The sequence below is a fragment of the Xyrauchen texanus genome, chromosome 3 (assembly GCF_025860055.1).
Source record: "Xyrauchen texanus isolate HMW12.3.18 chromosome 3, RBS_HiC_50CHRs, whole genome shotgun sequence".
Classification (NCBI taxonomy): Eukaryota; Metazoa; Chordata; class Actinopteri; order Cypriniformes; family Catostomidae; genus Xyrauchen; species Xyrauchen texanus.
The window spans coordinates 11632614-11693561 of NC_068278.1; the positions used below are offsets into that span (position 1 = coordinate 11632614).

At 38.8% G+C, this 60948-nt stretch overlaps 2 protein-coding genes across 2 annotated transcripts; both read left to right on the forward strand.

The window, feature by feature from the left end:
• The first annotated feature begins 17424 nt into the window (after positions 1-17424).
• Positions 17425-23818, forward strand: LOC127632663 (LIM/homeobox protein Lhx1-like). Its single transcript, XM_052111380.1, has 5 exons — positions 17425-17594; positions 18671-18894; positions 20123-20397; positions 20747-20915; positions 23433-23818. The coding sequence occupies exons 1-5, from the start codon at positions 17425-17427 to the stop codon at positions 23816-23818; spliced, it is 1224 nt and encodes a 407-aa protein (XP_051967340.1).
• A 9060-nt stretch (positions 23819-32878) lies between these two features.
• On the forward strand, positions 32879-60194 carry aatf (apoptosis antagonizing transcription factor). Its single transcript, XM_052105087.1, has 12 exons — positions 32879-33001; positions 34607-34774; positions 40492-40905; positions 41123-41260; positions 44995-45109; positions 45608-45830; positions 47280-47447; positions 47645-47728; positions 48389-48456; positions 48560-48640; positions 50141-50212; positions 59892-60194. The coding sequence occupies exons 1-12, from the start codon at positions 32917-32919 to the stop codon at positions 59941-59943; spliced, it is 1668 nt and encodes a 555-aa protein (XP_051961047.1). The 5' UTR covers positions 32879-32916; the 3' UTR covers positions 59944-60194.
• The last annotated feature ends 754 nt before the right edge of the window (positions 60195-60948 follow it).

The following is a 60948-nucleotide window of genomic DNA, read 5'->3' on the forward strand; positions in this document are numbered from 1 at the left end:
CTGTCCCCATTCAAGTAGATAGGAGCTGTGCTTTTATGCCAGTTGTGTCCACAGAAAATAGTGGCTCGGGAACGTTCCAAAGATGGCCACCTAGTGACTGACTTAAATTGAAAAGGACTTTGGCTCATATTCTTGTTATGAATTCTTCCAAAAATGTGTATTTGAATGTTAGGTTGTCTGAATCATTATTTTTTGCAGGGGAACTAATTTCCATGTGCAAGAACTTCTAGTTATATGTTACTAATATAATTCCTGTCTTTGGGTGTATTTTTATCTCTGTAACCCCTATATCATTGCACATATGAAAGCTTCCAAATTCATGACAGGAGTTGAAAGATTTGATATAAATTTGCACAAACAAGTTTAATAAGTGATTTTATCACAATGTTCTCATGTTAACATACATCATTTTAAGGTCAAATGGCTATACTTGATAGCATCAGCTTGCCCCATAGACTTTGCTTGTCTGAGGGATGAGTCCAAATGTTTATCTGTGGTAGCCAACAAAATGCCATAGGTAAAATTTTAATTATATTGATCTCAGAACATTCCTTTAAGGTTTTTCAATATACCGTGTTACTAAACAGTATTTTTTGTATTTGTTGTTTTGTAGTCTGTGTCTGTTTGCCTGTTCTTGTCTATGTGCATTTCCAAGACAGAGTGAGACAACATGAGAGAGAGAGAGTGAGAGAGTAAAAGGCATGCAACGGTTCTTGTCCCTGAGGGCCTGATGACACTAAAGAGGCACACGGAGAAGAAAGGAGGAGGGGAAGCCCATCAACCTCTGCTCCATTCTGTTCTTTTACAACCTGACAAAATAGCCTTTTAATTTTGCTGAATGTCTGGGGCGTCTGCGCCTCTGCCTGTATCAATCTCCATCATCAGTAGGCTCCAGGCACTGAGTCCCTAGGGTCCTCTCACTGCCAGAAGACCACCGTCTCACCAACCTTTGGGCTACACAGCAAAGGAGAGCTGCTATGACGCCTCTCTCATTGTAGAGAAAGGAATAGTTATCTATTTTCAACACACTGTCATATCGATATGTCCCTACAGTGACTTTGCCTGTGCCACCAAAACGTCCTCCTTGGCCCTACATTACCAAATGGCACTCTGAAGCCGTGTTGAATGAATTTCAGAGGATTTCAATACCTTAGCCAAGGCAACATTTTAAAATGAAATTGATTGAAAATCACTGTCATCATTTACTCGTTGCTATATAAATGATTGCTTATTTGCTCTTTGCAGTGGGACAAAAACAATTTGAAAAGCACCATAACAATGCTGATAAAAATAATCCATGCTATTGTGCACTGTACATATCTAGGGACTGGAATATCAGAAAATTCTGGTGGGCTTTTGTGACATGTGCCAGTAAGCAACCACGCAAAGAACCCTTAACTACCTAGAACACCCCAGGAACCACACGCAACACCCTAACATTTTGGTGTCAACTTTTGCACAATCAAGCACCACACATTTTCTTCAGAAGATTTTCAAAATCTAGTTGTTTTCTGCAGTAATTATTTGGGCTATCGGTTTGGACTGGCCTGATGCAGGTGTAGCACAAGTGGACATTGTGAATTACAAGGGCTTCCCTTGAGCCCAATAGCTACTGGCCTGACCACACCAGCAGCAGTTCTGACAGCCACCGGTTCTCTTATTGATGGAAGCAGGGAAGGCTCATCAATGGTACCTGTACTAGGGACCTCTCCTTCAGATGGAGAAATCATCCACCAATCACCATCTAATTCCTCCTTATTCACTGGGGAACTAGGTCCAACAGATGCAGCCCTGACAGCAAAAGGTATATCAACAGGTTCAGATTTAAGATGGGTATGGTGAACACTGAACGTGTGTAACATTACCTTGACCATGAATGGGCAAAATGGAATATACAGTCCCACCTTCTTTGGGGGCTTTGTCCACCTTATGGACAGTAGGTCCACACATCTTGGATTTTTGCTCTACCTTGGATGTCATTAGCCTGGAGATAGACCAGCTCGCCTTCTCTAAAATCATGAACCTGGTGATCATGGTGCTCTATTTGGAGAAGGGCACTTTCAAAGATCCTGCACTGATTAGATCAGGACTGTGGTCAGACAGGCTTTAAGGTTATTTAAACTCTCCTCAAATTTTCAGCCAGGCAGCTCCTATCGGTTTTCCTGCCCCTTTTCTAGTATAAGTACCACTATGGTCAGCAACAAGACGATACAATGGAGATAATGGAGTCCCTGGAATGTACTAGGCACATTACAGAGACCAAAGGGCATATGGTTAAATTCAAATAGGCCAAAGGGTGTGCAGATGGCAGTCTTCAATCCTTCTTGGCCACTGGCACCTGATTATATCCACTGGCCAAATCCAAGGTACAGTACCTCTTAGCACTAGACAGATCATCCATAGATTCTTCGATACATGGTAAAGGAAAGACATCCCGACGTGTTTTCCTATATAACTGCCAGTAGTCCACACACATACATAGGCTGCCATCCTTCTTTAGAAGGACTGCAGGAGGCTGCATAGGGAGTGCAACTCTCCCGAATCACCTGAGCCTCCAACAGTTGACTTATGTGGTCCTTAACTGTGTCATAATCAGAAGAGGAATACGTCTGTACCCTTTGGCACATCATCAACTAAAGGGATTTCATGAGCTTTAAGTTTAGTACACCCTAAATCCCCATCATGAGATGAAAACACAGAAGAATATTTGTTAAAAAAAATCTCTCACCTTTAACTGTTCTGACTTGGACAGGGCCTGCAAGTCCACTGACTGACCAAGGTCCTGCATTCTGTCTACCAGACCAACATGGGAATTCACAGTAGCAAATTTTTGCCCTCTGGTTTATTAAGGTCTTCAGAAATTCCTGCAGGTATCCTTCAATATGTGCCTAATGCAACATGCCAAGTATGCATCAGGGTCAGAGTTTAGCAGCGGTCATGTTAACATTCACTACTGGAACATAAGCTGTGCCCCTCAAAACTTTAACCATAGTTGGGAAGAGTATTACCCCTGCGGACAGAAAGCTGCATTCTGTAGATGGCTCAAACAATGCAGTGGTAGATAAAGAAAATATAGGGATGGAATATCTACCCCTAACTTTAGCTAGCTCACTGGTACACTTAGAGAACTGAACCTGAGGAAGATCAAAAAGAGAAGTGTCATATTGCCCAAATAATTCAGTATAACATTTCCTTATAAAGTTCATATCCAACACTCCAGGCACTGAAGTTGCACACTGGAGGATCTTCTACTACCAAAATTACTCACTTAGAAATGGCCTTGCCTAGCACTTGAACATCAACCTCAACAAAGCCAACATAAGGTATATCCAGGCCAGGTCGAGGCTGGGTATGCTGACCCTGAGAAACAACATGTTCATTGTCACATCTAGTAGCAAAATGGCCTAGTTGCTGGCATGTCTGCATATAATTGGATCATTACGAGGGAGTAAACTGCACCTAGATGCCCCTTGAAAAGAAATAAAGGTTCAGAAAGTTAATTAAGCTGTTGCACGTACTTCATCAATCCATTCAGCCATTAACCCAATGTTGTCACGGAATACAGGCATTTTCTCTCCTGTGGCACATACAAAAGATGCTCTGGGACCACAGCAGGTGTAGGCAAAACTGAATTGTTAGAAGCAGAAGCGATCACTGGGGGTGCTGCTACCTCAGTCAGATCTTGCATAAGTCATTCATTGTACACTCTCAATTGCACAACTATGAGATTATGTACAACTAATCATTCTCAATCTCTGTGATCAATAGAAGAAAAGTCCTTTACACCAGTCACCACTTGCAGGAAGGATTACACACTCTGTCCTGGAAGGTTCTTTTCCTAAATAGCCAACTGCTGTTTCTTTTTTCCCCCCTTCTTTGCCCCTACAAACAATGAAATTAACAAAAACGTAACTATTCAAAAACACTGTGAAAACTGCTTTTCTCACACCCTGCCGACTGCGCCAGATTGTAGCACGAGTGGACAATCGGAATTACAAGGACTTCCCTTGAGCCCAATAGCCTGACCACGCCACCTTGGTAATCTCACCCAGGGAATATTGTTAAACACTAACAGTTGACCGAATTACAAAGATTTGTGTGTAAGCAGGAGAGCAGAGACACGTTTCTCAGGTTCACGTACACATTTATTTTTATTAATGTTGATTAATATGCATTCAGAAAAAGAAATGTACTTAAAAAAAAAATTATGGATTTTCAAATACAAAATACTTTATTCTGATATTTTATTCTTTTAAGATAAAATACCAACTCTAAAACACCATAAAAATGTACCTACTAATATCCAGCAGTGTAAGAGGACGCATGGGAAACCGGTTGGGGTGCCAACTAGCATTAAAACCCAGAAGAATTCACCAATAGTAGTGCCTGTCAAACAAAGAAAATACACACACACACACACACACACACACATGCAAGTGCAACACACAGTAAGTGTATCATGTATGCAGTATGCAGCATGCAGTGCAGAGGGAGGGAATCCACACCATCAAGGAGCCAACACCCGCAATCCAACCGATAATCCCAAAGGAGTCCACTAAATGGGAATAAAAGGTCTCTTCGTATTCTGACAGAAATGTATACAAATAAACCATTCAATTAAAACAAAATCAACCTCAGTAAATTAAGAAATCAAAAAATAAATATTGCTTCAAAAGCAATCAAATAGCATACCATACAAAATAAAGTCACAAAAATTATATTTAAAGAAAAGGGCAAAGAAAAAGAAACAGCAGTGGCGCAATTGCAGTTCCTAAAAGAAAATAACATAATATTAAATACTGCATGATCATAAACACCATTAGACAAATAATTGCCACTGACCATTCTTTCTCAAAAGAAAAAAAAAAAACATACCAACACACTTTGGACTATATGTTGACCAGGCACTGAAGCATTAAGGCAAGCAAGGTCACAATGTTACAATGGGAAATAATCCTGACCTACCTTGCCAAAAAGTGCGAAAAAGCCAACAATGAGAAAGGAAACCTTTTAAAACAACAACAACATTAACATTCATCGCTTAAACAGAAGAAAGGAAAGAGAGGAGCAAATATGTTTGCCTTATTACCTTGCTCCCCCTAAAGCCTGTAATCAGGGGGCAAATGGGAAGTGACGCTTGCAACAGCATTGATTCAACCCCTCATGCTATGTATTATATAGGGTGAATTTCAATTGAAAGTGATCATTTCTATGCACTACTCACTACAAAAGACAAAGATCTTAATGTGGGCTCTCTAAAGAGAGCACAGCATTACAGTTTGAACGTACCCTTCACTTATTTTCTCCCCATTTTTTTCTCCCCTTTTTTTCTTTTTTTCCCCTTTTTGCACACAGTGTATCAGTCTTATTCACATAGAAAGTCCAAATATTCTTGACAAACTCTTCAACCAGCTATCTGTCAGGAGTGACTATCAAAGCACATACGTTCTTGTACATTTCTTGTGGTTTCATCATGCTTTAAAATATATTGTCACTATGCTGTAATTTGTCAAATTGAAGATGAGCCGTCTTAATGTAAGGTTTCTTATTATTACATCCACTCAGCTTCAATTCAACATTAGTTCTTTGAGATAAAACTTCTACATGGAGGGCAACCTTGTATACTGCACACATAGTAAACCTGCTCCCCGCTGCACCTAAGCAGTCATAAGCAGATCAAACTCTCTCTTGACAAAAGGTTGCCATGGGGATCTCTCTTCATCCTACTTTACACTGAGAATAGCCCTTTGTAACAAACCCATTACTGGAGACTGGTTAGAATCCATGTTGCAGAGGTTCTTTATTGTCAACGACAATAAACAGTCAAACAATCCAAAGAACTGAGCAGAGAGACGAAGTCGAAATAACAGGCAGTAATTCAACAAGAGGCAGGCAGTCCAAACAGGCGACAAAGCAAAACAACGATCCAAAACACGTAATCCAGATAAACAGACAAAAAGTTTATAACATGAGACATAAACAATGGGCAATGGAAAACGCTTGGTAAGGCAGATGAACTGGCAATACTTCGCAATATGGGTGTTTGAAAGCACTGCTTATATGTATGACAAACAGGAAGTGACATGGCAGGAAACAGGAAGTGACATGGCAAGAAACAGGAAGTGACATTGTTCAGAATTCAGGTGAGGCTCCCTCTGGTGGACGGGAGACCGCTCAACCATTACAGAATCCCCCCCTCTAGGAACACCTCTTGGTGTTCTCCTCCTGGGCCGTCCCCTTGGCCTGGGTGCCGGTCGATCTGGATGATTACGGTGGAAGTCCCTGATGAGTGAGGGATCCAAGATGTCTGAGGCTGCTACCCAGGATCTCTCTTCAGGACCGTAACCCCAGTCCACAAGATAATGTAGTTGATTAGCCCTCCTTCGGGAATCTAGGATCTCCCGGACAAGGTAGGCAGGGGATCCATCGATCTCCATAGGTGGAGGTGGTGTGGATTCAGTGGTTACAGGTTCCAGTGCAGGATGTGCAGGTTTCAGGAGGGATACATGGAAGGAAGGAGAGATACGTAATCAGCAGGAAGCTCTAGTCTATAGGTCACCGAGTTTATATGTCTTAGTATCTTAAAGGGACCTACGTACCTTGGACTGAGCTTCCTACTAGGTAGCCTTAGTCGTAGATCCCTCGTAGAAAGCCATAACATCTGGCCAGTTTGTAATTATGGTGGGGACGCCTCCGGCAGTCGGCCTGAATTTTCTGTTTCCTGATGGCTCTCTGAAGCTGGACATGAGCGCTGTCCCACACTCTCTCACTCTTCCTAATCCAGTCATCCATTGCCGGCACCTCTGATGGTTCTCCTGACCAAGGGAACAGTGGTGGCTGATAACCCAGAACACATTGAAAAGGGGTTAGTCCTGTGGATGAATGTGTGAGGGAGTTCTGAGCATACTCAGCCCGTGGCAGGAAAGTGCTCCAATGGTGCTATTCGCGACTACAATAGGAGCGTAAGTAATGTCCAATTTCTTGACTTACCCTCTCCACTTGACCGTTTGCCTGAGGGTGATAACCAAAGGTTAAACTGATATTGATATTCAAATGATGACAAAAAGCCTTCCATACAAGTGATGTAAACTGTGGTCCACGGTCTGAGACTATGTCATCTGGGAGTCCATACACCCTGAAAACGTGGTTAAACAGGACCTCTGCAGTCTCCATAGCTGTGGGTAGACCTTTCATGGGAATCAGACAACAGGAAAAACAATCAACAATGACATAGATGGCAGTGAAACCCATGGACTTAGGGAGATCTGTCATAAAGTCTACTGCTAGATTTGACCAGGTCGTTGAGGGATGGGCAGAGGTTCCAGCAGCCCTGCAGGGAGTAGACGGGGGGGTTCTGATTTGTGCACAGACATGGCAGGCATTAACATAATTAGTAACATCATGGAGGAGAGTGGGCCACCAGAAAGATTTACGTACCAATGTCGCCGTTCTTTGAATTCCTGGGTGACCAGAGCCTAGGGAAGTGTGCACCCACTGTAAGACCCTCTGTCTGAGATTTTGGGGTACCTAATGTCTATTGGGAGGACATTCCGAAGTTGGAGGTTCATCTTGTTGTTCTGGGATAGGCGAGGAATGAACTGGATCGTGTCTTCGTGATAAGGCATCTGCTTTGCCATTCTTGTTGCCTGGATGATAGGTATCAGTAAAATTTAATCCACCTGGCCTATTGTGGATTCATTCTCTTGGCACTCTTAATATATTCCAGGTTCTTGTGGTCAGTAATGACTTGAAACGGGTGCCTGGATCCCTCCAACCAGTGCCTCCACTCCTCTAGGGCAGATTTGATGGACAGCAGTTCCTTGTTGCCTACATCATAATTAGTCTCTGCAGAGGTGAGTTTCCAGGGAAAAAAAGCACATGGGTGGAGTTGACGCTGGGAAAGTACAGCTCCGATGCCACAGTCTGAAGCATCCACTTCCAGTATGAAGGGGAGGGCTGGATCTGGGTGTTTCAAAATGGGGGCAGTGGTGAAACTAGACTTGTACCTTGTGCACTCTCAGGCCAAGTCAACTTCCTCTGTTTTCCTCTGAGTAATGCAGTGAGAGGGGCTGCAACAATGCTGTAGTTCCTTATGAACCACCTGTAAAAGTTTGCAAACCCAAGAAATCGTTGTAATTCCTTGAAGGTTGTGGGGGCTGGCCACTCAGTGACTGCCTTGATTTTGAACTCATCCATTTCTACTCCCTTGGGGCTGATGTTTTATCCTAAGAAGGTTGTGGTCATGGTGTGAAACTCACATTTTTCTGCTTTCACATAGAGCTGATGATGGAGTAGACGGTTGAGCACTGTCTTGGCATGACTAAGTACTCATAGTGCCCCCTAGTTGTGATAAATGCAGTCTTCCACTCATTTCCTTCCTTGATGCGTACCAAGTTGTAGGCACTTCTGAGATCCAACTTAGTAAAGATCTTGGCTTCTCTTAGTTGTTCTAGGGCAGATGGGACTAATGGCAGGGGATAGCGGTATTTGACTGTGATAGCATTCAAAGCTCTGTAATCTATACATGGTCGGAGTCCACCATCTTTCTTCTCCACAAAGAAAAACCCAGCTGTGGCTGGTGACGTAGAGGGATGGATGAAGCCTGATGCTATTGCCTCCTATATGTAATACTCCATTGCCTGCGTTTCTGGGAGTGATAGAGGATAAGCCTTGCCTCTAGGGGGAGATGAACCGGGTAGCAAGTCTCTGGCACAGTCCCAAGGTCTGTGGGGTGGCTTTGTCTTTGCTAAATACCTCTATGAATTCAGAATATTCCTTGGGGATGTGAGGGTGGACGTTAGACTGGGGGCTCTCCACTCTCGTGGTCAGGCATGGTACTATTAACTTAGTGGTCAGACAATGCTCTTGACAGAATGGTGACCAATGCAGCAATTCCCCTTTTCTCCTGGAGATCAATGGATCATGGAGTGATAGCCATGGGTATCCTAATATACAGTGAGGAAAATAAGTATTTGAACACCCTGCTATTTTGCAAGTTCTCCCACTTAGAAATCATGGAGGGGTCTGAAATTGTCATCGTAGGTGCATGTCCACTGTGAGAGACATAATCTAATAAAAAAAAATCCAGAAATCACAATGTATGATTTTTTAACTATTTATTTGTATGATACAGCTGCAAATAAGTATTTGAACACCTGAGAAAATCAAAGTTAATATTTGGTACAGTAGCCTTTGTTTACAATTACAGAGGTCAAACGTTTCCTGTAGTTTTTCACCAGGTTTGCACACACTGCAGGAGGGATTTTGGCCCACTCCTCCACACAGATCTTCTCTAGATCAGTCAGGTTTCTGGGCTGTCGCTGAGAAACACGGAGTTTGAGCTCCCTCCAAAGATTCTCTATTGGGTTTAGGTCTGGAGACTGGCTTGGCCACGCCAGAACCTTGATATGCTTCTTACAGAGCCACTCCTTGGTTATCCTGGCTGTGTGCTTCAGGTCATTGTCATGTTGGAAGACCCAGCCTCGACCCATCTTCAATGCTCTAACTGAGGGAAGGAGGTTGTTCCCCAAAATCTCGCAATACATGGCCCCGGTCATCCTCTCCTTAATACAGTGCAGTCGCCCTGTCCCATGTACAGAAAAACACCCCCAAAGCATGATGCTACCACCCCCATGCTTCACAGTAGGGGTGGTGTTCTTGGGATGGTACTCATCATTCTTCGTCTTCCAAACACGGTTAGTGGAATTATGACCAAAAAGTTATATTTTGGTCTCATCTGACCACATGACTTTCTCCCATGACTCCTCTGGATCATCCAAATTGTCATTGGCAAACTTAAGATGGGCCTTGACATGTGCTGGTTTAAGCAGGGGAACCTTCCGTGCCATGCATGATTTCAAACCATGACGTCTTAGTGTATTACCAACAGTAACCTTGGAAACGGTGGTCCCAGCTCTTTTCAGGCCATTGACCAGCTCCTCCCGTGTAGTTCTGTGCTGATTTCTCACCTTTCTTAGGATCATTGAGACCCCACGTGGTGAGATCTTGCATGGAGCCCCAGTCCGAGGGAGATTGACAGTCATGTTTAGCTTCTTCCATTTTCTAATGATTGCTCCAACAGTGGACTTTTTTTCACCAAGCTGCTTGGCAATTTCCCCGTAGCCCTTTCCAGCCTTGTGGAGGTGTACAATTTTGTCTCTAGTGTCTTTGGACAGCTCTTTGGTCTTGGCCATGTTAGTAGTTGGATTCTTACTGATTGTATGGGGTGGACAGGTGTCTTTATGCAGCTAACGACCTCAAACAGGTGCATATAATTTAGGATAATAAATGGAGTGGAGGTGGACATTTTAAAGGCAGACTAACAGGTCTTTGAGGGTCAGAATTCTAGCTGATAGACAGGTGTTCAAATACTTATTTGCAGCTGTATCATACAAATAAATAGTTAAAAAATCATACATTGTGATTTCTGGATTTTTTTTTTTTAGATTATGTCTCTCACAGTGGACATGCACCTACGATGACAATTTCAGACCCCTCCATGATTTCCAACTGGGAGAACTTGCAAAATAGCAGGGTGTTCAAATACTTATTTTCCTCACTGTAATGGGGTGGTGAGGAGAGGTGATGACATAGAGGGTTATGATCTCGACATGGAAAAGTCCAAATTGAATCCTAATAGGGATAGTTTTATGGGTTATCTGACCTGTGCCTATGGGTGCATTATCCACTGCAGTGATTTGGACGGGAGGAATACATGGTATCGTGGTAATATTGAATTTGGTAACTAGTTGATGATGAATGAGGTTCAGTGCAGCTCCTGAATCCACTAGCGATGTAACACATGATTTGTTGTTTTCAACAAAAATTGTTACAGGAAGAGTAAAATTCTGACTGGAAACAGAATCATATGTGATGCTCACCCTTGTAGAATATCCAACTGATGCACTGTATCTATGTGGGCATGTGTTACAATGATGTCCTGGTTGACCACAGTAGAAACATAACCCCTCATTTCGCCTGCGATGGCATTCCTCCTCGGGCACCCTCGTACGCCTGATTTGCATGGGTTCATTTGATGATATGAGGCAGTAGTAGAGAAATGCTTGGTGAGGCAGATGAACTGGCAATACTTCGCAATATGGGTGTGTGAAAGCACTGCTTATATATATATATGACAAACAGGAAGTGACATGGCAGGAAACAGGAAGTGACATTGTTCAGAATTCAGGTGAGGGCTCCCTCTGGTGGACGGGAGACCGCTCAACCATTACACCCTTAACATGCATTGAGTATTACAGTCTGCTACCACTCAACACTCCAACACTGATTAAAAATTTGGATTACTATTTAGTAATCTGAACTGGATTTCTTTTTTTAAGGAATTTACCCAAAAATCCACAAATGGCAAAGCATTAAATAATAAAATATCAAACCAAGTGGTAGTTATTTAAAAAAAAAAAAAAACAATAGCATAAACACATTTATATAGAACAATCTGGTTCCGAAAGTAAAAATTAGTTTTCTCCATAGGTGGAAAGGGATAATGAACAATCAGCCAATTGTTATCGCAAAATAAACCTGGCAGGGTGATCGGGACCCCAATGCGAAGCAGAGGGAACTTGTATCACCCTAAAGGGGTTTATTTTGCGATAACAACTGGCTTACTGTACATTTGCCTGGTTATTACATGGCTACTAACCAATTAAAATAAATGAATGGATTTGAAAAATTGATCTCCATTGAAATTATGTTATTATTTGAGAAGAAAGAAATTGCTGTTCTGTTGGTGTTTATTTTGTGAAAATGACCATCTTACTGCTCATTGTCCAGCTTATTACAGTACTATTTGCCAAATAACTAATAGACAAGAAACATTGATATGAGTTGAAATTAATCTATTAGTTTACTTGCAGAGATCACAATGTGGGAAAGATGACTCGCAATACCTGGATGACCTTTGAGATAGGAATTAATCCCCGGATGTGCAGCTGTTACTCAGAAATATTAGACCGCTAAATGCCGCCATTAGAATAGAGTATTCCAGAGACCTGTTGAAATAAAAAGCTTTAAAGACAATTTGTATCACTTCAAATAATTTTCATTCAAATTATTCAAATACTTTTAGCAATGTTGTGCTCTATTTGGAAACTTTCGAGTTATCAAACCTGTCCATATTTAAGGTGATAAACTAAAACCTGTGTGAACTTGGAGGTACTGTAAGTGACTTCATACATCCACTAAAAATGAATTGCAAAAATGGCAATGAAAAGAGAAGTTACAGATCCGAAAAAAGCTCTAGCATCAATTGTTTGCAGATTCCTGTGCTTGGGTTGATATTTTGTTATCTAATGTATTGAAATGCATGCATGTTCAAGTGTGGATTAAGTTTCCATATAGTGTAGATGTTTAAAAACATAACACATTCATTCAAAACCACCAGTACGTGGCTTAAACTGTGCTAAGTGATTTTATTTGGTAAATCATAATCAATTATGTATTCCACAAATTATGTGAATGAATGGTCCCTCTGGGTTGCCATCTCATCCTGTTCAACCAATTAGCAGTAATTAACACGCGCTAATGAGATAAAGTGGAATCCAAAACAAACAGTGGGAGCTCTGCCTCATATCTAGCAGCAACAGAGGCTGAATGCAGTGGGTCAGGTTATCTGCGACTGTCTCTTCCAATCTGACTGCATAGACAAGAGAAGTAGTGAAGGATTCAAACTGTTTTTATGCAAGTTTGATTGTACATATTTTTTGTCTTCAAACTAAAGCAATGGCGAAAAAGGTGAAACAAGATGCTCATGGTCTTTGATTTATTTGGTTGTTTTGAAGATGCCTCCTGCACCATTTCTTGACACCCATTCAAGCACACAAGACAAAGTTTTACTATCAGTTGTGTTCTTCATGGACTGAACACAAACCTTTCTTGTGATTATATGTTTCATCTGCTTGACATATACTGTGGACATAAAAGTGCAGGTCAGACACTGGTGAGATACCACCATCCTGGTGAGAATCAAGCCATGTCTTATTTCAGATCAAGGCAATAAAATAAAGTCTATTCTTCTGAGGCTCTGTGTCCATATGTACATTGAATAGTCCCTAATTTATTGACAAACAAGTTAATAGGTTGTAAATGGTTTTGTATTACCAAATCATTTCCGGATATCTTTGTATCTAGTCAATATAATAATTGATGTTTTTAATTAGTCTTATGGTCACTTATTAGTTTGCACATTTGTCTTCTGCAGAACTCACATATAATGAATTAAGCTCTTATAGATAAATGTCATTTAATGATTATATGCTGCACCCTTGGTTCTTTCAAAAAACTTTCTTCTTATCAAGAACCATTTGTAGTTATATATGTTTCTTGTGTTGGCTTGTTGGTTTTTTGAAGATAGAAAATGCTTGTTGATATGAAGGGGCGATGTTGTCTTGAAGGGGCGGCTGTGGCTCAGTTGGTAGAGCGGGTTGGCCACTAATCGCAGGGTTGGTGATTTCATTTCTGGCCCAAATGACTCCACATGCCGAAGTGTCCTTGGGCAAGACACTAAACCCCAAGTTGCTCCCAATGGCTGGCTAGAGCCTTGCTCTACCATCGTGTGTGTGTGTGTGTGTGTGTGTGTGTGTGTGTGTGTGTGTGTGTGTGAGCGTGTATTTATCACTTTGTGGGGACCAAATGTCCCCATAAGGATAGTAAAACCCGAAATTTTTGACCTTGTGGGGACATTTTGTCGGGTCCCCATGAGGAAAAACAGCTTATAAATCATACTAAATTATGTTTTTGAAAATGTCAAAATGCAGAAAGTTTTCTGTGAGGGTTAGGTTTAGGAGTAGGGTTAGGTTTAGGGGATAGAATATAAAGTTTGTACAGTATAAAAACCATTATGTCTATGGAAAGTCCCCATAAAACATGGAAACACAACTGTGTGTGTGTGTGTGTGTGTGTGAGTTCACAGTGTAAGGCGCTTTGAAAACTGCTAAGGTTAAAAAAGCGCTATATAAGTGTAGACCATTTACATTACTGTAAAAAAGGAGGGTTTCTTGATATTAATAATTTAGAGTCAATTTATTAAGGGGAGTTAAGATTTTGTACACCTGTGCTTTATGGAACCTTAAAAGGCTTTTTAGCATTATAGTTTTATTTTTTAATTGGATACACACATTTTACAGAATCATTGACCCATTTCCTCAAACGACATACACAAACCCCATTATAAAATACCACATTTCCAAAAACTTTACACACAGCAGTCAAAACTAAATCATCCTGTTAAAATCGCAATCAGAAATGTATTTCTGTTGCACACACAAAGCATCAGTTTATACTCCTTTAATATTTGATTACGCTGTATTTACTGCATATTACATGTATTCACAATGACACTTGTGCTGGACTGCTGAGAGTTGTGTGAAGAGTTTTGCAAATAGAATGCATGAGAACAGCAAATGAACAGTTTTGCAGAATGTGTATATGTTTCTGACACATTAGTAAGAGAAATTGATGAATTGTTGATTTGTTTCAGTCACTGTGTGTATCCAATTAAACAAAATAAAACTGTAAAATGTCTCTGCTACAAGTCAGAGATCCCCAATGGTGCTATTAGAGAGTGCATCATTTGTTAACAGGGAAAGTTAAACTTTCCTGTGTTCATTAATCCATCTGGATTTCTAAAGATCCATATAATTTAAAAAGGTTCTCCTTATTAGGCTGAAAACCCCTTTATGGAACCTTTATGTATGGAAGCGTATTGATGTTCTTTACGGCAACACTCTTAAATTGATGATCATTTTGTAGCATCACAAGATTTTTCTATTACTTTTCATCGTTATTAGATTCCCCATAATGCACATGTATGACTTGATCAAACAATAAATTCATGAGAACATATTTCCTCATTCCATTGTTAAAGATCAAATCCCACGTCTAATGATATCTGTAGCATACAGGCATGAGGCTTGTTCCCTGTCTGTTCTATAGCATAGAATATCTGCTATCTCTCGCTTCCCAGATCCGCAGATTGCTCCCTGTGCGCTGCCCATTGTGCTGTAATATCTCCCAGCAGCCGGGGACTTTATATTATAATCATTAGTGATCCTTGCCCTCTCACCCGTAGTGAAGAATAACTGCCATGCCCCTCTTTTCCCACATGGCAGTCGAGGTCATGTAGTCTGAATTGTGCAGAATTTCTTGATCACTCTGCTTGAACACACACACTACACACACACACACACACACACACACACAGTTTATACTCAACTACTTTATATTCCAGATACCTCATCCTGGTTAGCAAATATTGTTGTTAATCATCCTTTGTTATAGTTTTCACAATTGCTTGACACATTTCTTGAAAGCACCCATTTTCTCACAATTTTAAACACAAAAGCATATCTTCAAACTATATTCACAAAACCCCTGACTCTTCTGGCAAAATCAAACAATCTCCTCCAAACCATTTCATCTGTGCTCAAAATCAAACAATGCTTTCAGATCATTCACACATCAAGTCAATATATAAACACTACAGAGCATTTATTAGACACTACATCAGAAAATGGAGAACACAGCATCCATGTTTATTGTATATTGTGAGCGCATTTCGCTATTACTGTCAAAAAAGTATAGTCATCATAATTTACAGTGGTACAGTGAATATATTGTATACTGTAAATACTGCAAATAATACAGTATATTCAGCACTCGCATACTGTAAATATACAGTAGTCCAACAGCAAACCCCAAAGAACAAAGAAAACTGTAAATGAAAAACACATTACATTACACTCACTCAAAAATGTTATGCAACTGTAAAATCTAAGTTAAAGAGAGATTCATTCTGCCTCAGCATCACGTTATTACATTATTACTGTAGAAACAAGCGTGAGCAATTTTGAGTTGTGTGTTAATGATGACAACTGTGTTGTAGTTGTGTTTAGCTTTTAAACACAACTGCCCGTGTTAACTGTTTTGCAACACAAGTGCATCACAGTGTGAAATGTGTTTTAGTGAGTGAAAATGTGTTTAGAGTTTTGCAAAAAAAAAAAAAAAGATTAATTGATTCGACCAATGGGATTAGGGCTCTGAGCATCTGGTTCAGAGAATGGGGTTTAGTGTTTTAACAATTTAGAAAAACTGATATGCTTCAATGGCCTAAGGTAAAATAATAATAATATAATAGTAATACTACTACTACTAATAATTATAATAGTAATAATAATAATAATAATAATATTAATAATAGTATTAATAATAATAATAATACTGATAACAACGTGATTAGTTGAATCATTAGATCTGTTCTTTAAATCATTATCCTATAGATGAACAAGGTGAAATAAATAAATAAAGCAATAAATAAAGCAATAAAATAAAACTAGATAAATATTATATAAAATGTTGTAAAAAATGTATACAGAAAAAATAATAATAAAATCTATACTATTCTTCAAATGTATTTGTGATAAAAATTCTAAAAGTTTTGTGGATACCTTGCACAATACATCCTTCAAAGTATTTTCTGAAAAGAAATGTTGACTATAACAAGTGTGTCAGCTCCATACTCAGTATTTAGAATGACTTTCCAATACCGAGATTTACAAATCCATATGTCCCAGCCTCTCAGTGTACCTATGTGTTTATTTGAGTTAGGACAAACGTATTCAAAACGTATCCTTCTGTTAAAACCTGTTAAAATAATATGCATTATTCTATAAAAATAAAAAAAAATATGAATAAATTACCATTCATGTTGAAGCACAGAAAAATGGTTTCTTAGTGGTCAAAATAATTTTAGCTACTCATTTTGACTACTATGTACAATTCTGTCTCAAGTTTATTTGGGTAATGCTCAATTTGTGCTGAAATTGGAGGGGAACCAATTTTCACTAAATTACTGTTATTTGATTGGTTCAGTTCCATCATGACGTCATATCGCAGGGAATATGGACTCACGGCGGCGTCCAAACGCATGCCAGGACTGAAGCAGTGCGAGGTGAAACTGGAAATGACACACAAGAACCAGGGATATACGTGATACGCTTTGAAATCTTTCATTTGAACTTTTTAGAAACGGCCAAACTAACGCGTTTTGAACCGTTCATTGTTCGTTCCTGCGTTGGGAGCTTTGGAAATACCGCGCGCTCAAATTTGAACATTTTGTAAGTATTCCACGTGAGATTAATCAACACTTCAACGACAGTTTGTTTTTGTTATTTTCAATTGTAGGCTACTATAAGATCCACGCATGTTAAATCTTCTAACGAGGAGTTGACGATCACTGATCATCTTTAAGAGAAATATTTGGATGCTACTTTATATTCAATGTGTGCCTTTTTGGTGACTTTCGGTGCACTTGGATCGAGGACCACATAGTTTTCTCGAACTTCTGGAACACATCGAGCAGATTTTTGTCTTTTACCAAGGACAGAAACACAGTGACTGGAGTCACAAAATATGGTCCACTGTGCTGGATGCGAGAGGCCTATTCTGGACAGATTTTTGCTCAACGTCTTGGATAGAGCCTGGCATGCCAAATGCGTGCAGTGTTGTGACTGTAAATGTAATTTAACTGATAGATGCTTTTCAAGAGAAGGACGACTCTACTGCAAAATCGACTTTTTCAGGTGAGTATTTGAATAAAAGAAAACTCCACAGGATATTTAAGATCCATACCGACTATATATATATATATATATATATATATATATATATATATAAGCCTAGATCTCCAAAACCCCTAAAATAAGTCATTGGTTATAAATACGCCAAATAAAGCACTGTAAAACATAATATGGTCAGGTTGGTTTAGTTATAGTTAAATAAGCCTAATATTTAAAACAAACAGCAACAACAGTTAATTCAGATGTTACCACATGAAACCCTATTTTTGATCTACTGTTTAGAAAAACTTTTTTTTTTTCAAGTGTTTTAACAGCTTAAGTCTTTCCATTTCAATTTTAAAAAATCACTATAAATTAGAAAGGTGCACATTGAATATACACACACACACCCTCCAAACAGTTGACAACTTGCTACGCGACAGGCTGAAAGAAGATTTCTCTTTGTTTACAAGGTGAGTGTCAGACAGAGAGATGAGGATTACGCCCTGCCTCGCCTCAATCTCTCGCGGCACGCGCGTTTGTTTGCAAAAGCGCGAGTAAAGATGTGATAAGTGGATTTGAATTAAGAATGAGTTCGAGAGCAAAGCCATAGACGTGCATTCAGAATAATAAATACAAATTCAAAATAATGTGTTATTATCTCGTGCGCAGTTGGGAAGGGTATATTCTGTTAATAAATTCTATCAAAGCAATACCTAATAAATGTAGGCCTGATGAATATTTAAATTAGCGACTCATTAAATTAATATATAAATTAGCAAATCAAAACGCATTTACCTCGACATAGGCCTAGACCTATAGGCTACATAAGCTTAGCCAACTATAGAAAATATATAAAAAGATGGGGCAGGAATGCAAATATTTAATACAATAAAAATAAAATCCCTTTTGAACTATACTTTGAGAATACTTCTATGAAAACACATGATAAATAAAATAGACAATGTTTCGCACGGGCTATGTTAAAAAGTAACACACTTTATATATATAATATATATAGGCCTATATATAATTTTTATTTTTTTTCGTTATTTGATATTCTCATTTTTTATTTATTGTATGATGTCTCTTCACAACAGACGTTATGGCACTAAATGTGGAGGTTGCGCGCAGGGGATCTCGCCCAATGATCTCGTTCGGAAAGCGCGAAGCAAAATCTTTCACCTGAACTGTTTCACCTGTATCATGTGCAACAAACAGCTTTCCACGGGCGAGGAATTGTACATACTAGATGAATATAAATTTGTCTGCAAGGAGGATTACATGAACAACAGCATGGGAAAAGACACAAACCTCCTGTCAAGTGAGTAACTTTGAGCCTTGTAATTGAGATGGATTTTATGAACAGCACTCTCTTAGAAAAAAGGGTAAAGGTACAAGGACCATAACCGGGGTGGCACCCTGAAGGGGACCTTTTTGTACCCCTAGTTACAATGCAGAACTCATTTTTGGTATTTTTTTAGCATATGGACCTACTGTGAACATTTAAAGCTACATTTATATATCTCGGAGAAAAACTTAGATTCCTTTAGATCTCCTTAAGGGTACCACTCCAGTGACGTATTTGTACCTTTGACGGTTGGGTATAAAGGGGCTAAAGGCACACCTTAAGAAAATTGTCTGGTCAGAAAGTGTATTAAGATTGAAAAAAAATGTTTTTTTCTTTATATAGAACATTGATGGTGCAACACAATTTGTTTGAGAAGAAATAGCCTTTTGAGTAAAATTATTATTTTTTTCTTCTTTTTTTAAGGTGCAAGAGGTAAAAGGCCCCCAAGGGTGTAAAGGTATATCTTGTAAATATAGGGACAATACTGTAGTTATAGGGCAAGTTAACTTGGAGAACTACTTTTGAGACAGTAAGATGCTTATTCAAAATAAACATTCAGAAAAGGATTAACCATTTTCTGTTCATTTCAATCACATTTGGAATTTCATAACATCTCTAGTGATCTATAAACAAATAAATCTCCATTGCAAAGGTGAGCCCACTTTGAAACTTTTTCATAACAAATATTTTCCCCCTAAACACTATTCTTCCACTTATTGGACAGTTGTTTAAAAAAACAAAAAAAAAACACGTTTTATTTAATCACTTGTACCAAAATGAAAATTATAAATATTTTGTCCAACATAAAAAATTATAATTTCAGTGATTCTCATTGGCTACATAGATTTGTAACATTTTCAAAATGGTTAAATATTAGATCAAATGACCTTAAAATTAAACTTTAGACATTGCAGTTCATAGTGACAAACAGGTGTTTAGGAAAGTAGCCTACTGATGGTTTTTGTTGCGGTTTTGGGAGAAAATAAAGCGTGCCCCGTTTAGCCCTGTTATACCTTTTTTCTGAGAGTCGCACCGTTTCAAATTCTTGTTAGGGTCTATAATTCAAGGCCAATATTTCTCAAGGCCTAAATACATTATATAGTTTGTCTATAGTTTAGTAGCCTATATTCATTCTAAGAGTCGATGTCGCATTTGAAATTAGAGGCTAATTGCGCATTATATATGTGTATGTTCATTACAGTTACTACGTGCAGTGATCCGAGCCTATCTCCAGAATCTCAGGATCCACAAGATGATTGTAAAGACTCTGAAAGCGGACAGCTGTCCGACAAAGAGATTTGCAACAACGAAAACGACGAGCAGAATCTGGGCGGGAAACGTCGCGGGCCGCGCACGACTATCAAAGCCAAACAACTGGAGACGCTGAAAGCTGCATTCGCCGCCACACCTAAACCCACCAGACACATACGAGAGCAGCTGGCACAGGAGACGGGCCTTAACATGCGAGTCATACAGGCAAGTCTGCAAAGAATACACATTTATTATAACACGAACGTGGAGCATTTCTGTGGCAGGAATTATAACAAGTGTAGAAAATACAAACTGCGACGGTTAACACCGAATTCTCTTTCTTCGTTTCTTTGAATTTGACTTCTCATGGATTAACGATATCCAGGCATGTGCTTCTGAATAAATCTGCAAAATAGCAATTTTTTTTCGCGTGCTGTAGGCCAAGCCTACAATGTAGGCTACAAACAAAATTAGCCATTGTGGCTGTCAGATAAACGGCTTTGGTGTTTCGTATTTTCTAAACGAAGGTCCCATCCCATCTGTGAGTGTGTATACTGTGTGTTCTGGTGTGCAGGTGTGGTTTCAGAATCGGCGCTCTAAAGAGAGGCGCATGAAGCAGCTGAGCGCGCTGGGCGCCAGACGTCACATGTTCTTCCGCAGCCCGAGGAGAATGAGAGCGCTGCACGCCGACCGACTGGAACCAGGAGAGCTCATGACAAACGGACATTTCTCCTATCATGGGGGTGAGTTTATATTCATTAATGAAGAAAAAAAAAAATATATATATATATATATATATATATATATATATCTCTCTCTGTATGTTTATATAAATATATATCGAGTTATTGCTTTATGAACGACAGGACATTTATATTTTTTTATAAATAAAGTTTTTTAAAAAAAAATTGCACAATCATATTTTTTTTCCTGATGAAAAAATTATCCAACTAAATGTCTTAAATGTTATATTTTTTTGAAATTCAAATCTTAAAATTGACTGAAAACAAAGTAGGCCCTATCCCTCGTTTCATAACGATTGATTTTAGCGGTTCAGGCTCGCAGAGTTTCCTACAAGCGATTTTACAAACGGTAGTTCGAGATTCTACGTGCGTTTCCCAAAACTGCACTTAACATGAAGGTGCGAGGATGCGCTTTAATTGCTACTTAATTCACCACATAACTGCATTTTGTTTTGCAATCATTTTGTGCAGAACGATTTATTTATTTTACACAATCGCTGCTTCGTTCATCAGATGTGCATTTTAATATTTAGTTTTAAAACATTTCTCTGTGGATCGAGATTAAATCTTCCTGAATGACAGCAGAGGCCTTGTGTATGGTCCTGCTAATGACAAGCATTCATTGAATATAAAAAGGTCCATAGTGTTATTGCAGAGTGCAAAATAAGGAGATGAGTGGAAGCTGCACTTTAGGGACATTCTCCAATCAAATCTGTTTTTTACTCCTAAAAGTAAACCACCACAACATGTGGTGTGGGCGATAGTGCCCTAAGGTGTAAGAAAGGAAGAGGAGATGAGGAGCCAATATACTGGATGGACAATTTTCATGCAGGGCATCAAGTTATTGACGTTTTCCTTCTTTCTCTGATTGTAATTTTTACAGTTCTCTGCAACAGTTATCCCACATCTTTTGTGTTTGTTGTTACCAACTATTCCACAAATAACTTTTTTATTTGTTACTTATTTATCTGTTCATCCAATATTGACCAACCATATATTTGCATTCATTATGATTATTATTAATATTATTATTAGCCTTTTGGTTAAAAATTAATTAAAATAAAACCTATACTGATATTAAACGAGCATAAAGTGTAGCTATAGGTGTTTAAAATAAATCAGGAGTAATTTCGCATTTGTCCTGCAAGTGTCTGCATAAGTCTGTGTCCTTATGATGCTCTTAGCGCTGTATGATTATTCGAGCACTCTTTAATCTATGAGCATTTTCAAGTACTAAAGTTACACTGCTAGGTCCTGATCTGTTGGTGCTTAGCAGCGTATAGTTTCAGGATACACAATAAAAATGTTTTGTTAAAAAGAAATGCAGGTAGGCCTACTTCATGTAGGGTACAAAAGAGGGCGAACCCCAGTCCCAGAATAATTAATGAGCTTGCATGGTTGCACTGATTGCAAGTTGATTTACACCATTTTTATTTTTTATTTATTTATTTTTTTTTGTTGTTGTTGCGTTTGGTAATTTTTTGTTTTGTGAAGTCAGAAGTTAATTTTCTACTCAAAATGACCAATTCATGATAAATAAAAAAAAGATCTGTAGAGTGTTACCGTAATCATGTTTTTTGAACCAAGTGTTCAGGTGTGTGTGCACCGCTCTGCATATTGTTTCTATTGCCATTAAAGCAAGGATATGCTGTTTAATGGACAACATAGCATGCATTAAGCTTCACTGTTTAAGGCTTCCATGTGTTATGTGGTACATGACTAAGTATGTAAAAACACGTTTATTGCTTGTACAGTTTTTAAAGCGTGGCTTAATTCAGTGCGACCATTGAGTAAAATGTCCACTCAAAAAAGAGTGAGTAAAATGTACTTAAAACAGAGTATTGTAAAATAAGTTTACTTAAGCATTTCTAATTAAAGCCACCAAGAATTGTGAGTAGCCTTTACTTGACGATATGGTCTGTTAAATTTACTAGCTATTTCTACATGAAAATTGTTTCCTTGGTTTTTTTTTTATATAAACCCCACACCATGTGTTTTTTATTTTATTTATTTTTTTACATTTTAATTTTAAGTGTCAGATTAGCTCTTTAGGGAAACAACTGTACATATCCACTTTTTTTTTTTTTTTTTTACAGTGTATGATTTTTTTGCAATTAAATCAATAGAATCTTATCAACTGCATTTTAAATATCTGTTGAAAGCAAATGTTTTCAAACATTATGGCGTACACTAGCATATATAGTAATGACCTTAAAGCTAACAGACATGGGGTCTCACTCCATTCAGAAGTGATCATCCCTAAACCATATTCCCTTTGAAGACTTTACAATCCATAGTGAGAACTTTGGAAAATAAACGTAAGTAATTTTTATTGGGAATTCTTTTTGGAACGTCCTTGCAGCATAGCTATCGTGATTGTTCTCCCTTCGAAGTGCTTGCGAAGGCATTGTTTATGCCTTTTGTAACGCAGGGGTTGTATAAAACCCATACAACTCTCACTTTGATTTCATAGGGTCTTTAAACCGTGTGCTCACCTCACTCTCAACGTTCTTGCAGATTATCACAGTGACTACTATGGACCGGGATCTGACTACAAATATTTCTCTCAGGGTCCACCATCCTCCCAAGCCCAGACTCCTGGTGACCTGGGATTCATACTCTCCTCTGGCCCAGCAGGAACCCCTTTAGGGAGCATGGACCACCATCATCATGCAGCACACCACCCCTCCAATGAGGCACAATGCTTCAGCAAGATGATATTGCACCACCCAGGGGACTCTCCCAGCCCAGAGCCCAGTGCACCCACCTCCATCCACAGTATCTCTAATGACATGTGTGACTCCACTCCGCCTTTCATATCCCTGACCTCCCTCAGTGGCAATGGATACAGTAATCAACTGTTTGTCCCTTCCACAGAAATGAATGAGGGGACGGTTTGGTAGCTTCGGCAGAAGCCAGACTCATTCAGGATACAAGCATGTGGAAATGTATGTGGGATTTTATAGCAACAATATTTCTATTTAGTTAATTTATCAATGTAATTTATCTATTTATGTTGATTTGTTTACCTATTTATTTAATGTATTTCTCTATTCAAAGCAGAATTTGTGTATTTGAAAGTGGATTGTCAAATGTCTGTAGACTTATAGCAGTGCTAATGACAACAACAGTATAAGAAAAACAGAATGTTTATATTTACACCTGGTGTGTCTCTTTATGTGTTTCATAACCTGACTCCTTAAACCTCTTTGCCTTTCAAGGCTTTGCCACAATAACACTTGAAATCACCTCACACCAAAACCTTTCACTGCTTAAACATGTTACATTTCTATTATGTGTTCCACCAAAGCTCAGAGCATTTGCCTTTTAAAGGGACACTTAAAAAATGTTGGGACAAACCCTTTATTTGTATTACTTGAATTATAAGACAAAGTATACCTTCTTCAAATAATTTCATATGGTCAGTGGCCAGAGAGCTGTTGTTGACGTATATATTTTCATTAGGGGTTTAAATATCAACAGTGACTTTAAAAAAAAAAAATCTTGATACTGATGGATAAACTTTTTCTTCAAGCAAGTAACCAAACTTTTGTATTAATTCAATTTATATTTGAGTTGTGATTCACTGTTCTAGTTTGTATGATACTGTGTTTGCACAAAGAATACACTAAACAAAACCATAAATACATGTTGACAAATGAAGCACAAACAGAAAAAATTGTCCTTTTTTTTAACAACATCTGCAGTACTTGGTGAAATTTACACATTTGAAGAGGCAGATCATATTTTGTCAATTCATATGATAATATCTGGATTATCCTAAAATGTGCAATTGTTCAATGTTTAATTTTTTAATGTTTCATTTAACAAAATCAAGTTTTTAAAATAACATATAAAAGGTAAATTTTTTTGCGATGATGTGCAGCTGCTAGTCTTTCCTATAGAACTACGCTGCGTTTACATTTCCCTGAGACAAAAGGAACGAGACATTGCATGCTAACGCATATGGGGAGTTGTCCTTCCACAGGGCCTAGTTGAAACCTCTCTACAATAATGCCAGTAGTCTAATATCAGCTATGTAGTTTGAGCCCTGCCCTTTTAGGCGCCAAGCTGTCGGCTATAAAAGCAGGTGCACAAACACCATTCCTCAGAATTTTCTGAAGGAGGGATAAGGAGTGCATTGGCACCTCAGAAGAAATCTAACTCTTGTAGGCCAGCATTTGCAATGTCTCATTCCCTTTGTCCTACGGAACCAAGGTTATGTATGTAACCAAGACGTTCTCTTACAACTCAGTACACCTGACATTGTGTGCTAATGCTTATGGGGAAAAGAATTCCATCAAGGCTCACTACAAAACATAACCTTCCAGGGAGGAAACATGACACTGCAGTCCTGCGGGATGGCGACCCATATGTTGGGCCAGGAGGGGAGCACTCAGTATGAATATATGAACTAGGCCAAGGTCAAGGTCAAGTTTGTTAAAAGCACCCTGAGTGCTAACTCAGATGCTGTACAACAGACATAAAATAACACATCCCCCTACAAATGAAAACCATTAATGAAATACAATTTTAAATAATTTAAATACAAATATAGAAAAAAGAAAATATCTAATCAACATAATACAAAGCATCACCAAACAGAAAATAAAAACATAATTGTACTAATGGTGAAATCAAGTTACGAATAAACCTGGGAAAAAAGTATGTTTGAAGAGATGATTTAAATGTTGACAGAGTAGGGAAGTTCTAATAAATAGAAGAAGGGGGGTTCCAAAGTTTGGAGCCAGAACTAAAAATAACTATATAGTATGAATTAACCCCATCACGAATCCAGTTGGGAAGGGAGTTTATTTATAATGAAAGTGCTTGTGACTTTATGGTAAATTACAATGGCCTGATGCAGGCGGTTGTGTAAAATGATGGGGAGCTCGTACTTAAGGGGAGGGGCATAAGTATATGTTTGGCAAACTAAATTGTAAGCGTTCTAAACAGAGAGGACATGTGAAGAGAGAGAGACGTTACATCTAGGTTGTAAAAGCAAATGTGTTTTGAGAAGACCATCCTGCTACAAAACATATGTCTTGTTAAGACTCACCATTCGTCCATGCCAATGAGGAGGCCATGCCTCTAATTGAGTGTACTTTAACACCAATTGTGCAGATCTTACCCTTCGACTTGTAAGCCAGGCAAATGCATCAACAATCCGGTAAGAAAGTCTTGCTTGAAGACGGACATTCCTTTCATGCGTCCTCCATAGCACGCGAAGAGCTGATCGGACAGTCTGAACTGGCGGGTGCGCTCAATGCATACATGTAAGGGGCATAACAAATGCAAGGAATGGAGGAAAGAAGAAAGCTTGAAGGTGAACCACCTGCGTTCTGAAGGGCACACAGCCTTTTCTGGGTTTGACAGTGGCTTTTGAAATACTGGGGCCAAACTCCAGACATGAACTGTCAGTTCCGGAGTCCAAAGGATCGAAGGAGAGCCCTGCGAGCACTTTTAGGACCAAAGTGAAGTCCCAAGTCTGAACTGCAGCCGGCCGTGGTGGATTTAATCATCTTGCTCCTCTAAAGAACTTTATGATTAAATCATGCTTGCCTATAGTGGTGAGGATATAGTCTCCACATAAACTTTGAGCCTTTACTTAGTGAATCCTGCATCTAATCGCTCTTGAAGAAATAAGAGAAGTTCAAGTTCATGCAGTTTACTGGGTCTTTGCCATGTGAAAGACACCAGTCAGTGAACACATTCCTTTTTACCATGTAGAGGTGTCTCGTGGACGGTGCTCTGGCCTGTAAAATGGTGTTCATGACTGACTGCGTCAGTTCTGGCGTGTTTAGCACGCTCCATTCAGGGGCCACATATGCAGGTTCCACAGCTTGGGCTGGGGATGCCAGATTGTGCCTTGCACCTGAGAGATGAGATCCCTCCTCAGTGGTATTTCTCATGGCGAGTTGCAGAACATCTCTATCCTTTCCAGAAGCCATGGCTGATTGGGCCATTTTTGCGCAACCAATAGAATAATTTCCTTGTCCTCACGGACTTTGCAAATTAATTGAATTAGCATGTATATTTGTATTTCGCCAGCCATTTATGGGCCATTGCATCTGCTCCTAGTGGTGCTTGGGACTCTGAGTACAAGAGGGGACAGTGGGCGTTATACACTGATGCAAATAGATCGATTTCTGCTTTGCAGAATATTTCCCAAATCCTCGGGACAGTTTGAGGATGAATTCATCATTCACCCGGTATCACCCCTTGCCGTAACAATAGGTCCGCACCATAATTCAGACGGCCAAGTACATATGTTGCTCTCAGGGACAGGAGATGACACTCATTCCACAGGAGGAGGTGATGCGTAAGTCTCGTCAATGCAATTCCGCTTTGGCGGTTTACATACACCACCACTGTCATGTTGTCTGATAGAATCAAAACATGATAGTTCACTATTTCTGACTGAAAAGCCTTCAAGGCTAGGAATACAGCTGATAGCTCTAGGCGGTTAATGAGCCACGCCCTCCTCACACCTGTCCAGGTGCCTGAAGCCAGGCCTCCATAGCACACTCCCCCCCAACCTGTGTTAGAAGAATCCGTAGTCACGACCTTCCATCTGACAATCTGCCCCAGCATGACACCTTGCTGGTAAAAGGCTTGAGCTATCCAAGGCTGGGGGAGAGCTTACTGTTTGCCTAGCTGACATTGAGGCCCAAGGTGTTTAGATGTTGAAGCAGTAAGTCTCTGTGCTGGCATAACGGCACCTCTGATTGGGCCAGTATCAGCCATAGATAGCTAAAGAGGTAGTTAAAAATGAGAACGCCGCACAGTTTCAGAGGGGCGAGAACTGCATCAATGCACTTTGTGAATGTGCGAGGTGCCAGAGACAGCCCGGGTTAGCATCCTGTGATGTTGTAAAATTTGGACATGAAAGTACGCATCTTTCAAATATTTTGATGCAAACCAATAAGATCCTTTTCTGAGTAATCATTTTGAATGGGTGCTTTGCAAGTGCACCATTCAAATGTCTCAGATCTAGGATTGGCTGAAGCCTGCAGTCTTTCTTTGCATACCGCCCACCCCGTTTCAATGGCGTTCTGGCTTCCACGGTTTCATCCGAAGACGTGCCAGTATTACAAGCAGAAATATGCTATAGAGTTTGTTTCAAATTGCATATGGCAACTTCCTTTTGGACCATGGCTTGCGTGGTCTCACCAGTGGGTCGGCGGTGGTAGGTGGCAGTGCTGAGGCAGCGGCACAGGGCTTTTGGCCAGGTGCTGGCTCGAAACAGATTGGGAGTGAGCCGGCTGTGAAACGTTACTCCGTTTCGGCATAATATGTCTCATAGTGCTGAACCAGCTTGGCCCGCCACTGAGTATGCTCTTCCAGCCAGTGCGGACGTCAGTCAACAGGGCTTGGAAGGATGAATTCGGCGTGATTTCCACACCCTACTACTTGCTGGGCCGAGGTGTGCTGCTACCGCCTCCTCTTCAGGGGGTAGTTGGGCATAACAGTTTTCTTCCCCGTGATCCACATTAGAGAGGATGTAATCGCTGCGCTGGCGAGCTGAATAGGACAAGTGCCAGGATTTTGATAGCTCTTAACTTCAGGGAAGAACGGGGCAGATCTAAGAAACACATTCTTTTGACGGCGTCCGGAATGCAGGAAACATTAATCAAGGTGAGATTGTGTAGGTTCCTCTGGAGGAGACCACTCAATATCGAGCTCTTCAACCACCCCTGAAAGAATGTGAAGCATATCCTTATAAGTGGTGCGTACATGCTCCTCGCCCTCGCTGACGGGAGGGGCGGTAGCATCATGTACTGACCTCTTGCCTGATTTAGCGAGAGACATGACATCGTCATCATCCACAGCGGCAGAACCGCCAAAAGAGAAGAGGCCGTCACACACATAAAGTATCGGCATAGACACTTTGCATGAGATTGAGGGACTCGTGGGCCATGTGCCGGCAAGAGGTCCTCCTCAAATTCATCCTGCTCGACCTCGCAGCCCTGCCGTGCCTTCTCGTGCGACCCCTTGGGTATCACAGAAGAGGTGAGTGGGAGGGCACGGGAGGCTGAATCGTCCATCAGAACGAGGGTGATTTGAGCCCTCGCAGTGAGGTTTGTCTGCCTCAATGAGAGCTGGCTTTGCGTGGGCTTGGCCCAGACAGAGAATGCAGCTCTCATGCTAGTCTGAATGTGAGATGTGTCTCTCGCACAAGGAACACTTATGGAATGACATCTTTAAAAATATGCGCACATGTAAGTGCCTGGCAGCCAATTTTTTTTAATAATGTACAGATTTTGCTCTTATTGAAAGAAATTGGTACTTTTATTCACCAACGTTGAATTCAACTCATCACAATATATAGTCAGGGCATAAATAATGTGAAAATTACTATTACAATTTGAAAATCAAAACATCTTCCACATGCAGTAATGACAGCTTTGCAGATCGTTGCCATTCCAGCTGACAATTTGTCCAGATACTCAGGTGATATTTCACCCCACACTTCATGTAGCACTTGCCATATACGTGGCTGTCTTGTCGGGCACTTCTCGCGCACCTTACAGTCTAGCTGATCCCACAAAAGCTCAATGGGGTTAAGATCATAACACTCTTTTCCAATTATCTGTCATCCAATGTCTGTGTCTTTGCCCACTCTAACCTTTTATTTTTGATTATCTGTTCCAAAAGTGTCTTTTCGTTGCAATTCTTCCCATAAGTCCTGTAGGCCTACCCCTGAGTTTTCTCTTTACTGTTGTTCATGAAACTGTGTTGAGCAGGTAGAATTCAATGAAGCTGTCAGCTGAGGACATGTGAGGCGTCTATTTCTCAAACTAGAGACTCTGATGTACTTATCCTCTTGTTTAGTTGTACATCTGAACTTCCACAATCTCTTTCTGTCCTTGATAGAGCCAGTTGTCCTTTGTCTTTGAAGACTGTTGTGTGCAGCTTTGTATGCAATCAGATACAGTTTCAAGTATTGTATAGCCTTCATTCCTCAAAACAATAATTGACTGATGAGTTTCTAGAGAAAGCCGTTTCTTTTTAGCAATTTTTTTTTACCTAATATTGACCTCAAGACATGCCAGTCTATTGCATACTGTGGCAACTCAAAAACAAACACAACGACAATGTTAAGCTTCATTTGATGAACCAAATAGCTTTCAACTGTGTTTGATATAACGGCAATTTTCCAGTACTAAATTATCAAACTAGCATGATTACTCAAGGATAAGGTGTTGGAGTGATGGCTGCTGGAAATGGGGCCTGTCTAGATTTGATCAAAAATAACTTTTTTCAAATAGTGATGGTGCTGATTTTTTACATCAGTAATGTCCTGACTATAATTTGTGATCAGCTGAATGCCACACTGGTGAATTGAAATACCAATTTCCTTCCGAAACATAAAAATCTGTACATTATTCCACACCGGCGGCCAAAGGTTTGGAATAATGTACAGATTTATTTAATTTATGTAGCTAATGAGAATCCCTGAAATTATCGCACTTATTTTGAGACAAAATTATTATTTAGCCTATCATTTTCATTTTTGTTTAAGGTGATTCAATCTAAAGTGTTTTTTTTTTTATATCCGACCAATAAGTGAAAGGATAGAATTTGGATAGTATTATCTTAATGCGTTCTAATAAATAAATAAATAAAACATCTTGCCATCTCAAAATGTTCCTAAGTTTACAAATGTTTTATAACTATTGTCCCTATAGTTACACAATATCACTATAACCCCCCTGGGGGACATTGCCCCAAGTGTGGGAGGCTCCCTAGCCACTTATTTTTTTATTATTTAAAGGGTAACTAAACCCCTGCTCAGAGTCTGACTCCACCCACCAGCAATATTTGAAAAATGCTCGAAAAGTGGGCAGACCCCAGCAGGGATAGAGGGGACGAACCGAGGGCGGGGCTGAGCGGGGGGGGCGTGCACCTGAGACCCGTAGTGACAGATTAATTGACAGCTGCTGTCAGACTCTAAAATGGAGAGTGACTGGAGTGACGCAAGTAGCTTTGCCACGGAGCCGTCTTTTGAAGTCGAGGACCTTTCTCCCCCACCTTCACCTGAAGTGGAGGAGGGTGAATTGTCTGTGGACACAGGGCCGGAGCCATATCAATTCGAGCCGCTGGCTCAAACTGCGGTTTTAACTCCCTGTTGAGCATCCGAGTGCGCATTCACCTTCACTCGTGTGCAGGAAATGTGTCTCATATCGACGACACTGATCGTCGATATCGTGGCAAGACAACATCCAGAAAAGACCTACAGAAAGAGTTTGATGGATCAGGTCAGGTGAAAATGGTCTGTTCATTTATTTTATTTAAACCACCAAACAGAATTGCAAAAATAATCACAATCCCACGTCTTCTATCGCCCCGGACTCACACCATTGGTTGAGCCAAACGAAACGCTGTTCAGTGATGTTTATCCTTTTAGCAGGATTTTTATTTAGCAAGCTTCACTTGAACATAACATCAGTTAGCTGTTCTCTCAACTTAGAAGAATGTGACGTAAAGCGTAACGTCATCATGTACAAAACCGTATACCTCCAAATAAAACTATACAGGTAGTCAATACCGTAATACAATGTATAAGGGTGCAATACATTTAACACTCCCGCATCGACGCTAAGCGCTTGTCAACCCCAGAGGATTAACTTTAGCCTAACCATAAATTGTGATTCAAATATATATGATCACTCACCTCAAGATGCCGCTGAGGTGGTGGAGTCCATGCAGGAGGAGCAGCGTTTGGCACTGTGTCAAGCTTTCAGCGCGACCTGTTTGGAGAAGCCCATTTCCACCTCCATTGCATTGGAGAAGCAATCCCGCAAAAATGCAGTTTGCACACTCCTCCAGCTCTAGGCGGGAACTCGAGGTCTTCCAGAACAAGGACGTGCAACCCCTGGCTCTAATTTCCAAGTCTATATGGAAAGCAATACAGTCCAGCAGTGCTGTTGCAACCAGCAACATTACACCTACGCTACCATCCTGACCACTGTACTAAATACAGATAATCTACGCTAACTTGAAGCTATCCTAACTGACCTAATACTATGCTACTAACTAACTATGCTTCTAACAATACTACACTAACAAATATGCTAATTAACTACCTAAGCTACACGAAATAATCTAAATAACTATATAAATGCTATGCTAAATAGATGCTAAAATACTCTATCCTGATCGTTTTCAAAACTCGCAATTCCAACTCCTGACTCGCTACAGTGGTTTTGACGAAACGAGATGGTTTTTATACTGCCATGGGCGTGGTAGCTCGTACCAAGGGCGTGGTGAGTTGGAACCTGCTTATGTCAGCTGTCACAGCTTACGTCACGAAGTACCGCAAACAGCCAATAGGAAAGTTCAACTGCAGTAGCCACCGTTCAACCTGAAGAGGGCAGCACTCAGACGTTTTTACACCATATATTGTAGAATTAAAACACTTTATACACAAATGTCAAAAAAATTACTTGAATCAATGACCAGTACTAATAAAGCCCCATTCTTAAAGATCATTAACTAAAAAAAGTTGGTTTAGGGTTTAGTTACCCTTTAATTAATTAATAAAAAATAAAAAAACGAAACTTCCGTTATTATTTATTTTCACACAAATGATGTAAAAACTATAAAAAAAAAAAACCTAAAAAAAAAAAACTCTGTGACCAGAAAAAAGCACATGTAGCCCTGCAAGTGTCTGTTACCATCAAGTCAGAAAGTGTTTTCAGAGGTTATAAAAACAGGACATAAACTGTAGAAAATCCTATATCTAAACAAATCCTAAATCTAAACTGCGTTTTTTTTATGATATTAGGCGTTTCTTCTCTACACATACAATTTACAACAAAAATCCCAACACACGTGTGAATTTTCTTTCATTCATTCAGTCAGACAGTCAGTCAGTCATTCGCCACCACTCTACTAAAAAAGCTTTTGTGAACAATGTGAAAAGGGAAATCACAAGTTTGTTTGTGACGCGTCCTTATGACGTCACTAGAGGATTGCAGCGTGCAGGAGGACAAACATGGCAGCCTCCATATCACAGCAGCTTGAGGATTTGTTAAATCCTTTACCTAAGTTCGTGGATCCTGAAGACGACCAAGATGAAGGTATAAGAGTATAAGGGTATTTTGATTCTTTGGGTTGTTTTAAGGCTTTCTGAGGGTTGTTATAATGGAAACATTGTCAGATTTGTTGCACACAGTGGCAGCACGATGTCTCACTGTACTGTCAACAGTTTCACACGCTTTATAAATTAAAGTGACCAGCTATCTGAAAAGACGGGGACATTGCAAGGTCAGTGTTCAATAGGTCATTTAAATTTCATGTTACTTATTAAAAAAGGGGACAAGATGGATTTATGTATTCTGACCATGGTGAATGTGCTGAATTGCACTGTGAGACATGTTTTTGGTTAAACTTTAAAAGTAAGTAACCTGGTTACTTTTGAAATAATTTATGATAATAAAATAAATCTCTAATCATTAATAAAAATGTTTTATAGTAAACTCAATTATTGGAATTAACTTTATTTTATTTATTTTTTTACATTATATCAGTGAATTGCTATTGTGTCATTAGTTTACTCAAAAACACAGATTCTTATGTTGTCTGAAGAAATTAGTAAATCTTTTGATCTGTTGAAGTTGATCTGGCCAATATTTACAGTTAACAAATCATGGAAATATATATATTTTTTTTACAGTGTGGTATATCATGCTCTATTGAATATTGTAGCCTTAGTCTCAATGAAATTGATAATTTTTAGTGCTGTTCTGTTTCATCCTTTATATGCAGTCCAGATGACATTGTGGCATAAAAGTGAACTAAACAAACATGTGTAAACAAAGAAGAACTATTGCAGCTGACTCCACAGCACAGGGGTCCTGCCCTTTTAGCATCTTTATCATTTTATGAAATACAGCGAAGAATGTAAACATTTAGCATATAAAACTTATTTTATCATATGACACAAAGATATTCAATATTGTATAATAATAATAATTATTATAATACTATTTTACCTAACTGTTCTCATATGGACCTCATATGGACCAGTTTTTCTTAACTCGTTTCCCTACAAAGTACAAATATATGCTGTAATGTACTGACTTACTGTACATTTCTTTGCAGATATTTTATTATACATTTTTATTTTTCTATGTTATTAATGTCATATTCCTATTTTACATTACATGTATTTGGGTATATGTTAAAACAACAAATGAGCAAATATGTGAGAAGGGGCTTTCTTTAGTCAGTATGTGATATTACTAGTGCAGGAAAAACACTGATTAAAGATACAATTATTGATTTTATTTGTTCATCTGTGGGGATTAATTTGACTACTATTCAACAGCATGTTATAGTTTGTACGGTCTGTATGGAATTCCCAATTTATGAAGGCCAAACTTTCAATATAATCCCATGCCGAATTCAGAACCTGTTGTAAAATATATAACTTTCTGACATAAATAGCTAGTATGTGCCTTACTTTGAAGCTTATGATAATTCTCTTCAATTGCCTGGTCCAGTCCTTAATGGCAAAACTGGCCCGACCAAGTAATCATTGAAGGAAGACAAATTAATTGAAGCTGCTATAGCGAGTAGCCCCCTCTGCTGGTCAAAATAAACAATACTCGGTTGGTTGATTTGATTATGCTTATAAATGCTGTTGTGTACCCAGCCTAATTGAACATTTCTGTAACCTACAGAGACTAAAGCCAAAGTCATAGATACGTTTGATGAAGGTGATGATGATGAAGAGCTCGCGTCTGGTGATCTGCGGAAGCAATCTGTTGCCCTTCTGGCAGACACTGATCGTCGATATCGTGGCAAGACAACATCCAGAAAAGACCTACAGAAAGAGTTTGATGGATCAGGTAAGGTGAAAATGGTCTGTTCATTTATTTTATTTAAACCACCAAACAGAATTGCAAAAATAATCACAATCCCACGTCTTCTGTCGCCCCGGACTCACACCATTGGTTGAGCAAATGCCGCTGTGTTAGGCTGCTAAAACAAACGTAGCAAATTAGCCATGTATTGATTGCGTCACATAGACACAAGCTGTGTCCCAAATGACACACTATACTCTCAGCCATGTAGTGTATGAATTTTCAAAGTGTATTATCGTACCAAATGGTACACTTAGGGTGAATTCCAATCGAAAGTGATCATCCCTATGCCCTACTCACTCCAAAGGGCAAAGCTCTTGAAGTAGGCACTCTGAATAGAGTATAGCACCACAGTTTGAATGTACCCTTCACTAAAAATCTTGTAAAAGGGCCCTTTGTGAGAATTTTTTTCCGAACTTTTGTTTGGAATAACCCTTCGAGTGGCATGCCCTTCATGGGCACAAATTTGATGGTTGGAGAACACCCTTAATGTTTTTGTTACTGCACGGAAGCATTCACTGTTTAACAGCTGATGGAAGTGACGTTTGAAATGCATGCCATATGTTTCTGTTCAACACTTGGATCTTAAACAACATATAAATTCACTCGCAGTACTTGCACTTCAAAATGATTCAAAGTTCAAGTTGTCTCTACGTGTTAATTTGTTACGGGAGAAAGTATTTTAAATGGATAGTTCACCAAAAATAAAAATTCTCTCATTTATTCACCCTCATGCCATCTCAGATGTGTATGATTTTCTTTTTTCTGCTGACCACAAACAAAGATCTTGTCCATACAATGAAAGTGAATGGTGACCTGAACTTTGAAGGTCAAAACGCAGAAAAAAGCAGCATAAAAGTAATCCAAAAGACTCTAGTGGTTAAATCTATATCTTCATAAGTGATATAATAGGTGTGGGTGAGAAACAGATTCATATTTAAGTCCTTTTTTACTATAAATTTTCCTCCCTGCCCAGTAGGTGGTGATATGCAAAAATGGGAATCGCCAAAAACAAAACAAGAAAGTGAAAGTGGAGATTTATAGTAATAAGGACTTAAAAATGTATATGTTTCTCACCCACACCTTTAATATCGCCTCTGAAGCTATGTCTTTAACCACTGGAGATGTAAGGGTTAATGTTTTCCTGTCTTTATGTGCTTTTTGTACCTTCAATGTGTTGTTCACCATTCACTTGCGTTGTTTGTGTTCTGCAGAAAAAGAAAATCATACACATCTGGGATGGCATGAAGGGGCGAGTAAATGAGAGAATTTTCATTTTTGGGTGATTTATCACTTTAACATCAAAAAGTTACTCGCTTCAGCTTCAAGTTGAGAGAGAATTTTAACATCCAGAAAACAAAACAGATATCACCTCTAATAATACTTTGAATTGCAACTTATTTGAAAACCAACGGTCACATTACAATACTGTGTATCATAACTATAGCACAGTCTGTGAATGACGTTTCATTTATGAGTGATACAAAAGGAAGAGCAGCGATGCTTGTTGGGGGAAACACTTTTGGAAGACTAAGATGGTGTGCTGCACTTTGAAAACAATACACTAATAAATAATTACAGACTCGCATGACATTTTAATAATGCTGTTATCAAACTTTTATTTCTGCAGCCTTCAAATTAAAAGTGCTTTGATTTTGTTTCTCTGTTTACACGGTGAAATCAACCTCCGCACTTTTACCATTGTAGAGAGCGTAACGGTCAGCTTGGATCACATGAGTCTTCTCTGGCCAATCATATAACGGCTGAAGTCAGCGGACTGTGTTCAGAGTTTTACGACAGCAATTTTTCTTGTGGTAGATTTTTAGTAGGGATGGGCGATAACACTTATTTTCTTTTCAATCCGATACCAATAATTTCAAGTCCAATATCGTCGATATTGATACCTCTAACCCCAATACAATACATGTATTAAATATTTTTTTTTGCCATTTCTTGGGATAAAATGGGTCATTTAAAATATTATTTTTGGTCATAATTCAAGTCATTATTTGTTTTACATTTGTGAGCCTTAACAGAAAATTATTAGACTTCTGTTTTGTTTACCCTTACAAAAATGAACCACGGTGTCACTACAGTAACTATAGTTTAACTATGGTATTTAGTTAAACCATAGTTACCACACAATTAACCATGGTTATTACTACAATATTACTATAGTAAAATCATGTTTAACTATTTTAATTATTTATTAACAACAATTACCCACAAACTCAGAAATGTCACCTTTAGATATGTTGTTATTTTGGTGTGAATTTACTCCAGAAGCTGTTTCACAGATTTTCTATCATTACCGCTACACAGTGGAGGGCCGTGCATTAAATGACTAGATCTTCAGTGTGATTCATGCCATTAATAAAACTCAGTTTCACAATGAATAAAACACTATGTCTATGGACATCATACATTATGTCGCAGCTAACTAATAATACCAATTCAAATTTTGAAATGCACGCGTCCACGCATGAAAGCCAGAACTTAAAACGACACTTAATGCTCAAGCCTAATTTTAACTGCAGCATGACTGTTTTGTTAAATGAATGTCTCCCGAACAGACATTCAAAGATCATAATGACATTTTTCAAATGAATCTACCAAGGAGGTCTATAAAACCTGGAAAAATCTATCTAATAATATTTGCGATTTAAATGTTGCTTGCAATATATTTTGTTTCATCAGGGTACATGGTTATGCTGCGCTCCATTCATGCTGGATGTGGGATATTCCTACTTGATATCTCCGACCATAAATGCATTCCATTCCCCAATATTCGGAACTGCGGCACTCCCGTTAGCTTAGCAGGAGTTTGACCCTCATTAGAGATGTCTCCTAGCAACCCAACTGATAAACAATGCTGCAGAGCTAGCATTTGTGCTTCAGGTGTAAGATTATCAAAATAGATTATAACGTTTGATACAGCTGTTTCTGCAGGCGTTTGTTAAACAAGCTTTAATATCATGTAATGTGGAAACAAACTCGTTTATTGATATTACTTAATAAAGTGAATTTTTATCACTTTCTTTGTATTTCTCCCTGAGTGTTGACATGTTTGTGTGATATCATACCCCTGCATCTCGGCAAAATCGGAGTTGAGAATTTCTGCACGAGCCTACAAGTTGTAATTCTGACATAAAGATGCATTGCATTACAGTTTTCCTTGTAGGAAGTTGTAAAATCTGACTTTTCAAGTTGAATGGAACGCAGCACTACTTTTCAAAACTTGATCTGATTCTGAATGCTCAAGCAGCCTAATTTACACTTAGAAAACTCCTGATGTTGCTATAACAATGCAAAAAGCACTTACCAGTTTACTTGATGTGAAAATCAGTCCTCCTTTCCTGTTTAATAAATTAAGCATACACACGGTCATGCAGAACATCTAGTGTTTTTAAATCCATAAGGATCTCTTTCTCAATGGTAATACCAATACTCATCAGACAGCTTGATTTTACGCTTTTCGCTCTTGAATTACGTACATCACTTAAAGTATCACTGCGTCACTCAAGGCCAGCTAGAAGGCCTCGACCGGGACATATCCTAAAGATCACACCCACAAGAACAATTCAATCAATCTGATTGGCTGATGAATCTGACAATCTGACTTTAGTTGCCCATTCATTTGCACTGTTGAGGGATTCTGGAATTTCTGAAGGCCTGACAGGGTGGAGCTCAGACTCACGTGCTGCTTCGGATTCAGGCATGCCATTTGTGAAACAGTTGTTACACTTTGCTTGTAAGCATCAAGTAATAAATTCTGACTAGATAAACGTTTCGTTTTTCTCTATTTGTTTGTAGATTAATTAAGAGTGGAAAAATACATAGGCAAAAAGGTGATTGAGAATGAAAGAATGAAAAATATAAATTTATTTGGCATGCTAGGCCAGCAGAGAAGGCTTTGCTGGCTCTGATGAGCGGAGGAAGAATAGTTCCCATCCTGCTCAAATATTTGCTGATATAGCCTTATCCATTTTATTTCACTTTTAATCTTATGATTATTGTTTATGTTCATGTAATGAAATAATAATATCCCTAGTTGAATATTTATTTTTTAATAAATATTTTTGTGTGAGAATCAATATTTTTGATACAACACCAGTATCAGAAGTATTGATACATTAGGATCAATCTGCCCATCCAAATGTTCAGATGCATCTATGTTAGTTAATGTATTTTGGGAATGTAATGTTTGTGGAATATGTTTCAGTGAGCGGGAAAAAGAGTGCACTTTTGCTGCTGCAGATTTTGGCATGAGTCTATTTAAATAAAATAAATACAAAAAAAAATTATATATATATGTGTGTACAAATATATTATTTTATATCAGCATCATTGGGCACACACAGCAGTCATAATAGTTATTACAGTAATATAATTACATGTATAATATATAGAGAGAGAGAGAGAGAGAGAGAGAGAGAGAGAGATAGATAGATAGATAGATAGATAGATTTTTTTCTCCCCAATTTGGAATTCCCAATTTGCTTTAAGTCCTCCTGGTGGCGAAGGACGAGTCTCAGTTGCCTCCATGTCTGAGACCATCAAGCCGCGCTTCTTATCACGTGGCTTGTTAAGTACGTTACCACAGAGACGTAGCGCATGTGGAGGCCTACGCTATTCTCCGTGGCATCCACGCACAACTCATCAAACGGCCCACCGACAGTGAGAACCACATTATAGCAACCACGAGGAGGGTACCTTATATGACTCTACCCACCCTAATAACCCGGGCCAATTTGGTTGCTCAGGAGACATGGCTAGAGTCACTCAGCACGCCCTGGATTCAAACTCGCGACTCCAGGGGTGGTAGTCAGCGTCTTTACTCGCTGAGCTTCCCAGGCCCACATGTATAATATATTAATCATTACAATGTATTTGTCTAATTGAATTTTTATATCCTAAAAACCAAAGCAACAGACATATCAATTAATTATAGTTTTTATTAGATAATATACAATATTGTACAAAATTTATAATGTTTGAATACTAAACACTTATTTTAATTCATGGATGCAGTTTTTGCGAGCTGGAGACAGTAGATAATGAATCTCTGTAGGCTGGTGTTAATGCCATAAATGAGTCCTACCTGTCACTTAATCGTAGTAATCTTCATACATAGTTAATCTCAAAAGGATTGTTTAGTGTAAAACATGTTGAAAATTAGTGGACAGGTGGTCAATTAAATAAGTGGTGAGTTGTTTCCTCACAAAAGTAGTTTATTCAACACGCTGATGCATCTCCTCCATGGACATCCATTAAAAAAAAACGGTGTCTTGTCTCCTCGCATGTGTACCACTGCATTATGCGTTTTGATGCTAACCTTGTAGGCTCAATTTTAGAATGGATCTGGTTTACATCTATCTAATGTTTACTTCACTGCAGCCGTTTGCGTGTAGTTGGTTGCTTGGTAACCGACATAAGAGTTGATCACCGAACTCGATGGAGTGGTTTAGGATTCCCGAACTAGAGATGAGATACGATTTTGTAAGATAAGAATCCTAAATCAAGTTAAGATAAGATAATGCACTTCTGAAATGTTATTGTTACAGCTTTAGTCCTAAATGAGATCCTAACTGAATTGCCATGGTTACCAAACAGATAAGATACGATTCTCAAGTTAGGATCTCTCTATAATACGACCCCAGAAGATGTTTTCTCAGAGCTAACACTTGTTTACACCTTTTCAGCGGATGATGAAGAAGAGGATGATGAAGATAATGGAATGTTGGATAAGTACATGGAGAGCATCAAAGACGACGATGACTACGACGATGAGGAGGAGGATGAGAATGATGAGAAAGAACAAGGTGGTGGTGATGATGATGAAGAACAAGAAGATGATGATGAGGATCTTAATGCAGATGATAGCTCACAGATGTCCAGCTTAGTCTCCAAGATGAAAACCACAGACTTTATGAAACTCACAGAGGGGATGGATGATCTTGGAGACAGCGATGAGGAAGATGAGGGCTCGGCTGCCAGTGACGAAGAGGAAGCAGACAATGAGGAAGATGAGGAGGAGGAATCCGAGCTGATGACTTTTTCTAAAGAGATGGTGGATGAAGAAGTCGAAAAAGGGAAAGCAGTGAAAAACCAGCTTGGTACGGAACTGTTTCCTGTTACACACGCTCACATATGCACATACAGTGGGGTCCAAAAGTCTGAGACCCAATGAAAATATGAATAAGAAATATATGAAGGATATGGCACTTTTTTCTAGGTGACTAATTAAATGTAGCACATTTGTGACACTGACCATTTTAACTTGGTGTAACTGTAGTGTACTCTGTAGTTTATGCTGTTCTCAAATCCTTACAGGTCTTTGGGACCTGATGCTTGAAGGGCGAATCAAAATGCAGAAAGCTCTTATGACGGCCAACCAGCTTCCACAATCACAGACATTCCCAGAGTTCAAGAGCAGGGGAGGGCCTGAACATACCGAAGCTTTGAAAAATAGTAAGTGAATTAATATTTACCATATGCATAAAGTATAATTTATAACGGCTAAGTTTGCTTCAACATATAAGAATTTGCTGTCACTGTGCATTCATTTATTACGTTGGAAGCCGCAAGGCTTTCGAGATTAATGCTTGCTTAATGGATATACCTTAATAGAACACAAGTTATGTGATGAGCATTCAGCATTACTGAATTAATTGGTAGTGCTTAGTTAATAGTATACCTTCTTTTACAGTCATTTAATGAGTCATTTAAAGGGATAGTTCACCCAAAATTGAACATTCTCTCACAATTTACCCTCATGCCATCCCAGATGTGTATTATATCCTTTCTTCAGCAGAACACATTTGAAGAAAAATATCTTTGCTCAGTAGGTCCTTATGATGGAAGTGGATGGTAACATGGTAACATTTTTGATGCTACAAAAAGCACAGACAATCAGCATTAACATCATCCATACGACTCCAGTGGTTAAATGAATGTCTTATAAAGCACTATGATAGCTTAAGGTCAGAAAAAGATCAATAATTAAGTACTTTTAAACTATAAATAATCACTTCCGTTAAGCATGACGTATATGCACATTCACGAGAGGGCTGAGATCATGTGGTCTCTCATGTGACGTATTGCCGTTAGCATGTTCACCAGAAAAGTGACTCATGTGCGACACATCGGAAGAGCAGCGCTGTTTAAAGCTGTGTTGGGAGAATGCTGTAGAGACCGAACGCCATAAACATAATGGAACAAATTTGTCAGAAGATTTGAATTTCAAGAGTAGAAGAGGAGATATACATTTTTGCACAGAAATATTTATTTGAACCGAAGTACTCTGACCAGGAGCACAGGGAGATGGAGGAGGCTGGAGCAACAAGCCTCAAAGAGACAGAGAGCTCTTGAGACGTGGTGGCACACATGTAGGCAATGCCAACACGGGTAGAGAGCATCTGCTGCAATGAATGAAATGTTGCCATGCCATCGCTGGAAAGACCGTGTGACCTCAGCCCTCTCGTGAACACTTGATCTTTTTCACACCAAAAGTGATCATTTCGCTTTATAAGACATTCATTTAACCACTGGAGTCGTATGGATGACGTTAATACTGATTGTCTTTTTGGAGCATCAAAAATCGTTACCATCCACTCTTTCTAAATATCATATCAGCCTCTCTTTACAATAGTTTTAAAGATTTTTTATTTTTTAAAAAGTGTTTTATGTTTTTAAGAATATGTTATATCATTTGAAAGAAAGCATATCAACTGAAACTTTTAGATATAATGGTTCCTACGCCCCTGCTAAAACACCCCATGAAAAGAGTTTTACCTACAGTTTTCCCAATTATGACCACGACCCACCAGTGTCCAGAGAACCACTGTGCTAGGGCTGTCAAATGAAAATTCGCTAAAATGAGCACTGGAATTCTGGATGCGTGCCAAGCACTGACGATGACTTCAATTCTTGGGCTAAAACAGGTGCAGTGCAATGAATAAAACAGAACGTGAGTGTCTCGAAATGCATTTTAAAGGTTACAATCTCCTTTTTGAATTGACACTTTAAAAATGGCTTTAAATAGTTTTAAAGTCACAAAACTCAAATTGAGTTTTAATGGGGTCTTTAACCCTTTTGCATCAATAAAAAAGTTAGTCAGAGGTCCTTTCAGGAGTCAAAAAACTACCATAAATATTATATATGAATATTATTTCCCACTTTCAATTAGTAATTTTTTTTAGCCAACATCAGTCCTGATCATAATTACCAAAAATGTATTATTTTTCAGGATTAAACCATTTAAACACACACGCGCACACGCACAGACACACAGTTTTAGCTGCATTATTTATTCATTTGGCCTGCAGTGCTCTATAATACAGAAAATAGTAAAAAAAAAAAAGCATGTATTTGCTCCATAGGCTAAACATAAAAAGAAATGGTGCCATCTGGTGGAAAATATAAAAAAGAAATAATTTGAAGCCAGGGCTCCAGAATGAAAGCATAATATCATAGATGTTATGCTTTAATGGCACTGGGATCAAATATTGAGTTTTAATGGGTTTCAATAGGAACAATTGTGTCCTGAAAGTCCTGAGTGTAACTATTCTGTGTACACCGTGTGTTATAGATGCATGAGGAACTGAGGTTGAAATATCAAAATTCCCCCTAAAATACACCTCTTTGGCAAAATGTATGTCGTTGGCATTAACACAGCCAAAATGATCGAAAAAAAACAAAAATTAAAAAGACATAAATGTACAGGACGTCTCTCGCACAAGGGATAATGCTCCAATCCTGTTTCTATATTTTAACATTCACTCTAAATCATAAGAGTGTGTAGCTGCATTTTGATCTTGTTTAAACCTGTCGTCTGCTGTGCAGTCAACCAACTTCTCTGAAGGAAGCATGTCCCCGACAACATTAGATTCACTTGCGGTTTTAATATCAGGGAACTTCAGCCTCTGAGCAATTAATACATTTGTGCACTTCTTAGGCAGATCTGGGTGCTTCGAGAGACTGCCTGCTGCTTATTTGCATATGTATTGCATTGGTCCTTTAGCCAGCGTGTGATTGATATGAGGCCATCCTCCTGAATTCTGAACAGCACGTTGCTTTGAGACAGAAGGCGAGGGTTTGCAGTGCATGTGTACTTTTGATTTGCAGTGAAGATGATAGTGTGTGCACTTCCCCCTCAGTCTATTTTATTTGCTATCATTATGTAAAGTGAATTGTACCATATGCTTCAGGTGTTGTATGAGCCCTGCTTGGCATGTTTGCTCTGCTAATAAAACTAGGAGGCACATGTCCCTCATAAAGTTTTGAAATGATACACTAGGATATTTTTCTGACAGACAAGTAGTCCCACCCCTAACTAACATCAATGTTTAAGTCAATCATCGACATTGAAACTTTTAAACAAACTGAGCAGTGTTTTGAAAGGCAACAGCTTTAAGCTTGTTTTGTAAACCATGGCATCAGTGTTTGTTTGGCTTGCATGCCTTGGGCTGAAGAGTTAGTTTTAATCAGGGACTAAAAACTAAAATTTTTTCAGTTCATTCTGAGCAGAACAGTGTTCTGCTGCTTCCTTTCCCATTGGTAAAGCAGGCTCTACACTAGCTGATTTTTTTCAATGATTTTCAGGTGTTATACCGCTGACTGAAGAGAGCGAGATCTTAGCAAAACAGTCTGCATGTGTGACACCCTTGGCCAAATTGAGTTGTTTTGAGTCTGCTAGTGTAGAGCCATCTTAACCTGTTAGAACGAAATAAAGAACGGTTAATAACGTTCATTTTTAAAATGACGGCACTATGTGCTAAGGATAGCAGATGTACAAGTTTCAGTGTTACCAGATCTCTCAAGAAAAAAAAAATAAGGGACCTGGTCTGGGAAAAACATGCTCAAAATATGTGGGGGAATTTAAGCATAAAAATCATGACAAGCAAAGTATACAATAGCCTTTAGAAACTAACGTCTTTTCAATTCATTTATTTTTAATATTAAATGTATCCCCAAATATTCTAAAAATATATCTGGCCATCTAAAAGTAATTAACAACCAAAATATCTCCCTCCTACATGCATGCATGCACACTTCGTGGGCGTGTTTGGACTCATCTTATGCAAATTATTATTATTAAAGATCAGCGATGGTGAGTTGGAATGACTCTATATTTACAGAGGTGTACAGAATTGATGCTATGGTCAGACATGTGCTGATAAGATCTGTATATCTGCTTATGGTAGGTCATAAAGCCCTGAAGGCTCTGCAAAGATCTCTACAGGAGCTCCAAGATCTGCTGCTCTACCAAAACCCAGAAACTCGAGCCATCTCCCAAGGGAAGACCTGGGGAGCCAACAGGTACCACATTCAGCTTTTTATTCGGGACGTTCTAATAGCATAGTGCAAATACAGTACCTAACCTAACCCTGTGGTACTGGCATGTTTTTTGGACATGTACTCTGGTAATTCCATGCAGTGTTTCCTACAGAATTCAGCTCTTACAGTGGGGGATTCATAATATTTGCCATGTGTAAGGGGTGTTCTTTGACACAACGTGAAGCAGAAGCACACGAGTGGCTTATTGCCATTTAAAACGGGAGCAAAAGCAACATGACACCAATGTTCGTTAAGCAGTTACGTTTCTCAAAAAATATCGATACAAGGATTTAAAGTATCAATACAGTATTGTGAGGAAAAGTATTGGAATATATTGATATATGGGTGTATTGGCACCGTATGTGACAACAGATACATTTTTCTTTTAATGCTAACTGTATTACATAACATTGTTTCCGTTTTTCAAACTGTACAGCTTAAACGCATAATTTCATTATATGAATGTTACTTGACACACAGCAATAGTAAAGATGATGAAGAGATAAAGAGTGATGAGGAGGAAATGGAAAATGGGGATGATGAGAAAGATGCAGGTCGAAACGGACCCCCCAAGAGAAAGCTGGAGATGGCGGAGTATCCCAACTTCATGGCCAAACGTTTCGCAGCTTTTCTGCCTTACCAGGATGCCACGCTGCAGAAATGGTACGACAAGACGCGGCTCACAATGGGCAAGAGCAATAAGGTAACAACAGCATAGACTTTCAATGCCAATGACCTTTCCATTGTCAATATTATGGGGAAAAAATCAACATATTTATAAGAGCATATTGGACTATCAGGGATCCCACAGTCCTGGAAAACGATTTTTAAAATTGTGATATCCAAGCCTAAAAAAAGCCATAAAATTAATAAGATCTTAAAAAGTCATGGAAATGTATTTAATGATTGTTATGCTCCGCACAAATAAATTGTTCTTTTATAATGCAATATCTATACAATTATTGAAAAAATCATCATCATCATCTATCAATCACAAAAGACTGGAAAAGTCATTAACCAATCATTGGTCGAAAGGTGACCAATTCTATATAAAAAAAATAAAAATGTGAGCAAAAGGGATTTTTAGATTTTTTGAGCTGGTGGAACTGTTTTTATTCTCCTCACATTTCATTTATATTCTCCTCATGTTTTTATTATTTTATTATAAAAGTTACTATACCAATTTCTGTTTAAGCAGTTTTGAGAAGCTTTACATTTGAAATAATATTAACCAAAAGTATGAATCAAGAATGTGCTGTTTGCTGTAATGGAAAAGTCACATACTAAAACCAAATAAGATTTTTTATTTTTTTATTTCGTAGTCCTGCAAATTATATTTGTCAAATACAAATGTCCCATGTAGTCTTTTAAATTAACGAGATGGTTCACACAAAAATGAAAATTCTCCCATCATTTACTTTCTTTCTTTTGGTGAACCAATAATGTATTTTTTTAGAAGAATATCTCTGCTCTGTAGGTCCATTCAATGCAAGTAAATGGTGGCCAGAACTTTGAAGTTTCAAAAAGCACATAAAGGCAGTATAAAAGTAATCCAATAAACTCCAGTGGTTTAATAATCCATATCTTCAGAAGCGATATGATTTTCCTCCTTGCCCACGAAAGTGGTGCTATGCACAAAGAATGCAAATCACCAAAAACAAAAGAAGAAAGTGAAAGTAGAGATTTAAAGTAAAAAAGGGCTTAAATATTGATCGGTTTCTCATCCATATCAATCATATCATTTCTGAAGACATGGATTAAACCACTGGAGTCTTATGAATGACTTTTATGGTGCCTTTATGTGCTTATTGGACCTTCAAAGTTCTGGTCACCATTCACTTGCATTTTATGGACCTACAGAGCTGAAATATTCTTCTAAAAATCTTTGTGTTCAGTAGAAGAAAGTCATATACATCTGGGATGGCATGAGGGTGAGTAAATGATGAGAGAATTGTAATTTCTGGATGCACTAATTCTTTAATAGGAAATTGATTGTTAAATCTGCATGCATACTCATTTTAAAAGTAATAGAAAATGCTGTAGATGACGTATGGCACATCACACAGAAGTACAATAGTGTTTGACATGTCATTTCAACTGCTCCTGTACACTCAAAGTTATTCACTCTCTCTTGCTCTTGCCCATCACACAGGGGTTTGGAGCCTTTGACAGGAATATTCTGACACAGGTGGAGCAGGTGTTAATGGATAAAGAAAGGCTGGTGAGGCGCACACAGACACGCAGGTCTGAATACAGAGTTCTGGGCAAGCCAGAGCCTTCCGCCCCTGAAATAGACAGCAGCAACACAACCGAAGGAGAGGTAAGACATGCATTTGGTTCTGTTTTTAGGAAGCTGCTCATTCATGACTGTAGCTTCAGGTTGGTCATTGATTTCAATAGATGAGAATGTAGTGTTATGCGATTGATTTCTTTTATTAGGAGAAACTATATAATGTAACATGCTACTTTTAAAAGTAACTGTATTAGACTAATTGCATCCTTTCTCTGGTGTTTCAGGCAGCAGAACTGGCTTTGAAAGCTAATGTGCATCTCAAAGATCTGGATGAGGAGATCTTTGATGATGATGACTTCTACCACCAGGTAAGAAAACCTGCACGGTGGAATTGTTGTCATGTTGCGCCATTATCAGCAATGGTGACAAAAACAATTGATAAGAAGTAGCTGCATCTGCATGGAGACAATAGCTGTGATTTAAATGGGGCAGATGGATTGATGGAGGTCAGGTTATGGGCTCTACAGCAACTGATGTAAAAGAGTGCTCATGTCTGAGGGTTCTTTATCTTCAGCCTCTGTGGACAAGAGGAAGAGTAATGAGAACCAAACCAGCAATGATGGAACAGTCTGTTTCTTCTGCTGCAGTTACAGCTGTTGAAATACACTTTAGAATGTGTTTGCAATGCATCAATGAAAATAGGGGTCACCGATGGACGTGGGGGCTAGCGCGTCCGTCTTTGTGTTAAGTTCACAATGCGTGTCTGCACTCAAGAACGGTAACATCCGAATGACCGTGTCAGCTTGACATACACATGGTCAAAGCTTTTGACTGGCTATGGGGTAAAGTCAAACATGCCCCTTTGGCTATCATTGAATGCTCGTTACACATGTGCATGACGTTCTCCAAATCTTTGGCACCTTTTTGGCCAGAAATAATGAGCCTGAGATGCCTGTTGTGTTCTCTGATGTATTTCATTATAAAATTAAATGTTTCCTGTTTCTCTCCCTCTCTCGTCTGTTTCGAAGCTCCTTCGAGAGCTTATCGAGCGCAAAACAAGTGCATCAGACCCCAATGATCAAGTGGCCATGGGAAGGTGAGTGTGTGTATGTGTGTATGTGTGTGTGTGTGTGTGTGCGTGTGTGTACATGCTTTCATGGATGCATTTGACCATAATAACCCAACCTCTGGTCTCACAGGCAGTGGCTTGCCATCCAGAAATTGCGTAGTAAAATTAAGAAGAAGGTGGACACCAAAGCCAGCAAAGGCAGGAAGATCAGGTAAGATTTCTCAATGCACACCAGAGATGAGGGATTTAGTAGGCCTACCCATGAGTTTCCAATTTCTGTGCACCTGGACTTTAGTAAGGGTTAAGATATTTTTGCATTGTGATTTGGCACCGATACGAGGTAGAGTTTTGATTGTGTTTTTCTTTTAAACCGTTATTTCAGAAATTAAAATAAATACAATTTGGAATTTGAATTGTGAAGTATTTCAAACATCATGTTAGTTTTTGTTGTCCTGTTGTTCTTTATTCGAGATGGACTAATGCCGATAAATTTGTTTTCGAGAACCGATTTTTGAATTGCCGTTTTATTTCTCTTTGACGCAATAAGTAATCATTTGACGACAACAATAAAAATGTAAGAATTGTAAATATTTAAATAATAGATATGATATTTTTGCAGTTAATTTGCTATATGGTCGCAAATTTAGTTTCATCTTTGTGAAGAATGAAAATGCAGATGCTTATCGCTAGAACCGATACTGAAGAACTGGTCGTTTTCTTGACGGCCTTCAAGGAATAGTTCACCCAAAAATGAAAAGTCTCACATATATACTCGCCCTCATGCCATCCCAGATGTGTATGACTTTAGAAGAATATTTCAGCTCTGTAGGTCCATACAATGAAAGTGAATGGTGACCAAATATTTGAAGCTTCAGAAACAAAATATTAGGTGTGGGTGAGAAACAGATCAATATTGAAGTCATTTTTACCATAAATCTCCACTTTCACTTTCAAAATGTGAAAAAATGTGCAAATGAAAGTGGATATTTATAGTAAAAAAGGACTTGAATATTTATTTGTTTCTCAACCACACCTATAATATCACTTCTGAAGACATGGATTAAACCACTGGAGTTGTCGGGATTACTTTTTATGCTGCCTTTATGTGCTTTTTAAGCTTCAAAGTTCTGGTCACCATTCACTTGCATTGTATGGACCTACAACTGAAATATTCTTCTAAAAATCTTTGTTTGTGTTCATCAGAAGAAAGTAAGTCATACACATCTGGGATGGCATGAGGGTGTGTAAATGATGAGAGAATATTCATTTTTTTAATTGAACTATCCATTTAATGCTATAGCAAAATATTTTCAGCTATTTATTTTCATTAAATTACAAACCCATTACAATAGTGTGGCAGTTAACAGTATCTCAGTAATTCAGATGAGTAATCAAGACAGACAGGAAGGAGTGAGAGGGGTTTCTGTTGACTAAACAGCAGATATCATCTCTCATCAAACATCTTTTTTAATTGCATGTTTGTCCTGCCGTTCATCATTTAAATGAGTTCAGTGCCACTCAAGATGTGTATTCACAGTCACAATTCAATTTAATCATCATGACTGTTTGTGTTTATTCTTGTCATTCAATGATATCCTTGACTGAGCTTTAGCTATTATTTTAGCTATATATATATTTTTATGAGCTGATGTTTCATTTAATCATTTTGATTGTGGATTACAGCAATAATATCTATGTTGTTGTTTGTCAGGTTCCATATTCACAGTAAGTTGATGAATTTCATGGCTCCTATGGACAACAGCAGCATGAATGATGATGCCCGGTTAGTCGCATGTTATGTTCTCCTCATGTGTTATATTTTTCCATCTGCTGAAACCTTACTTTTAAAAGATACCGACATGAAGTTGTTATAAGGAATAGTTCTCCCAATCGTGAAAAATCATCACTCACTCTCATGTCATTCCCAGCTCTGTTCATTTGTGTGTACACTTGCTGTGTCGTATGAGAACTCGAGCAGGAAGTGGTAGTTCTATGCATGCGAATCTGTTTAATTAATGGTTGTGTCGGCTTTCTCTGTTCTGTCTGCCTGTCAGCCAACAGTAATCCTCCTCAAACAGAGCACAGGCTAATCAAACACACACTAGAGATATGCACATACATAAACACTCACACATTTCAAAGATTTCACTCTTAATCCCCTCTTGTTTTTCTGTATATTTTCCCATGGTTCTTGAAAGCATTTTTCTGTTCGTACTATTTGGTTTTGTGTTTATTATGTGATAACCATAGCCACAACTCGCTGTGCCAAAGTACCGCTTTAGTACGGTTTGTAAGGCATGATACGAAAGACCAAGAAATGTGAACGGCTGTAATTTCTATCAAGACAAGGAGACAATCTACATCAAAGCAGCTTGAGGAAGTCAGCAATCTGTTGTCCTCCATCCCTTCAAGCCTTCTGCCACTAAAGACCACAAATCCTAATAGATAAACTATGGCCCTTTTTAATGCAGATAGGACAAAGAGAGACATGCACATTGAGGTTCTAATGTCCCAGAAGGCCAGGCTAACCGGCTCATCCTTAATCCTCAATCCCTGTTAGAAATGCACCAGCAGTATCCAGGATTACGGCTCACTGACACGATCACACAATGCATACATTCAGATTCTAGAAGAGATGCTCGTGATCAAATGTGAGCGATGAGACAAGGGGCCCTCATGCATTAAACTTTGTGTGGATTTCATCCTGAAATTATGCATCTGTACAAACGTCAGATTTCAGGTTTTTCAAACCATACGACAGAACCTGCACAAGCTTTATTCCCTACCTCGTTGCCTTCCATAAATAAGGATATAGGGAGATCACAGTGCCATATGCAAACTGCCATCTAGACTCTTGATTCTACCATATAATTAGGACTGTGTCGATATATATCATATATCGCAATGCTCACAATATTGTATCAATATTTTCTTCTGCCATTTTTGTACCAAATCCTGTCCACATTTCAATAATGAAGCAGGAGGTCATCAAAAAAAAAACACAACCTCTGAAAACCAATTTTATTACTCTCCCGCATGTTTGTCTAGTCATTTGTTTAAATATATCATATAATATAATTATTATTTATATAAAAAAATAAAATAAAAAAAACTCTCCTTTTCTCACCTTTTCTCCCTAATTTAGAATTACCAATGCGCTCTAGGTCCTCGTGGTGGCGTAGTGACTTGCCTCGGTCAAAAACATAAACGCATGGCTGCGGCTCAACCGGGGTTTTTGCCTCTAAAAAAGGATCTGGAAGGCAACAGTTCGGATCTCAATTGTAGAAAACACGTGAACAAAAATAAGAAAAAGAACTGGAACAAATACAGTGATATCAATGATTTGGAAGAGTTTCTGGATGACGTGCGGCTTCAGGAGCGAGTTACTGGGGGGTTCATATCTGAATAAAACAGATGACAGCCTCTTCTTTGTGGACACTGGTGCAAAGGAGAAACAGACAAAACACACACATGACGCACATGTCCGTAAACTATCTCTCTCCTCCGCACAATCCTGTGTGTATGATCACGACCCGGACCCGCCCTGTCACATGCATTAACAAATGCAATTTTAATTTAAAACGTTTAAACGCGTTAATTTTTCATAATTGTAATTAACAGATTTATCGATTTGACACTAGATTCTGACATTTTATTTAGCTCCGTGGGACAACTAAACACTGCCTGTAATAGGGTGGAACCTTTGCGATGTGTCCACGTGGGGTCATTAAAGTGATGCACATGCCAGAATACACACTTCACAACAGCGATTTCATCACTTTCAAAATTAATCACTATTAACTATGAAAAATTATGAGATTAATCACGCTTGATTTTTTAATCAAATGACAGCACTAGTAATTTCATATCATGATAAATATATGTATCATGATGTAGTAAAACCAATTGTCTGGAAAACCAATAAAAATGGGTTTGTATTAGGGATTGGACGATAAATCAAATTTCGATATCGTGAACCAAAAAAATTACAAACCATTTCGTGGCATAACTCAATATTTTTAAAAATGTATTGCGCTTTTTTCTACACGTTTACAGGGATCAGACAAGGTTTGTAAAGCGCTTAAAGTGCTTGAATGTAACTTTTAGAAATGTAAGTGCTGGAAAATCGTCTTGTTTTTAATAATATGTCTCAATATCCTTTCTGTTTTTTACAGTCAGATAAAAAAAGTAAAAAGAAATATAGATTTTAATCTCACACAGCATAGATGTGCTAAGAAACCGTTGATGTTCTTTGAACCGGTACACTGTGAGGCGCTCTCTGATCTCTTAAAGGGACAGTAACTCTTTTTTTTTTTTTTTAGTGTTTCTTAAACAAATTAATGTAAAATCAATGTTTTTGCTATTTATTAAGGTTAAATGGTTATATCGGTTATTAGTGGCATTGTGACCAACATCAGTCTGATTTAAATTGGTATCCTCAATGAAATTGGGAAAAGTGACTGAGATATTGAGAGCACCGACGGAGAGTGCACTTGTTGAATGGGGAGAAGCTAATAGGCCTCTTGATCGCTCAAACAGTCTCTTGCGACTCACGTTACATCACGTATACTCAGATTTGTGTTTGCATGTTTATTTGTTGTTTAATTAGTTTTTATGACCATTTGCATTCTCTTTATCCTCTATGTGCTTACTGTGCAGCAAGTCAGAATAACTACTGTATTGACTCTAGAAAATGGGCAGCTTAATATTCATACAAGTTATTCTTACTCGTGTTTTAAAACAAACTGGCATATTCATCTAAATTACTGTATGTCTGAAAGTTCACATTCGTAAATGTTTTTAATAGCCAACAACTCACCCTCCTGAGGCCACTCGGTCATAAATCACGGGCTGAGAAAGCGCTCATTCATTAGAGTAGCAGTGTATGTGTGATTCCCTGCTTGCTGCAAAAAAGATCTGCCCTGATTTTAGGCATGACAGGCTGATCGCCGATTATGGATTTAAGACGAAAATCGGCCGATTTAGATCGGTGGCCTATTGATCGGTCCACCCCTAAAAAAAAAAAAATTAGCGCGAAGAAAAAGCATCTATTACAAGTAGTGCTGTCACTCGATTAACATTTTTAATTGCATATTTCTTTGTTGTTAATCGCAATTAATCTTTGATTTTGAAAGTGCTGAAATTTGACACCTATATATATTTTTTTCCTGTCAAAATAAATGTATTTCCTCTAGGGCTGGGACAACGCGTCGGCGTCATCGATGACGTCGACGCAAAAAATACGTCGACGCAAAATATGCGTGTCGATTCGTCGGATCCAAAACAAAGATGGTGGCCGAGTAGTAGTAACACGAGTGGCTCCTCAGACTATCAGAAGTGCAAGGCGGCATGCACTCGTTCCTCTAAAGTATGGGAATTCTTTAATTTAAAAGGAAACAATTCCGTGATATGTCGTCTTTGCAAAATGGAGATGGCCTTCCATTCACGGCAATGCACCAGCATCTGAAGAGGCGCTACCCGGGAGCAGCTGCAGATGACAGAGCACCGTAAGTTTTTTTTCAACTCCCCACTTTGCACTCGATGTTGCAGTAGGCTATAATACGTTGTCGACACCTAAAGTTTTCGCTTAGAGCTATTAATAATGCGCTTATAGCTATGAATGAATGTCATGAAAAATACATTGAGGACACTGACAACGCGCTGACAGACAGGTCCAATTTTGAAAGTTGAGACTTTATTAAATGTTACCTGCTAACGTTTATTAAAGTCTCAACTTTCAAATTTGGTCATTCAAAGAAAATTAAACCATAAATAGGCCTACTATTTTGTGGCTCTTTAATGTGTCGTGACAGATTGCCTCAGTTAAAGCTGCTCGTGAACCGATCATCTTTTCCTTGGTTAATTTATAGCATCAAATAGGCTAAACATGAATGTAGCCTACATCAGAAGGACTGTCGTTTTAACCGCGGAAAGATGTCAGTACAGTAGCCTACAATCCGTTATTCAAATCCACCGACGTTAATCTTCTCTCTCCTGATTTCTTTGTCGGACAAAAATGGCGTATTATGGTTGATTGATCAGATCGCCAGTCAATCAAACTCCCGGCAAATGTTTTTTTTTTTACATTTTATACACCCCCACCCCCGATGAAACCGGTATTACCGGTGTTGTCACAAGTCGATTAATCAAATCGAAATCGAATTGGACTGAAAAAAATGAATCGTTAGATTAATCGATGCATCGAAAAATAAATCACTAGATTAATCGTTTAAAAAAATAATCGTTTATCCCAGCCCTAATTTCCTCCTCAGGAAAGAAAACAAAACACAGTAGCCTATACAGATATAAATGCACTAAAATATCACTGTTTCAAGTGACATTAAATGCTTACCGAAGTCTAAGTGGAAGTTTGACTAATTGAAAGAACTAGTCCCCATATAGGTTGCATGTTCATTGCAATGGACATTAAATCTCTTAATCCCTCATGCTCCACAATATAAATCTGCCATTAGACTGTGCTGTGCTTTGCTACAGCAATCGTGAAGCTGTGTCATGATTTATCACACGTCCCATCTGGGCTTGTTTTGTACATCAAACAATTGATCACTGAAGCACTGTTGTGTGTGCGTGCGTGTGCAGAGTTTCTTTCATTTAGTGAGATAACCTCTGCGCCTCTATCATTGGAGAGTGTGTAACGTCAACTAACATGTTACGACAGTACCGCTACTTTATGCTAAGCTTGTAGGCTCGGTAGAAGGGCTCTGGTGTGTGGTGATTTGCGCATCAGTGTATTGAGTCCGGGCAGACACATTACAAAGGTTCCATCCTTCCCAACATGTGTTTAAGTTGTATTAACAGTAAATGTGTTTAAAAAAAAAAAAAGAATTATGCGTTAAGTCTGACAGCTCTAATTACGAGAGATTATCATCTTTCGTTGTCACGAAATGAGAGCTGAGCCGGAAGGCAAAGCTCTCGATCTACCGGTCAATTTTTGTTCCTACCCTCACCTATGGTCATGAAGGCTGGGTCATGACCGAAAGAACTAGGTCGCGTGTACAAGCGGCCGAAATGGGCTTCCTCAGAAAGGTGGCGGGCTTCTCCCTTAGAGATAGGGTGAGGAGCTCAGTCATCCGTGAGGAGCTCAGAGTAGAGCCTCTGCTCCTTTGCGTCGAAAGGAGTCAGTTGAGGTGGTTTGGGCATCTGGTAAGGATACCCCCTGACCGCCTCCCTAGGGAGGTGTTTCAGGCACGTCAAGCTGAGAGGAGGCCTGGGGAAGACCCAGGATTAGGTGGAGAGATTACATCTCCACACTGGCCTGGGAACGCCTCGGGGTCCCCCAGTCAGAACTGGTTAATGTGGCTCGGGATAGGGAAGTTTGGGGCCCCCTGCTGGAGCTGCAGCCCCCGTGACCGACTTCGGATAAGCCGTTGAAGATGGATGGATGGATATCATCGTGTGACAGATTGCGATACATTTCTGTTTGCTTTTGAGAACCAACACGACAGATATCACACCTGTTTTAATGACGATTTCTTCATTTTCTTGTCTTGTTTGGGAGTCATCCGTTTCTGTGGAGATGTCTTTCTCCAATAGGAGTTTTCCAGGGTCAAAAATGATTGAGTAGCACTAGTGATCCCTCTGGACTCCAGAGATTTCGACACTCATGCGAAACACCGATGTGCGTGTCAGATGAGAAGAATATTTAGCACTTTTGAAGCGCTGATCGCGACATGATTGTCATTGAATTTGCTTTGGTGGTGGCAGAACATTTTTCAATACCGGAAAAGCCCTGTCCATGTTTTTTTAAAGTCTCGCGTGACATCTTGCCCACATAGATAAGTCCACACCGCACACATGGATATTTACATATCACTATATACACAATATGGCATTATTAATGTCATCCCCACGATATATAGTCACATCGCCCAGCCCTGCTGCTTTCATTGAACATGAAAATGCTAGATAGCGATTAACACCAGACAACCCTGAGAAATAAAACAGAGTTAAGCACATTTAAATGATATTAGTTAACTCATTAACTTTGACAGCCCTAAAGTTAGCTAAATGTACTGAATTACTAAATTGACTAAATAACTAAAAAGTAACTTGAAACTTTAAAACACTGAAAAAAATTTACTAAACAAAAACTTAGTCACGGAGTGGAAGGGTTAGGTTTAGGGGTATGTGTAGGGTTTCTGTGACCCCTTTTTCCACCAGAATGGTGCTGGAGCCTGTGCTCGGCCTAGTCAGAATGTGCATAAATGTTATTTTAGTTATAGTAAAATTGACGAAAATGAATGAATGTGAAATGATGAAACATTGCCTAAATTTAAAGAACATTTTCATCCAAAGAATGAAATGTGTATCAAAATGAACACTATTCTAGACTCTAAAGAGAATATACACACATTCATGATGTGGAAATTAATACAATCTTAAGTCATGGAAATTGTCTGGAATGAAAATCAGTTTTTCTATCTATTCTCTTGTCTAATAGATTTAATCGGCTATAAATTGCTCCTGTATTAAGTAAATGTCTAATTTGTGAGCGGCTCATTGTTTTCAGGGCCCAACCGATGCACATGATTCTTCAATGAATTGGTCTAAATTTAAATAAATATGATCCAGTAAATGACCGAAAAAGGTCATGGAAATGTAATTGGAAAAGTGTGGGAACCCTGGTTCATACATCAGGTGCCTGAACATTGTATCTAGTTTCACCCAGCACGCTCATCCTACCCAGAGTCCTCGGCTCTTCTCATGACCTCATCATGGGCAATTGTGATTATCTCTTAAGCCCTAGCAGAATCCAGATGCCCTGTGCCTGCTTGCTTGCCCTTGTGTATCTGTGTGTGTGCGTGCTCCCCATCCCGCAACACTGACATTGACATTCATGGGGCCAGTGGTGCGTGTCAGGGCTATAGAGCTGCTGTTGAGATATGGCTCTGTGCTGTTGTGTAAGCAGGCTGGGAGGTGTTTGTGTGTATGAGTGTATCTGGCCTCACATAAGAAAAAGGTCATCTAGAATCCAGAATCGGCAAAGGTCAATGGTCACTCTCTGATGCCATCGACATACATCATTATTACTGTAGTTCACCGATTGTTATGTAAATTAGATCAAGCTAGTGTGCTCTTGTGTATTACCCTGTGTGTGGCTTGCTAAGGTCAAGCTGATAAGAGTGCCAGTGTTTCACAGATATTTAGAATATCAGTGATTCTCAACGGGGTTTGCTTAAGGACACAGGATTTTACATTGGCCATCAAGTGCTGACCCACTGTAGTACAAAATATTTGATCATACAGAAAAGACAGAAAAGAAAGTCTACTGAAGATCACATATCACTGATTCGTTAGTCCCAAGAAATGAACTCCTGAGCGGTGTTCATAAACAGTGCTGCAATGCAAATAACTCTAGGTTTGACTGAAGATGCTTTCTTTAACGTCACGCGACCCAACGTCCGTATTTTTGCTTCGGTATACACGGCGCATAATTGAAATTAATTTCAACCAACTGAATACTGTTCATAAGACTTTTAGACTGTCATTTAAGGGTTAAACTTCTGGCACACCGAGTCACGTGACACAACAACATGACACTGATTTCCGGTTATCGCTTCTGCGGGTGCAGAGCCTACAAAAGCACCTCTTTACATTTATCATTGAAACCTGTTCGGGTGTAAAGAGTAGCGTCTCTAGTTTAGTTTGATATGTCACTTTAAAAAATACATTCATTTTACTTGCTTCAGTGCCCTGATAAACATGATGTCCACATACGTGGATTTTGGGACATTATTCCCTAAAAAGTTGAAGAAAAAACTTGTTAGTTATTTTTAACATTTAGCATTTCACTTCATTTTAATGTACATTTTGTTATTTTATTTTGTTATCACTGTAAAATATGATTCTATTAATTAACTTTAGTAAATGCATTCCTGTATTTACTGTGCATTATCACATTGCGAATCAGTGGGTTCATCCAAAAGCTGAAAAATGTTGCTTTCAGATGCTTTATATGGAGTTAGGATGAAAATAAGTTACATTTCGAACTGTTCTGAGACCAGTGCAGACAGACAGCACACTGGAGGTTAAGTCATTCACTAAATGGGGAGCAATGGGCCATCCTATAACTCTCTCTATGCAGCTAAGTGCGTTCACTCCTAAAATCCGACCAAAAGTTCAGTTTCTGCAATGATGTTTGGTCCAAACATGGTCCACTCAACGTGTTTGGCAGAAATGGGACAATGGTACTCCGTAAATAGATTCAGAATAAATAATGGCTCATTTTATTTTATCATGGTTGGCAGTGATTGGATGATGTTGGTCATTACTTTAAATCAGAATAAATTATGCTAATTTCTGATGTATTGTCTGTAACGTCTCAACATGAATTACCAACACCTGGAAGCATAATAAACAAGCTTGGTGTTATTTACAATTTCACAACTTAGTCCTGCTGTCCACATATGTGAACATACATTTTTAGGAAAACTATTTGCTCTACAATTGTGTGTGTATATATATATATATATATATATATATATATATATATATATATATATATATATATATATATATATATTTATATTTATTATTTTTTTATTTTTTGCTTGTTTATGAAGTCAAAGGTCAAAATTAAAAAAAGAGAAAATGTACACAGTACTCACGCTCAGGTCTCAGGAGGTTAAAATTCTTTCTCTAGGAGACGATTTGTATGTGCATGCACCTTCTTGGGTCCTTTGTGATTGTGTCCTCTCCTTGCTCAAGTAGAAGATCGCTGTGACCGTGATCACCAGGTCAAGTCTATCTGTCACCTCTCGATCAATCCACCTTTAGCTAGAATCCATGCTCTCGTTTCTAATCCTCATCTCCTCTCCAAACACAATGCAGCATGAACCCGTAAAGTGGTTGCATGTGTTGTTTTCATAGCGTGTGTTCAAGTGTTGATTTTATAGGATTCTATGATTTTGTGGCGGTGCTAGATGAGGGCAGGGGATAGAAATCGATGTGAAAATGTATTGGGATCACAACACAAGCCAGTTTTAAACCTGTGTCTCCCACTCATAAAATGCTACATTTGTGTCATTGTATTGCGAACACAGGAATGGAGCCAAGGGAGAAATAAAACACGCCCACCTAAATCCAAAATCCACCTAATTGGAAAATTATTTAAACAGCACAGATTCTCCTATAGGTACACAATTACAACCTTAATTGCTTCGGTCTCTTATTTAATCCCAGAGTGACTTGATGTTCAGTGGGGAGCACTGTGGGAGCCATGCCATCTGTTGCAGGGCTCCCTGTTCTTCTATTTGTAAAAGGAATGTTTGGGAGTCTAAAATGTATATTTCCTGTTGACACAAGATATAAACAACCATCTTGTGTATAAAATGTTTGCACAGTACTGTATATTCCGATCTGGTAAATCATTCAGCAGAACAGTAAATTGCCATTAGTTGATATTAGGAATTCAATCTGTTCTGTTTTGTGTTTGTTTCCAGGTCTGAGTTGTATCGTTCTCTGTTTGAAAATGGGCCGATGATGGCACGCTGAGCTCAGCATCGGTTTCAACACACATAAACCCCAGAGCCTAATAGGAAGTGTGTATATACTGCGCTGTTGTCAGTGACACATGTCTGCTGCTCACGCTGATGAAATCCTTTAGTGACAGACTCAAAACCTTGTTTTGTTTTTCCATGATTTTTTTTATAATTTGTGAAAATACCTGTAAATGAAACCAAATGTTTGTTGGATCGCAAATTGACACATTTTAATGCCCCTCTAATATTAAAGTGCCATTTTGTCAACAATGTTTTGATTGATTTTTTCATTTACAGATCATCAAGAATAAATGTAGGGAAACTGATACTGTATTTTAATTTTCCTTCCTACTGTCTGATAAGAGTCAAGTATCAAAGATACCTTGAATTATTTCACTACTAGATTTTACTCATTAACTTTTTTTTTTTTTTCGCCCAATTCCCAATGTGCTTTCTAAGTCCTCGTGGTCTCGTAGTGATTCCTCAATCCGGGTGGCGAAGGACAAATCCCATCTGCCTACATGTCTGAAATCGTTAACCCGAGCATCTTATCACATGGATTGTTGAGCACGTTGCCAGGGAGGCGTAGCGCATGTGGAGGCTTCACGCCATCCAACACTGCATCCACGCCCAACTCGCCACGTGCCCCACCGAGAACGAACCACATTATAGTGATCACAAGGAGGTTACCCCATGTGACTCTACCCTCCCTAGCAACCAGGCCAATTTGGTTGCTTAGAGACCTGGCTGGAGTCACTCATCACATTAGAGTACTGTCACCACACACCAGCTATGGGTGGAGAGGAGAGGAGTGTGATGTAGCCAATTCAGGGATGGGGATTATTAAGAGGCCATGATAAGGGCCAATGAGGGAAATTTGGCCGGTACACCAATGCTCTATATGAGAAGTGCTTTAGGACCTCGGTTTAACATCTCATCTGTTTGGCAGCAGTGGTTGATGCAGAGAAAGGCAAATTCATCCATATCCTTGGAATCCTTAAAAAGGACAACTGCAACT

Coding starts and splice junctions, on each gene's coding strand:
- LOC127632663 (XM_052111380.1), top strand. CDS start 17,425: ATGGTCCACTGTGCTGGATGCGAGAGGCCTATTCTGGACAGATTTTTG. Junction 17,595..18,670: donor TGCAAAATCGACTTTTTCAG/GTGAGTATTTGA, acceptor TCTTCACAACAG/ACGTTATGGCACTAAATGTG. Junction 20,398..20,746: donor TTAACATGCGAGTCATACAG/GCAAGTCTGCAA, acceptor TCTGGTGTGCAG/GTGTGGTTTCAGAATCGGCG.
- aatf (XM_052105087.1), top strand. CDS start 32,917: ATGGCAGCCTCCATATCACAGCAGCTTGAGGATTTGTTAAATCCTTTA. Junction 40,906..41,122: donor AGCAGTGAAAAACCAGCTTG/GTACGGAACTGT, acceptor AAATCCTTACAG/GTCTTTGGGACCTGATGCTT. Junction 41,261..44,994: donor TACCGAAGCTTTGAAAAATA/GTAAGTGAATTA, acceptor TGCTTATGGTAG/GTCATAAAGCCCTGAAGGCT.